The sequence below is a fragment of the Chlorocebus sabaeus genome, chromosome X (genome assembly GCF_047675955.1).
Source record: "Chlorocebus sabaeus isolate Y175 chromosome X, mChlSab1.0.hap1, whole genome shotgun sequence".
NCBI classification, from domain to species: Eukaryota; Metazoa; Chordata; class Mammalia; order Primates; family Cercopithecidae; genus Chlorocebus; species Chlorocebus sabaeus.
Genome location: NC_132933.1, coordinates 81240360 through 81306258, shown reverse-complemented (window position 1 = coordinate 81306258; position 65899 = coordinate 81240360). Strand labels below are relative to the sequence as shown.

Below are 65899 nucleotides of genomic sequence, written 5' to 3'. Positions count from 1 at the left end.
GGAGTTTGAGACCAGCCTGGCCAACATGGTGAAACCCTGTCTCTCAAAAAAAAAAAAAAAAAAAAAAAAAAATTAGCCAGGCACAATAGCATACACCTGTAAGCTACTTGGGGTGCTAAGGCGGGAGAATTGCTTGAGCCCGGCAGGTGGAGGTTGCAGTGAGTTGAGATCGTGCCGTTGCACTTCAGCCTGGGCGACGGGAGCAAAACCCTGTCTCAAAAAAAAAGAAAAAAAGCAAAAGGTCAAATTGCAGCTCCATGACCCTCAGTCACTTGCCTTCAAATAGGGAGTACCCAGGGTGGATTGTTAGTCTCAGTTGTCCTGAGAGGTAAATGGGTTATGTGTTTTATTAGCCCCTTGTGAATTTGGTTGATAGGAGTCATGCCTTTAGCATTTGATGAAGAATTGATAAATCTGAGTTTCTGAAGCTACAGGTCTAAAAAGCAGATCTTGGGCTTCCAGTTGGAGATAGCCCTTGATGCCAGACACCAAGCTGCCAGTCTCTAACCCATCTTAGCTCCAAATTGGGACTGCTACTTCCCTTGATGTGGGCATTGTATTTAATGAAGATAAGATTGTCAGCTTTTTTGTTTTTTATTTTGGGCTGACTCTTTACCTCGAACCTTCACATAGATGGGCATATATGTGTAATTACATTTTTACACACAGAAAATTATTACTTAGTGAGATCTAGTAGGCGGAATTCTTTCACAACTTGAGGTTTTTTTAGGGGATGGAAAATAATAGAAGGGGTCTTTGGAATCACTCTTTGAGATTCATTCATACATTCATTCATTTAAAAAAATACTTACTGAATCCTGACTTTGTATGGAACAATGTGAAACAAATACACTCCCAAGTCCTTGCATAGCTTAGTGTCTGGGGTGGGGGTTAGAAACATGTAAACAGGTAGTAAAGCGTGATAAACGCTGTGATGGGGCAGAAGTGCGTGATGCCATAGGAGTACGGAAGTACAGAGGAGGGTAGACAGGATCTTGTTTACTTTCCACAATAGCCCTATGAAATAAATGTTTTTTTTTTTTAACTGAGGCCCAAGAACTTGGTATTATAAAAGTCTAGAAGTGATGGTGGCTTAGAGTAGGGTACTACTAGTGGAGTTGGAGAGATTTGGATGAATATGTAATATATTGTAGTTCATAAACTCGGAGATGTCTTTTCACATTTTCGCATTTCTGAAATTGGCATGTATCATACATTTGATGGCAGGTTGTAGTTTGGTAGTGTTTTTTTTCTTTCATGGAGGAGGTTTATATAATAATATCTTAGATTAGATGAAATATATTAGAGAGGTGGAGTCAACAGGTCTTGCAAATGGATTGGATATGGGAGGTAAGGGAAAGAAAGAAATCAAGGATGACTCCTAAGTTATTGGCATTACTGGGTAGATGGTGGTGCCATTGACTGAGATGGGTAGGGCTGTATTTTTTTTTTTTTTTTCTGAGACTGAGTTTCGCTCTTGTCGCCTAGTGATCTTGGCTCACTGCAACCTCCGCCTCCTGGGTTCAAGCGATTCTCCTGCCTCAGCCTCCCAAGTAGTTGGGATTACAGGCACCTGCCACCACACCTGGCTAATTTTTGTATTTTTAGTAGAGATGGGGTTTCACCACGTTGGCCAGGCTGGTCTTGAACTCCTATTATCCTAGTGTCTTATGAGACAAGGTCATTAACACGGTGAAGGGGGTGGGGAAGGAGGGATTGGCACTTCAAAGGCAGAAGTTGTACTGAAATGCATAATGCAAGAGGTGGGGGTCTGATTTTCATTGATAAGCCTAATTAGTACTCTCTGATGCCCACTGACCAGTCTTTTTTAGCCCAAGCAAGATTCTTTGTTTTGTCAATACTATTACAAGATAGCCTTGATGATATGCAGAAATACTGTGTTTTAAAAATTATCCTGTTAGGCTGAATTTAAAATAATCAGAAAAGCAAGTGAGTCACCTAGTGGATTGGCTATGTTTTAAATTTCTTGACAATGCCAAAGTTACTTAATTAGCATTCTATTGATATTTTCAATTCCTGATTTCAAGGAAAAGAAGGCTGTCACACTTAACTGGTGTTCCTGAAAGTGGGGGTGCTTGTTAAAAATGCAGTTTGTTGGATTTTTTTTTTTTTTTTTTTTTTAAACAGTCTTGCTCTGTCGCCCAGGCTGGAGTGCAGTGGCACAATCTCGGCTCACTGCAAACTCACTGCAACCTCTGCCTCCTGGGTTCAAGTGATTCTTGTTCCTCAGCCTCCCAAGTAGCTGGGATTACAGGTGTATGCCACCACGCCTGGCTATTAAAATTTTTGTCTTTTTAGTAGAGATGGGGTTTTGCCATGTTGGCCAGGCTGGTCTAGAGTTCCTGGGTTCAAGGGATCCACCCACCTTGGCATCCTAAATCGCTGGGATTACAGGTGTGAGCCACTGCATCCAGCCAAAAATGCAGTTTCTGATTTCTGTTGTTCTAGAATAAGGCTCATGAATATTGTCTATTTGTTTTTTTGTCTTTGCTACTAGACTGTGAGATCCCTGGAAGTTATGCTTTTTTTTTCTTTTTCGTAGCCCCAGTACCAAGTATATAGCAGATGCTTGATAAATGTCGAATTAGTGAATGAATGAACCACAGATATCCTCATCATATTATAACATATTTATTGAGTTGTAAAAATTACTAAGGGAATATAGGTCTGTGGTGAAAATGAACAGTACAGAAGCATATAAAGTAAAAATTGAAAGTCTGCCTTCACATGCATGCATCCTCCCATTCTTCTGAGGTAATATTTTTGAATAATTTGGCAGTGTTTCTTCGAGAGATTTTTCTGTAGTCATATAAAAGCATACATAATCTTTATGATTTATGGCCTTTTAAAGGAGGGATCTGGCCAGGTGCAGTGGCTCACACCTGTAATCCTAGCACTTTGGGAGGCCAAGGCAGGCAGATCACCTGAGGTCAGGAGTTCATGACCAGCCTGGCCAACATGGTAAAACCCCATCTCTACGAAAAATACAAAAATGAGCCGGCTGTGGTGGCGCACGCATGTAATCCCAGTTACTCCATAGGCTGAGGCAGGAGAATCACTTGAATTCAGGAGGTGGAGGTTGCAGTGAGCCGAGATTGCACCACTGCACTGCAGCCTGGGTGACAGAGCGAGACTCTGCCTCATAAATAAATAAAATAAAATAAAATAGATCTTCTTTTTATCTTTTATAAGTTGTTTTTTTAAAGTTTTTTTTTTTTTTTCTTTGTCAGCCAGATGGGAGTGCAGTGATACCATCATAGCTCACTGCAGCCTCGAGCTCCTGGGCTCAAGGGATCCTCCTGAGTAGCTGGGAGGATCCCACATCCAGCTAATTTAAAAATATTTTTTGTAAAGACAGAGTCTCGCTATGGTGCCCACGCTAGTCTTGAACTCCTGCTTCCAAGTGATCCTCTGGCCTCGACCTCCCAAAGTGTTGGGATTATAGGCGTGAGCCACTGCTCCCAGCTCTTCTACAGTTTTTGAGGTGTTTTTTTTTGGTTTTTTTAAATGTACCTTTAAAGCCTTCCAATGTTATTTCTTAGCCCTTTCATGATAGAGTTCTGGTTCTTGTTCCTTCAATGCATATATTCTTTTTTTTAATGAGGTGTGGTGGGGGTCTCGCTGTATTTCCCAGGCCAGAGTGCAGTGGCTATTCACAGGTGTGATCATGGTGCACTGAGGCCTTCAACTCCTGGGCTCATACAATCTTCTCCTATCCCATGCATAACTGGGACTACAGCGTACCTGGCCTGCATATATTTCCTTGGCCTTTTTTTTTTTTTTTGAGACAGAGTCTCACTCTGTCGCCCAGGCTAGAGTGCAGTGGTGCAATCTTAGCTTACTGCAACCTCTGCCTCCAGGGTTCAAGTGATTCTCCTGCCTCAGCCTCCCAAGAACTTGGACTGCAGGCATGTGCTACCACACCCAGCTAAATTTTGTATTTTTTAGTAGAGACAGGATTTCACTACCTTGGCCCAGCTGGTCTCAAACTCCTGACCTCAGGTGATCACCCGCCTCAGTCTCCCAAAGTGCTGGGATTACAGGCATGAGCCACTGCACCCAGCCTCCTTTTTTCTTTTTCCCTGATTCTTAACATGTCAGCTAGCCTGCGTATATTTTCTTTTTTTTTGAGACAGGGTTTCACTCCCGTCACCCAGGTGGGACTGCAGTGGCGCTATCATGGCTCACTGCAGCCCCGACCTCTTGGGCTGAAGCAACTCTCCAGCCACACTTTTTGATTTTTTTTTTTTTTGTGGAGACGGTTTCACCATGTTGCCCAGGCTAGTCTTGAACTCCTGGGCTCAAGTAATCCTCCTGCCTTAGCCTCCCAAAGTGCTGATTACAAGCGTGAGCCACTGCATTCAGCTACCTGCGTATATTTTGTAATAATAGTAACATGAGCCTTGAAATACATTTTAGGGACTTGTTCCCCTGGTGGTGACTATCACTTGGAAAAGATACCAAACAAAATCTGCCTTCTTTTTGACCGTGTATTTCTTCCTTAGTGCTTTCCTTGGACTACTTCACCTGTTGGTTACTATCTCACCTGGAATTTGATATTTTGCCATTAGCGATTTGGGTAGGGCTCTCTGTCATGTAACTTTCTGCCTCATGTTGATCCTTTGTTCCTTTTGCCTGACCTCTCAAAAAATAGATGTGTTTGTAACACAAAAGTATATAAGAAGATGGATGAAGTCTGAATCAGCTGTTAGTTTATATAATATATAGTGCTGTTTACTGACAACTAACATCACATACTGACCTATACGTGGGAAACCGTACACTCAGCAAAAGGTTTCTTTCCTGATTAAAAAAAAAAACTTGAAGTCTACTACTAAGTAAGTCTAATGTACAGTGGTTGAGAAATGCATAGGAAGTTTAATCAAGGAGCTGAGCCATTTGTATGTTGAAAGATTGGGAAAGTATACAGGCAGCACAGTATCAGCCTCTAGGCCAAATGAAAAGCCTTAAAGAAGTGGCTAAGTCTAATTTTTTTTTTTTTTTTTGATGGAGTCTTGCTCTGTGGCCCAGGCTGGAGTGCAGTGGCGTGGATCTCGGCTCTTGGCTTACTGCAATCTCTGCCTCCTGGGTACAAGTGATGCTCCTGCCTCAGCCTCCCGAGTAGGTGGGATTACAGGCGCACGCCAACAGGCCTGGCTAATTTTTGTATTTTCAGTAGAGATGGGGTTTCGGCATGTTGGTCAGGCTGATCTTGAGCTCCTGACCTCAAGCAATGCAACTGCCTTGGCCTCCCAAAGTGCTGGGATTACAAGCGTGAGACACCGCACCCGGCCGAAGTCTAACTTTTAATATGTAGAATCTGGACTTCCTTATAGCTATTAGATCCCCCTCCTTTAGCATTTTGATATCCTCTGTGGACTATGTGTCACAATAACTAGTAACAAGATGACGTATGATGTAGCCAGGCGCCACATCGGAGGAGTGGCAGTGGGGTCACTGCGGTGTGACTCCTCTGGGCTACAGTTTGGATCTGGCTGACAGTGGATGTCCAGCCGGCTGCTGTCTGGTGAGCTGAAGGGTTCCGAGCAGGAAGTGCTTGGCTTCACCTCAGGCAGTGCCGCATGGCTGTCTGGTAAGCGATGGCAGGAGGCAAAGTAGCCTGCCACGGAGCAGTGGAGAGTGAATGCTGGGGCCCCTGGCAGATGAGGCGGAGAAGCAAGAGGCCCCAGCATCGTGGCTCACTGCAGGGAGCAGTGGCAGCTTAGAAACCGTCCATTCACTGGCTCCCCATGAAACGGAGTTCAGTACTTATCCATTTACCTAGATAGCAATCCCAAACAGTAGGCTGTCTCCAAGAAGTAAACCCGAAAAGGGGACCTCCTTGCCCTTTTGCCCTTTGAATTTTTGATTGTAATCTCCTCTTCCTCAAGTCGTTTCCACCAAGGCCCCTTTCTCAAGACTCACTTTCATGTCTTTATTTTTATTTTTTATTTTTTTAGAGACAGGGTCATGCTGTGTTGCCCACATTGTAGTGCAGTGGCACCATCATAGCTCACTGCAACCTTGAATTCCTGGACTCAAGTGATCCTCCCCCCTCAGCCTTCCAAGTTGGTGGGATTACAGGCGTGAGCCTTTATGCCTGGTGTCGCTTTCATACCTTTAAAGGGAGATAAATTACTTGGCAGAAAACAGGCTTTGCACTGATAGCTAATGATACTCAGCTAACATTCTTCCCCTGTTTTTGATTCAGCAGTAAAGACTGAGCAGCTCATTGCTTCCAATTTTTGTTCACTTGTGCTATTGTGATCCTAGTTTCCTAAGGGGTTAAAACCCTTAAAACCTTTTTGCATTTCAGGAATTCTGATTGGTTGTTTCATTCACTTATTTGGGATTTTTGATATTTGGTTGCTTATGCTGTCGGTAGCCCTCCTTTTATAAAGTATCTCTTGTATTTTTGCAGTTACATCCTTAATGTTCAGTCAAGCAGTGATGACACCAATGGGTCTTGTAAGTAGAGTCCACTCAAAGCAGGAACATTTTGAAGTGTCTTTGTAGAGATGACTCAGCTGTGATTTGGGATGTCTGGCCTAAGTTGGTTCTAAGTTTATCACCTCTAGGGCTCTCTTTAGGTTGGTGAAATGAAATTTCCTTACCGTCAGGAGTGGAGGAGGTTCTCCGCCTTTTTTCCAACTTACTTCCTTTCCTCTTTTTTTTTTTTTGGCTCTGGGTTTCCTTTCTTTTCTTTCCTTTCTGTCTTTTATGGGAGATGTACATTTTAAGCAGCTCTAATTTATAGACTTTGGTTTTAGGGAGTTCAAGACGTAGGAAACCAGATTTTATCATGCTTCGGATGTTTTCTAATGCCCTCTTTCTCTGATTTAGCTGTGGCCAGAACAGTTCCAAGGAGACAGGTCAGGTGAGTAGGAGAATTAATGAAACCTGACTTTTTTTTTTTTTTTAAATTAAGCGGGAAAAATCCCCAGTCTCTGTCTAAGGAAATTTAAGAGTGAACTTCACATTTCCTCTGTGGACAGTCTGTGGTTCTCAGCAGGATCATGATGGCTGTTTGACATCACAGCCAGGTTCAAAACATTAGATTCCTTATCCCTGATCCATTATCTAACTGGTCAGTTTCTTCTTTGAGGTATCTCTGTGAACTATGCCTTAACATCCAGGCTCTACTTGTCTAAGCCCTTATCAGTGTTTACTCCGTTTTCGTTTTATTTTTAGTTTACTTTAGTTTTTATTTATTTATTTTTTTTGAGACCGAGTCTTGCTCTGTTGCCCAGGCTGGAATGCAGTGGCACGATCTCAGCTCACTGCAACCTCCACCTCCCAGGTTCAAGTGATTCTTCTGCCTCAGCCTCCAGAGTAGCTGGGATTATAGTAGCTGGGATTATACTACCATGCCCAGCTAATTTTTGTATTTTTAGTAGAGATGGGGTTTCACCATGTTGGTTAGGCCAGTCTTGAACTCCTGACCTCAAGTGATCTACCCACATCGGCCTCCCAAAGTGCTGGGATTACAGGCGTGAGCCACCACACCTGGCCTAAGTCTAACTTTTAATATGTAGAATCTGGACTTCCTTATAGCTATTAGATCCCCCTCCTTTAGTATTTTGATATCCTCTGTGGACTATGTGTCACAATAACTAGTAACAAGATGACGTATGATGTAGCCAGGCGCCACATCGGAGGAGTGGCAGTGGGGTCACTGCGGTGTGACTCCTCTGGGCTGCAGTTTGGATCTGGCTGACAGTGGATGTCCAGCCGGCTGCTGTCTGGTGAGCTGAAGGGTTCCGAGCAGGAAGTGCTTGGCTTCACCTCAGGCAGTGCCGCATGGTAAGCGGCAGGTAAGCGATGGCAGGAGGCAAAGTAGCCTGCCACAGAGTGGTGGAGAGTGAGTGCTGGGGCCCCTGGCAGATGAGGCGGAGAAGCAAGAGGCCCCAGCATCGTGGCTCACTGCAGGGAGCAGTGGCAGCTTAGAAACCGTCCGTTCACTGGCTCCCCATGAAACGGAGTTCAGTACTTATCCATTTACCTAGATAGCAATCCCAAACAGTAGGCTGTCTCCAAGAAGTACACCCAGAAAGGGGACCTCCTTGCCCTTTTGCCCTTTGAATTTTTGACTGCAATCTCTTCATCCTCAAGTCGTTTCCACCAAGGCCCCTTTCTCAAGACTCACTTTCAAGTCTTTATTTTTAATTTTATTTTTTTTTTAAGAGACAGGTTCTTGCTGTGTCGCCCATACTGCAGTGTAGTGGCACCATCACAGTTCACTGCACCCTTCAATTTTGGGCTGAAGCCATCCTCCCCGCTCAGCCTCCCAAGGTGGTGGGATTACAGGCGTGAGCCTCCATGCCTGGCGTCACTTTCATACTTTCAAATAGAAATAAATTACTTGGCAGAAAACAGACTTTTCACTGATAGCTAATGATACTCAGCTAGCATTCTTTCCCTGCCTTTTTTTTTTTTTTTTTTTTTGAGATGGAATCTCGCTCCGTTGCCCAGGCTGGAGTACAGTGGCCGGATCTCAGCTCACTGCAAGCTCCGCCTCCCAGGTTCATGCCATTCTCCTGCCTCAGCCTCCCGAGTAGCTGGGACTACAGGCGCCCGCCACCTCGCCTGGCTAGTTTTTTTGTATTTTTTAGTAGAGACGGGGTTTCACCGTGTTAGCCAGGATGGTCTCAATCTCCTGACCTCGTGATCCGCCCGTCTCGGACTCCCAAAGTGCTGGGATTACAGGCTTGAGCCACCGCGCCGGTCCTTCCCCTGTCTTTGATTCAGCAGTAAAGACTGAGCAGCTCATTGCTTCCAATTTTTGTTCACTTGTGCTATTGTGATCCTAGTTTCCTAAGGGCTTAAAGCCCTTAAAACCTTTTTGCATTTCAGGAATTCTGACTGGTGGTTTTCTTCACTTATTTGGGATTTTTGATATTTGGTTGCTTACGGTGCCGGCAGCCCTCCTTTTATAAAGTATCTCTTGTATTTTTGCAGTTGCATCCTTAATGTCCGGTCAAGGAGTGGTGACACCAATGGGTCTTGTAAGTAGAGTCCACTCAAAGCGGGAATATTTTGAAGTGTCTTTGTAGAGATGACTCAGCTGTGATTTGGGATGTCTGGCCTAAGTTGGTTCTAAGTTTATCACCTCTAGGGCTCTCTTTAGGTTGGTGAAATGAAATTTCCTTACCGTCAGGAGTGGAGGAGGTTCTCTGCTTCTTTTCCAACTTACTTCCCTTCCTCTTTTTTTTTTTTGGCTCTGGGTTTCCTTACTTTTCTTTCCTTTCTATCTTTCATGGGAGATGTACATTTTAAGCAGCTCTAATTTATAGACTTTGGTTTTAGGGAGTTCAAGATGTAGGAAACCAGATTTTATCATGCTTCGGATGTTTTCTAATGCCCTCTTTCTCTGATTTAGCTGTGACCAGAAGAGCTCTGAAGAGACAGGCGAGGTGAGTAGAAGAATTAACGAAACTTGATTTTTTTTTTTTTTTTTAAATTAAGGGGGGAAAATCCCCATTCTCTGTCTAAGGAAATTTAAGAGTGAACTTCACATTTCCTCTGTGGACAGTCTGTGGTTCTCAGCAGGATCATGATGGCTGTTTGACATCACAGCCAGGTTCAAAACATTAGATTCCTTATCCCTGACCCATTTCTAACTGGTCAGTTTCTTCTTTGAGGTATCTCTGTGAACTATGCCTTAACATCCAAGCTCTACTAGTCTAAGCCCTTATTAGTGTTTACTCCTTTTTATTTTTATTTTTACGTAAGTTTATTTTTGTTTTGTTGAGACCGAGTCTTGCTCTGTTGCCCAGGCTGGAGTACAGTGGCACGATCTCGGCTCACTGCCACCTCCGCCTCCCGGATTCAAGTGATTCTTCTGCCTCAGCCTCCAGAGTAGCTGGGATTATAGTAGCTGGGATTATACTACCATGCCCAGCTAATTTTTGTATTTTTAGTAGAGATGGGGTTTCACCATCTTGGTCAGGCAGGTCTTGAACTCCTGACCTCAAGTGATCCACCCACATCGGCCTCCCAAAATGCTGGGATTACAGGCGTGAGCCACCGCGCCTGGCCTAAGTCTAACTTTTAATATGTAGAATCTGGACTTCCTTATAGCTATTAGATCCCCCTCCTTTAGCATTTTGATATCCTCTGTGGACTATGTGTCACAATAACTAGTAACAAGATGACGTATGATGTAGCCAGGCGCCACATCGGAGGAGTGGCAGTGGGGTCACTGCGGTGTGACTCCTCTGGGCTACAGTTTGGATCTGGCTGACAGTGGATGTCCAGCCGGCTGCTGTCTGGTGAGCTGAAGGGTTCCGAGCAGGAAGTGCTTGGCTTCACCTCAGGCAGTGCCGCATGGCTGTCTGGTAAGCGATGGCAGGAGGCAAAGTAGCCTGCCACGGAGCAGTGGAGAGTGAATGCTGGGGCCCCTGGCAGATGAGGTGGAGAAGCAAGAGGCCCCAGCATCGTGGCTCACTGCAGGGAGCAGTGGCAGCTTAGAAACCGTCCATTCACTGGCTCCCCATGAAACGGAGTTCAGTACTTATCCATTTACCTAGATAGCAATCCCAAACAGTAGGCTGTCTCCAAGAAGTAAACCCGAAAAGGGGACCTCCTTGCCCTTTTGCCCTTTGAATTTTTGATTGCAATCTCCTCTTCCTCAAGTCGTTTCCACCAAGGCCCCTTTCTCAAGACTCACTTTCATGTCTTTATTTTTATTTTTTATTTTTTTAGAGACAGGGTCATGCTGTGTTGCCCACATTGTAGTGCAGTGGCACCATCATAGCTCACTGCAACCTTGAATTCCTGGACTCAAGTGATCCTCCCCCCTCAGCCTTCCAAGTTGGTGGGATTACAGGCGTGAGCCTTTATGCCTGGTGTCGCTTTCATACCTTTAAAGGGAGATAAATTACTTGGCAGAAAACAGGCTTTGCACTGATAGCTAATGATACTCAGCTAACATTCTTCCCCTGTTTTTGATTCAGCAGTAAAGACTGAGCAGCTCATTGCTTCCAATTTTTGTTCACTTGTGCTATTGTGATCCTAGTTTCCTAAGGGGTTAAAACCCTTAAAACCTTTTTGCATTTCAGGAATTCTGATTGGTTGTTTCATTCACTTATTTGGGATTTTTGATATTTGGTTGCTTATGCTGTCGGTAGCCCTCCTTTTAAAGTATCTCTTGTATTTTTGCAGTTACATCCTTAATGTTCAGTCAAGCAGTGATGACACCAATGGGTCTTGTAAGTAGAGTCCACTCAAAGCAGGAACATTTTGAAGTGTCTTTGTAGAGATGACTCAGCTGTGATTTGGGATGTCTGGCCTAAGTTGGTTCTAAGTTTATCACCTCTAGGGCTCTCTTTAGGTTGGTGAAATGAAATTTCCTTACCGTCAGGAGTGGAGGAGGTTCTCTGCTTCTTTTCCAACTTACTTCCCTTCCTCTTTTTTTTTTTTTGGCTCTGGGTTTCCTTACTTTTCTTTCCTTTCTATCTTTCATGGGAGATGTAAATTTTAAGCAGCTCTAATTTATAGACTTTGGTTTTAGGGAGTTCAAGATGTAGGAAACCAGATTTTATCATGCTTCGGATGTTTTCTAATGCCCTCTTTCTCTGATTTAGCTGTGACCAGAAGAGCTCTGAAGAGACAGGCGAGGTGAGTAGAAGAATTAATGAAACTTGATTTTTTTTTTTTTTTTTTTAAATTAAGGGGGGAAAATCCCCATTCTCTGTCTAAGGAAATTTAAGAGTGAACTTCACATTTCCTCTGTGGACAGTCTGTGGTTCTCAGCAGGATCATGATGGCTGTTTGACATCACAGCCAGGTTCAAAACATTAGATTCCTTATCCCTGATCCATTATCTAACTGGTCAGTTTCTTCTTTGAGGTATCTCTGTGAACTATGCCTTAACATCCAGGCTCTACTAGTCTAAGCCCTTATCAGTGTTTACTCTTTTTATTTTTAGATTCGTTAATTTTTTGTTTTGTTTTGTTTTGAGACTGAGTCTTGCTCGACTAGGTTCGAGCGCAGTGGTGCAATCTCGGCTCACTGCAGCCTCCACCTCCTGAGTTCTGGTGATTCTTCTCCTCAGCCTCCCAAGTAGCTGGGATTACAGGCACACGTCACCACGCCCAGCTAATTTTTGTGTTTTTAGTAGAGATGGGGTTTCACCATGTTGTTCACGCTTGTCTTGAACTCCTGACCTCAAGCGATCTACCTGCCTTGGCCTCCCAAAGTGCTGGGATTACAGGTGTGAGCCACTGTGCCCAGCTTGTTTCTTCTTTTTAAGTGGCATCCTCACCTTGATCTCTTACTTCTGATCCAGTCTGTGTACCACTTGCAGCTGGATCTCCTGAGGCACTGCTTTGATCATATCAATCCCCAATTCAAATAGCTCATAATAGAAAAATCAAGCTCTTGACCCCAATATTTAATGCCTTCTGTGATCTGGCCATAACCTCTCTTTCAGCCTCATCTGCTACTGTTCCTATTAATGAATCCTCTGCTCTAGCCAGATCTTGATGGAGGGGTGTTTCCCAGGTGCCAAACTGTAGGGGGGTGCTGAAAAAAATTGCTGGAGTAAATATGAAGTATGGTGCTACATAACTGTTTTCCACATTGACTCCTTGAATTACTGTACAAATGCGAACTGGTCATTCTTGTTCTCCCCATCAACCCAAATAGTGCTGTCAAGTGGGAAAATTTTTGTTCTGGCTATCTCTGATTTATCTCTGTTGAGTGTTTTTACAACATATAAGCCACCAACTCCTGACACCAATGTGTGAAATGTCATGTAAAGTCTGCAGTTGCAGGCCGGGCACGGTGGCTTATGCCTGTAATGCCAGCACTTTGGGAAGCCAAGGTGGGCGGATTGCTTGAGATCAGGAGTTCGAGACCAGCCTGGCCAACATGGTGAAACCCTATCTTTACTAAAAATACAAAAATTAGCAGGGTGTGGTGGTGGCATGTGCCTCTCATTCCAGCTACTCAGGAGGCTGAGGCACAACAGTCACTTGAACCTGGAGGGGGAGGTTGCAGGGAGCCATGATTGCGCCACTGCGCCCCAGCCTGGGTGAGAGTGAGACTGTCTCAATAAATACATAAATAAATAAATAAATAAATAAATAAATAAATAAAGTCAGCAGTTGCAATCAACTGAAATTCTAGAGCCAAATTATGCATTGTATAAAACTATTAATCATTGATGATCAGTTTTATTAATTGTATTTCTAAAGTCTGGTTTATTCAGGTATGATTTACATATGGTAAAATTCACCCTTTTTAGGTGTACAGTTTGATGGATTTTGACAAGCATATGCGGTAGTGTAACCATCACCACTGTCAAGATGCAGAGTATTTCCATTGCTGTTATTTATATGTTAAATGTTCTATCATGGCGCCTAAGAAGTATTCCAGTATATAATATTATACATAATGAAGTCGTTTTTGAAATTAAAATGTATCTGAGTTTTAAATAGAAAAAATAGTTTCTTCCAGCCTCTGCTAGATAGATGGTGAACAAATATTTAAAGAAAATCAGTTTTAAGGGGCCTGAAAGGAGTGCCCACAAGTCTTGGTCCAGTCCCAGGTGCCGTCTATATATGGGATACTATAGGAAGAGTAGATTTGGGAGGAAGGTGATGAGTTTGGTTTGGGGCATGCTAGAATCAAGGAGCCTGTAGGCAGGGCTGATATTCAAAACTTTCTAACAACCAACAGAGCACAGGCAGGAATTAGTCAGGGTGGTTGCCTGCTGGTCAGGACAGACACCATCAATAAACAAATCGGTAAGGCTGTACCTCTGCACACTGACTAGATATCAGCTCTGCCCACAGGATATCCAGGTAGGAAGTTGGAACTGTGAAACTAGAAGTCAGAAGAGAAGTTGGGCTCAATATAATGGATTGGACTGGTATAATTAATAATTGATTGCATTGGCATGAGAGGGCTGGGAATAAGTCCTGGGATTGAGTCGAGGAAGGTGAGTGAGGAGGAGTGAATGGAAAGGTGAGATGAGAACCAAAAGACGACTTTGTCCCAGAAATCAAGATAAGAGTTTTAAGGATGGAGTGGTCAATAAGATAGCAAAGGCACATCAACTTGGCAGTGTCAAAGTGGTAAACATGGTGGAAGCAGATGAACATGTGTGTCTGTAGCAGGTAGAGACATGTCCTGTAACAGTGTATTAAATATTTTCTTTCATTATGAAAGTATATTATACTTACTATACACTGTTTGGAGACAGGAAGGTGGCCAATTTCATCCTGCTGGAACTTCTGAGCCAAATACCAGGATCAGCTGAGGATGAGGACCCCAGGGGGTGCTTACCACTGGCACCCTGGGTGGTGCAGGTGTACTGCTGAGTTTGACACCTACCAGAGCAGTCCGTCAGTTCAAGAGGGTAGTGCTGGTTTGGGGCTGCAGAGAGTAGCACTGAACAGAAACTCCCTACTTCGAGGTGCCTCTCTCCATCTGTGGCCCTCTACCCTTCTCAGACAACTGGATCTCAAACTTGATAAAGAAAGATGAGAGCTCCCTGATCAATTTTTCCCCTGTGCCAAAACTATCTGAATACATAAAATAGAACAGAACTCATTTCACTCTCAGTATGTGACAGACTCCTCCTTTTTAGAAGGATGTGAGACAGATGGAAAGATGTAGTAGGAAGATGGAAAAATAGAAAATTAGGTAGAATGGAAGGATTGAGTGGTTCCAAAGGAGAGGAACAGAGTTACTGTGGGAAACAAAAAATTGATGAGTGGTCAAGATCAGAAAAGGTGAGAAATGCCATGAAAAAGAAGACTGTTGCGTTCATACTTCTCTCTTATTTTTCTCCTGTCTCATCCCTCAGCTCTGTGGTAGTGATTGACTCTGATTCTGATGACGATTGTTACACCTATGAGGAGAAGAAAGCTAAGTTATTGGAAATAAACAGCAACGGCAAGTATATATTACTTTATTAGATAAGTAGCTGAAATCCAAAGCCTCATCACACATGGTAGTTTCAGGATCAGAGTCTGCAGACTTTCTATTCAGAATCCTTCAGTAGTGAATGCCACCGTTTCTTTCCTCGTATGTGCTCGATGTGGATATGGCCGGGTTCCCTATAACCCTCTGGTCAATTTCCCAGCAGCAGCAACTGTTGTTGCTGCCTGAGACCTTGGGGGCCCCCTCAGTAGAGTTCTTACCTGCCTAGAGCTACGTCAGTGAAGCGGGGTTGGGGTGGTGGGTCAAGAATTGAGGCTGGGAAGTATGGAGGCTGCTCTGTGACTCCCTCTTCCCCCCTCTATGTGTGGAAATGATGAGGAAGAGAAAAGGAGTAAGAGGCCTGGCTCATTCTTCCTTCCATCTTGAAGGGTGGTGGTTGTGGGCCAGCTGGCAGTGTCGTGTTGAGAACATTCTTACTTTCTCCATTGAGCTGCTGGTCCTTGCTGTTTGCCAGTCCTTCTGTATTTTCTAGAGATTCTTGTGTTTCTTTAGAGCCTGTTTCCCGTGGCAGATCCTTACCTGTTTGGATTCAGAAGCCCCTTTAACCTTCTGGGTAGCTTGGAGCTTAATTCAGAACTTACCTGCTCAATGGGGATGAAACACAGGAAGACTAGAGACTTTTTTTTTTTTTTTTTTTTTTTTTTTTGTGTGACAGTCTCGCTGTGTCGCCCAGCCTCGAGTGCAGTGGCGCGATCTCGGCTCACTGCAAGCTCCGCCTCCCAGATTCACGCCATTCTCCTGCCTCAGCCTCCCGAGTAGCTGGGACTACAGGCGCCCGCCACCATGCCCGGCTAATTTTTTTGTATTTTTTAGTAGAGACGGGGTTTCACTGTGTTAGCCAGGATGGTCTTGATCTCCTGACCTTGTGATCCACCCGCCTCCACCTCCCAAAGTGCTGGGATTACAGGCAAGACTAGAAACTTTTTAAGCATTAGGGACAGTATTTCATTGACCTTTGTTCTCTCAGTACAGATACAGGGCATGATACGTGGGGCACTTAGTTAATGTTTGCTGAGCTGAACTCAACTGAAAATGGGAGATGCTTAAAGCGCCAACTACTACTTTTTTTTTTTTGGAGACAGAGTCTCAGTCTGTCCCCCAGGCTAGAGTGTAGTGGCGTGATCTCAGCTCTCTGCAACCTCTGCCTCCTGAGCTCAAGTGATTCTCCTGCCTCAGCCTCCTGAATAGCTGGGATTACAGGCGCCTGCCACCACACCCAGCTAATTTTTTTATTCTTTTTTTTTTTAATTTTTAGTAGAGATGGGGTTTCACCATGTTGGCCAGGCTGGTCTTAAACTCCTGGCCTCAAGCAATCTGCCTGCCTTGGCCTCCCAAAGTGCTAGGATACAGGTGTGAGCCCCTGGGCCTGACCAGCACCAGCTACTTCTTAGATAACTACCCAAGAGCTATTGTTGGCCAGAGTTTCTTAGCTAACCCAGGATATCAGAGCAGGGAAGGGAGAGGTCGTTTGAAACGCTGGTCTCCTATTGTTCTACCACTCATCCTTTTGGATTTCTTTCCCTGCTTCCTCTCTCTAGCTCTGGATGGCTGTGCCTGAGCAGGACAGCGGTCTGGGTATAGAGTAGAGGGTCTGACATGACAAGCTGTTCAAATGTGAAAGGAACTCCAAGGAGGCAGCTTGAGGGCAGGCAGGAGTAACAGAGCCAGAAACCGGTTCACAACCAGAGGCCGCCAGGTGCTTGACTCCTTAAATCAGAAGAGACAGATTCTTTTAAGAGTGAACTTTTAGCCAGGGCTGCTCTTACCTTGCTGGCCTGTAGACTGTAACTGGGCATCCATCGCAGCAATGGAGGGATGAAGAATGCTCCTATAGGACTGGCTTTGTACGTTTCTTTACTGTTCTCTATGTGGCATTTCTTTCTGTTATAATGAATTTAGGCAATTCTACAGAAAACAAGGCCCAGTGAACTCTAAAACATACCTCCAACCTTTGTCACTGTACAGTCATTTTTAAATATGTTGTAAGCAGTGTGTCCCTACTTTTTCTAATTTTTCATTTCAACTGCAGGTGGCAAATCTTTTAAGTTTTCTAGGAAGGAGGCAGGGCTTTTTACCATAGGAACATCCACTCCTTTTCTCTTCCCTTACTGCATATTTGAAGTTTTTTTCACAATTAATTCAAGTAACAGATAAGATTCTCAAAATATATTGTCTCAAATCTGCAGTTTTAGGATAAAGAGTTTTTGCACCATAAGTATATCTTCCACATCTTACCTATGCCATGGTTTAGATTTTTAGATTTTTTTTTTTTACATCCAGAATCATAGAAAGCTAGAACTTGAGCTCCAAACAGACTCCAAAGAGTGTGTGGCATCAGACACACTGGCCTTCATTTCAGTGCAGGCTGTGATGTTCCAAATGTTCCTGAGGCCTCTCAGAGAGTGCTGACATCAGGATGTACTCCTGACTCATATCAGTGGTTCTGAGAGCTTTGCACTTATGAGCTAATTTAAGGAATGAAATTTTGGTGACCAACACAGAGTTGTCAATTTTTAATTTGTCTAATGAAGGAAATTAAAAAAAAAAACTTCAGCTACCATCTTTGTAATTTTGTAAAGAACACCAAAAGTTTAGCCAAGACGTAATCACAAAATAAAGGACAGTCCTTTAAATTATAGAAATTTAACTTGATGGGGGAAAAATACCACTTTATTATTCTAATTTGTCTTATTTTGCTGTGGACCAATGAAAATATTCAAGTCTGTAGACCTGTGTTTAGGAAGCCCGGAGCAACTGCTACATCTTGCTACTTAGAGGCTATGATTTGAAAATTGCCACGTGAGTTTGGTTGCTATTTGATCTGTCACTGCTCTCAGTGAAATAAAAAATAGAGGGAAAAACAATCTAAAATAACTTTCTTTTTTTTTTTTTTTTTTTTTTTTTGAGACGGAGTCTTGCTCTGTAGCTCGGGCTGGACTGCAGTGGCCGGATCTCAGCTCACTGCAAGCTCCGCCTCCCGGGTTCACGCCATTCTCCTGCCTCAGCCTCCGGAGTAGCTGGGACTACAGGCGCCCGCCACCTCGCCCGGCTAGTTTTTTGTATTTTTAGTAGAGACGGGGTTTCACCGTGTTCGCCAGGATGGTCTCGATCTCCTGACCTCGTGATCCGCCCGTCTCGGCCTCCCAAAGTGCTGGGATTACAGGCTTGAGCCACCGCGCCCGGCCTAAAATAACTTTCTTTTTTAAAAACTAATTTTTTATTTTTGTGAGTAGATAATAGATGTATATATTTATGGGGTACATGATATGTTTTGATACAAGCATGCAATGTGTAATAATCACATCATAGAGAATGCAGTATCTGTCTCCTCAAGCATTTATCCTTTGTGTTACAAGCAATCCGGTTATATTCTTTTAATTATTTTAAAATGCACAGTTAAGTTATTGACTTATAGTCATCCTGTTGCGCTATTAAATAGTAGATCTTATTCTTTCTATTTTTTTGCACCCATTAACCATCCCCGCCTTTCCACACCCCTCCACTCTCCTTCCCTGCCTCTGGTAACCATTCTTCTATTCTCTATCTCCATTAGTTCAATTGTTTTCATTTTTAGACCCCACATATAAATGAGAACATGCGTGTGGTGGCTCACGCCTGTAATCTCAGCACTTTGGGAGTTCGAGGCAGGTGGATCACAAGGTCAAAAGATCGAGACCAGCCTGGCCAACATGGTGAAACCACATCTCTACTAAAAATACAAAAATTAGCTGGGTGTGGTGGTGTGCGCCTGTAGTCCCCGTTACTCGGGAGGCTAAGGCAGGAGAATTGCTGGAACCCGGGAGGCAGAGATTGCGGTGAGCCAAGATCGTGCCACTGTATTCCAGCCTGGTGGCAGAGCAAGACTCCGTCTCAAACAACAATAACAACAGCAACGAAAAAAACGTGAAGTTTGTCTTTCTGTGCCTGGCTTATTTCACTTTACATAATGACCTCCAGTTCCATCCATGTTGTTGCAAGTGACAGGATCTCATTCTTTTTTATGGTTGAGCAGTACTCCATTGCTCCATTGTGCATATATACCACATTTTCTTTATGCATTCATCTGTTTTTGTTTTTGTTTTTGTTTTTTTGGTTTTTTTTTTGCGACGGAGTCTTGCTCTGCTGCCCAGGCTGGAGTGCAGGGGCACAATCTCAGCTCACTGCAGCCTCTGCCTACTGAGTTCAAGCGACTCTGCTGCCTCAGCCTCCTGAGTAGCTGGGACTACAGGCACCGTCCACCATACCTGGCTAATTTTTGTATTTTTAGTAGAGATGGGGTTTCACCGTTTTGGCCAGGCTGGTCTCAAACTCCTGACCTCAAGTGATCCGTATGCCCTGGCCTCCCAATGTGCTGGGATTACAGGTGCTAGCCACCGTGCCCGACCTCCATTCATCTGTTGATGGGCACATAGGTTGTTTCAAATCTTGGCTATTGTGAACAGTGCTACAACAAACACAGGAGTGCAGATATCTCTTTGATATACTGATTTTCTTTCTTTTGGGTACGTATGCAGCAGTGGGTTTGCTGAATTGTATGGTAGCTCTGTTTTTAGTTTTTTGAGGACCCACCAAACTGTTCTCCAGGGTAGTTGTACTAATTTACATTCCTACGAGCAGTGTACAAGGGTTCCCTTTTCTTCTCATTCTCACCAGTCTTTTGGCTAAAAGCCATTTTAACTGGGGTGAGATGATACCTCATTGTAGTTTTTTTTTGTCTTTTGTTTTGTTTGAGACACTCTCACTCTCACCCAGGCTGGAGTACAGTGGTGTGATCTCAGCTCAGTATAACCCCCACCTCCCAGGTTCAAGCAATTCTCCTGCCTCAGCTTCCCAAGTAGCTGGGACTACAGGCACGCACCACCATACGTGGCTGATATTTGTATTTTTAGTAGAAATTGGGTTTCGCCATGTTGGCCAGGCTGGTCTCAAACTCCTGACCTCAGATAATCCATCCGCCTCGGCCTCCCAAACTGCTGGGGTTACAGGTGTGCGCCACCATGCCCGGTCATTCATTATAGTTTTTTGATTTGCAATTCTCTGATGATCAATGATGTTGAACACCTTTTCATATGCCCGTTTGCCATTTGTATGTCTTCTTTTGAGAAATATCTGTTCAGATCTTTTGTCCCATTTTTTCATTGGATTATTAGATTTTTTTTTCCTATAGAGTTGTTTGACCTCTGTATATACTTTAGTTATTAATCTCTTGTCAGATGGGTAGTTTGCAGATATTTTATCCTATTCTGTGGGTTGTCTCTTCACTTTGTTTATTGTTTCCTTTTGTTTATTGTCTCCTTTGCTGTGCGGAAGCTTTTTAACTTAATGTGATCCCATTTGTCCATTTTTGCTTTGGTTGCCAGTGCTTGTGGGGTATTGCTCAAGAAATCTTTGCCCAGACTGATGTCCTGGAGATTTTCCCCAATGTTTTCTTGTAGTAGTTTCATAGTTTGAGGTCTTAGATTTATGTCTTTAATCCATTTTGATTTGGTTTTTGTATAGCAAGAGATAGGAGTCTAGATTCATTATTTTGCATGTGGATATCCAAGTTTCCCAGCACCATTTATTGAAGAGACTTCCTTTTTGCCAGTGTATGTTCTTGGCACCTTTTTCTAAAATGAGTTCACTGTAGGTGTGTAGATTTGTTTCTGGGTTCTCTATTCTATTCCATTGGCCTATGTTATCTGTTTTTATGCCAGTAACATGCTGTTCTGGTTACTATAGCTCTGTAGTGTAATTTGAAGTCAGGTTATGTGATTCCTCCACTTTTGTCCTTTTTGCTCAGGATAACTTAGGCTATTCTGGGCATTTCATGGTTCCATATAAATTTTAGGATAATTTTTTTCTAGTTCTGTGAGGAATGTCATTGGTGTTTTGATAGGGATTGTATTGAATGTCTACATTTCTTTAGGTAGTATGGGCATTTTAACAATATTGATTCTTCCAATCCATGAACATGGAATCTTTCCATTTGTTGGTGTCCCCTTTAAAATAATTGATTCTTAACTGCTGTTCGAAACGCCACAGTTCCTATCTTGTTTAATTTGTGTGAAATAATCTGCTGAAATTCAGTGTATAAAGGAGGTGGTGGAGGGAGTATATTCATATATGATTGTGTCTCTTGAATTTCAGGTGAGAGTCCAGAGTGTTGTTATGTGAAGCCTGCCATCCAGGAACCTCCAATAGTTATTAGTGATGATGACAATGACGACAACAACAGTAATGATTCGAAAGTTCCCAACAAAAACAGCAACGATTCGGAAGCTCCCGACAACAACGGCAATGATTTGGAAGCTCCCGATGACAACAGCAGTGATTCAGAAGCTCCCAACGACTACGGTAGTGATTCGGAAGTTCTCAACGACAACAGTAGTGATTCGGATGTTCCCGACAACAACAGTAATGATTCGGAAGCTCCCGAAGACAACAGTAATGATTCGGGAACCCCCGACGACAACAGTAATGATTCGGGAACCCCCGACGACAACAGTAATGATTCGGGAACCCCCGACGACAACAGTAATGATTCGGGAACCCCCGACGACAACAGTAATGATTCGGGAACCCCCGACGACAACAGTAACGACAACAGTAACGATTCAGGAACCCCCGACGACAACAGTAACGATTCAGGAACTCCCGAGGACAACAGTAATGATTCGGATGTTCCCGACGACAACAGTAATGATTCGGAAGTTCCCGACGACAACAGTAATGATTCAGAAGTTCCCGACGACAGCAGTAATGATTCGGATGTTCCCGACGACAACAGTAATGATTCAGAAGTTCCCGACGACAACAGTAATGATTCGGGAACTCCTGACGACAATAGTAATGATTTGGAAGTTCCCGACAACAATAGTAATGATTTGGAAGTTCCCGACAACAATAGTAATGATTTGGAAGTTCCTGTGCCAGCAGAAGATTTGTGTAATGAAGGCCAGATTGCCTCAAATGAAGAAGAGCTGGCTGAGGCTGCTGTCTCCCAGCACGATTCATCTGATGATGCTGGTGAGCAGGATCTTGGTGAGAATCTCAGCGAACCACCAAATGATCCTGAGGCTAACCTTGAAGTTTCAGAGAGAAAGCTGCCAGCTGAGGAAGAGCCTGCACCTGTGGTGGAACAAGCAGGGAAAAGGAAGTCAAAAACCAAAACTATTGTGGAGCCACTAAAACAACAGAAGGCAAAAACCAAAACTATTGTGGAACCGCTGAGGAAAAGGCAGGCAAAGACCAAAAATATAGTGGAGCCACTGAGGAAGAGGAAGGCAAAAACCAGAAATGTATCTGTGACACCTGGTAAGTCAGTCATGCCAAGTATGCCTGTCCCACTGAATGTGCCTTGCCTGCCAAATGTGCCTGTCTTATCCAGTCTGCCTGTCCTCCCTGTCAACCCTGTGCCATTTCAACAACTTCCTTGTGGCCCAAGGAGGCATCCATCCAGTGAAAGGATGGTTCTGGGAACAGGGGAGGAATGCCCACATCTTTCTCATGCTCCTGTATCTTGGTATCTGCTGTTCACTAGCCTGGAGTGCTGTCTCCCTGAACTTTCTGTTCTGAGGATGTCTTATTTTTCTTAGGACCCAGCCCAATGATCACTCCTCTATGAAGTCGTGAGTCAGAGTGGCTCCTGTCCCCTGAGTTACCAAAGTTCTAGAGCCCATCTCTACGAAAGCACTAGTCATACTGTTAGAATATGTTCCTGAGTCGGTCCCCTTCCCTACCCCGCCCCGGTAGACTGTGAGCCTCTTCGTGGGAGGACTCTTCCTCATCTTTTACTCTCTCTCAGGGTTTGGCCTGGTGCTTGGCACGTGATAGAGGTTCAATACATTTTTTGGATATATGAATGACACTGACTATTGATACATAAGCCTTTAGCTAGAGCAGCTGGCAGGATGGATCCTAGGCCCAGGCAGAAAGATCTGCCTTGCCCTGCACACTGAGTGAAGGTGCTGCCTAGGATATGAGCCAGTCATCGGAGCCGGTGTGTGAGCTGTACCGTACCACGCCCTTCGACTGTGCACGCTTCAGTTGCCCACACCACCTAGCTTCCTAAGGGCACACTCCTGGACCTTCATAGTCCTTGGTGCCTGTGACAGAATCCTGCCCAGCTCATGCTGCTGGCAGCTCTGTAATTCACGTGGGTGAGATGGTTGAGAATGATGACGGCGGCAGTATGCCACTTCAGACAGTTTTGTTTAGAGATGTTGCACTGGGCTTGGCTGTGAGGGCTCCTTTTGGGTTTACCTTTCTGTTAGTCTCTTGATGGTACCAATTTTTGGGGTACAAGTCACCTATTATTTTTCCAGCTGGTAAAGGACGTAAGAAGCGTGGACCTTCAAAGAAGAAACACGGTGCGGCAAAAGTAAAAAAACGCAAAACTAGGTATGTACTACCCATGTTCCGTTGAACAGGAATTTATTGCACAGTTGTCACACTGGGTAGTCCACTGGGCACTTGGGTGGGGGTGGTCTATAAGGGGATGGAGTCTGGCTGGGATGGAATGGGGGGACAAGATTTCTGTCCTTCAGTAGGAGGGCCCAAGCAAGGGAGAATAGCACCCACTGGCTCCCTTCCCACTTCTTTCCCCACTCTCTGAGGCTGGGCATGGGCTCTCCGCCAAGGTGCCTGCAGTTACCTGGGTAGAGGGGGCCTTTCTGCACCCACAGCAGCTCTGGCCTCTGAGATTGCCCATGTCCTTCAACTCAGATCAAAGAACTATGTGTAGCCAAGCAAGACACTTTTTTTCAGGCTTGATATAGCTTCGTGGCCACCAGTTTATGCTAAACCAAGGCAAAGGCATTGGAAATGGTGAGAAGGCAGAAGCAACACATTGATCTGTTGGAACTGGAGGGAGAGTGGTCAAGATTGCCTTCCAGGTTTTTCTAGTGCTTTGGCTGAACCCAGTTACTGTTACTACTATGTATATCCTTATGAATTTTTCAGCTGAAATGTTAGGATGAAATGGATTGCTTATCATTCCTTTATTTTTATTAAGCTGTATATAGTTGATACTGAAAACAACAACTGATCCTGTAGACCAAAGACATGTTAATACTTAAGGCAAAAAATTAATGTGTTTTCTTATTTAGATTCCAGGAATTTCTTAGTTTTTCCCTTAAAAATGTGATATAGTAAGCATAATTTTCTTTTTTTTCTTTTTTCTTTTTTTTTTTTTTGTGAGACAGAGTCTCGCTCTGTCGCCCAGGCTGGAGTGCAGTGGCGCGATCTCGGCTCACTGTAAGCTCCGCGTCCTGGGTTCACGCCATTCTCCTGCCTCAGCCTCCTGAGTAGCTGGGACTACAGGCGCCCGCCACCACGCCCAGCTAATTTGCATAATTTTCTTTGTTTTTACTTTCATTGAAGAGTAATGTATACTCACATCTGAATTGTCTTACAAGACAAGGAATGTATTTGAAGGACTATATGTTATTTTTTAACGAATATTTGGGGACAATAAGTATATCTTAAGGGAGGGGAAAAAGACTGATTATGTCAGGCATAGGGGCACCAGCTTACCCTGGACCTGAACAGAAGGGCTGTCTGTTTCTGCACTGGCTGAGGTAGCCGGTAGCAGCTTGCCAAGTGCTCTTTTAGCTGGATCCCCTTTCAGGAAGGTTTCTGCTCCAGACTCCTAACTACATATTTAAGCTACTTTGCCTCCAGGGACGTGTGTCTTGGGTAGCTCCCAGGTTGCTTTGCTAGAGCGTGACAAAAGAAGGGAAAAGCTGTCCCTTGGTGTCATTGTCAGTCTGCATTATCCAAAGGAGGCTAGCCTATTTGGACTCTTAACTGTTGTTTAGCACTTCCTATGTCGTCTGGAGGCTTCCTGTTATGCTTAGCATTGTTCCTGTGTAGGCTGCTTGCTGGTCATGGTGTCTGATTTTCCCAGTTTGGGGTCTTGTCGGTTCCTGTGATGTGAAGGTGCTTAGTCTGCAGTAAAGAGCCACAGGCCTTGAGGTGAAAGTATGCTAAGCCACAAGGCTGGCGTTCTGTGAGCACAAACACACAGGGGTCTGGGCTCTGCCGAAGTCTGCAGAGGGTTCAGGTTTGCATCTGCCACCTTACATACTGATGTAAGTTTGCTTTCAGACCTAAGTAACTGGAGGCAGAAATATTTCAGTCCCCCATTTCAGGCTTGGGATGAAGACCCTTCCGTAACCTCTGTCTTGTCTGGTACTTCCCCTCTCTGCAGCCCAACTTCCTCACGTAGGGTTTAGTTTGTGACTTAAGGGTTAATAACGGTTCTGGCAAAATCTCAGTCTTAGGAGTTCTGTTAAGTCAGAAACTTGCTGCGTTTGCTCCCCTTTTATCTTTCCAGCTCTTTGGGCTCATCTCTGGACTTAGTGGACTGTTCCAGCTAAGATAAAAATGCTTCTGTTTAAATGGTAGTTATTACAGTATGAGTCCTTTATGTGCTCAGCATTATTCTTTGTGCCATTTGAATTAGGCCTTCAAAGATGGGGCAGCGATAGTGGTTTAATCAAAAGACCATGAGATTTGGATCAGGAGATTCACTGTCTCTGTGACCTTTGGGCAAGTCACTTGACCTCTGAGCACAGTGGAGATCGTAAAAATAGTTAATAGCTTCTTTGAAGGGCGGTTGTGAGGATTAAATATGACAATGCAAAAGGAAGTTCTTTGCGAATGATAAAGTGCTGCGCAGATGGTTATTCTCAGTAGTGGTGGAGATGTAGTCATTGTAAGCCGTGGGAAAATAGATTGTGCCGAGGCACAAATGCGGGAAATTGCGATTTGTGTCCAGGAAACATTTAAGTTGCCCACTTTGGCTAGAGTGGCAGTGGTAGCTGGGAATAGAGCTTTGGACAGGGTTGACCCTGGCCATGAATGTCAGGCCAGGCAGTGAACAACCAGAGGGGGACAGTAATTGGAGCATGGCCTGCGAAAATGAATCTGGAGGAGTGTGTGTGATTGGATGAGAAGAGAAAGAGCCTGGAGGTAAGGAACACTGGAATGTTCTCATATCCAGGCATAAAGGGTAGGACAAGAACTTGAACTAGAGTAGGAACCAGGGGGATGGAAAGGAGGGGCTGAAGAGAAAGTGTGAAGAAGATAGTCTGTCTCTGTGCCCAATAAAGAGAGAAAAGGAATTTTATTTTATTTTTTGAGACAGAGTCTCGCTCTGTTGCCCAGGCTGGAGTGCAGTGGCGCGATCTCGGCTTACTGCAAGCTCTGCCTCCTGGGTTCACGCCATTCTCTTGCCTCAGCCTCCTGAGTAGCTGCGACTACAGGCACCCGCCACCACGCCCGACCAATTTTTGCATTTTTAGTAGAGACGGGGTTTCACTGTGTTAACCAGGATGGTCTCGATATCATGACCTCGTGATCCACCCGCCTCGGCCTCCCAAAGTGGTGGGATTACAGGCGTGAGCCACCGCGCCCGGCTGAGAAAAGGAATTTAAAAATGTCTTTGAGGTTTTTCAGCCAATTGTAACACAAGTTTAGCTGGAGATACATTCGTGTTAGTTGGAAGTTTGCACTGGGCAGTTGTAAATTCAGAACTAGGTCTCAGGAGAGCTCCAGAGTGCAGATACAGATGTGGGGATAAGTCTCTTTGAGGTTGAAACCATGGGCTTTATACCTCTGAGGGTTGCAAAGAGTGAAGAGAAAAGGCTGCAAATGAAGGCTTGGGAAATGCCCTCATCTAAGGAGCTGGATGGAAGAGGAAGCGACAGGTCTTGACAAGACGCTTACATGTACATTCCTTCTCTCTCTTTAGCTACATAAACCTCAGCTGAATTTATCTTTACAGGACTCGTAAGTGCAAAGTCCCTGGATGTTTCTTGTATGGCCTTGAAAAATCGAAGAAATACTCTGGAAAAAATTTAAAGCGAAATAGGGATGAATTGGTTCGGAGAATCTATGATCTGTTTAACAGATCCGTCTGTGATAAAAAGGTAGGATCAATGAATGAGCACTGATTGAGCACCTACTATACACCAGTACTCTTGGTGCCGTGAGGTGCACTAACCCTATATACTTCCCGCCCTTGAGCAGAGGCAGTTGAGGTTGGGAGATGAGCCCTGGCACAGGTGAAAGCAATAGAGAATGTGTATGAGTTATAATGTATAGGACAGATGGCTATTACCACAGGAGATCAGCAGAGGGAGAAATCACTGAGAGCCTCAACAGCCAGGAAGTAAGATTACCTGGAGGAAGTGAGACTCTGCTTCTTAAAGGATGGTAAGTGGCGAGAACAACAGGATGGGGGAGAGGGAGAGTTGAGGCTCGACAATCAGGAAGAGAGGATTCTTGTGGAAGGATAATGGAAAAAGAGCTGTGTGACCTTGAACAAGTTACTTGACCTCAGTTTCCGTCAGTTTCTTCATCTGTAAAATGGGGACAACACGGTACATATTACCTTATAGGATTATTGTTACCCTTCCATAAGTTAATACACATACAGTGCCTAGAACAGGGTCTAGGACGTAGTAAGCTCTTATTTTTTGATAGTGTAGGACTGGATACGGGAGGGCCTTGGGAATCAGGTTGGAGGAGGTTAAATTTATGTGAGTAGGCACCACTGCACAGGGATGGGGTGCATCAGGGAGTGAATGAAATTAACCTGCTGAAAGAAATTAACCTGACAGTAACCTGTGGGTATGGACTGGATTGGATAAAATCTGGAGGCAGAGAGACCTATTGGTCATTAGATTTTTCAGACTTTATCATCTCTGGTGACAACACTTTATGGAGGGAAGTTCTTACATATTCCTAAAGGTTCCCCAGCCTTTGGTGCCCTTCTGGATGACAGTGATGTCACATCAGATGGGTGGAACCTGAAGTGTTCTGAGTTGCATTTTCAGTTCAGCCTCGCCCACCTCAGCAGGGTTGTCCTTCTCTCCTTGGCTGCCCCAAGGACAAGAGAGCCCAAGTCCTGCGCTCACATGTTCTATCAGTTTCCCTTGTGTTCTGATTGCCTGTTTATTGTCTTTACCCAGACTTCAATGTGGCTTTTATTCTCCTCAGAATGTTTTGATTTGTATTCTCTTTGAATAAATTTCTTCTCAAACTTGCTCTGCGCCAAGACCTGGGGGAGAAATTTCCTTTTCCTTTTTATTAGAGGGTAAAAAACTCTGGAGTTAATATTTTCTGGTCTGCTTAAAACTGCTTTCTGGGCCGGGCGCGGTGGCTCAAGCCTGTAATCCCAGCACTTTGGGAGGCCGAGACGGGCGGATCACGAGGTCAGGAGATCGAGACCATCCTGGCTAACACGGTGAAACCCCGTCTCTACTAAAAAAATAGAAAAAATTAGGCGGGCGCCTGTAGTCCCAGCTACTCGGGAGGCGGAGCTTGCAGTGAGCTGAGATCCGGCCACTACACTCCAGCCGGGGCGACAGAGCGAGTCTCCGTCTCAAAAAAAAAAAAAAAACTGCTTTCTGGGCCCAGCGTGGTGGCTCACGCCTGTAATCCCAGCACTTTGGGAGACCAAGGCAGGCGGATCACCTGAGGTCAGGAGTTCGAGACCAGCCTGATCAACATGGTGCAACCCTGTCTCTACTAAATACGAAAAATTAGCTGGGTGTGGTGGCGCACGCCTGTAATCCCAGCTACTTGGGAGACTGAGGCAGGAGAATCACTTGAACCTGGGAGGCAGAGGTTGCAGTGGGCTGAGTTTGCGCCATTGCATTGCAGCCTGGGCAACAAGAGCTAAAACTCCGTCTCAAAAAAACAACAACAACAAAACAAAACTGCTTTCTGATTCCTTTCATTTGCTTTTCATTCTCAGCTGCCAGAGAAACTACGGATAGGCTGGAATAACAAGATGTTGAAAACTGCTGGCTCATGCAGCACTGGCGAGGTGTGGCACCCAAAGAGGCAGCGCTTTGCCGAGATCCAGATTGGCTTGAAAGTCTGCGACTCTGCAGGTGATGGCAGGAGTGTGGCAGCTTCACTACCACGCTCTTTCCTTCTGACGCCGTGCCTGTGAAATCCCTCCTAGCTGGTAGCCTGTGTCACAGCTCGAACTGTCATTCTTGGGTGGGCAGGCATGCTGTGTGTTGCTTAGAGGACATAGTTATTGGATGTCTCACCATCCCTGTGAATCAAACCCATCGATCTTTATACCAGGCCTGCCTTTCTCTCTGCATTTCCCCCTTGCCAGCAGTAGCATCTTCATTCTCTCAGGAGCTGAGGTTCAGGGTCCCCTATGTCCAGCCAGTCACCAAATCTTCCTTCACAGTAGCTCACCATTCCTTCTCTATCTGTGCCTCCATCCAAGGACAGGCCCTCATCCCTGCTCCATTTCGTCTCCCCTATGTAACTACATTGCTTTCCTGCTGAGAAACCAGGGCTTTTCAAGGCCTAGAGCCTGGCTTTTGAGGCCATTGTAATGTTCTCCTGTTTGGCTTGGCCAATCTTGTCTCTCAGTATTCTACCACTAGCCCACGCCCCAGACAGGCTGTCTTCACACTGGCCTTCAAAACATACCACAGGCTGCGTGCGGTGGCACACACCTGTAGTCCCAGCTATTTGCAAGGCTGAAGTGAGGGGCTCGCTTGAGCCCAGGAGTTCGAGGCTGTAGTACACTATGATCACACCTGTGAATAGCAGTTTCACTCCAGCCTGGGCAACATAGCAAGACTCAGTCTCCAAAATGTTTTTAAAACTGTGCCACATACTCATGTTTTGCCATATCCAGAATGGCCTTTCTAAATTCAATCAATTAGTAAGAACCCCTGAGATCCCAATTTCACCATGGAGCTTCTAACCAAATCCCACGGCCATAGCGATTGCTCCCCACCCTGTCCACCTCTGTTCCTGGAGGGCAGAAACTAGATCTTGTCTGGATATTTTTCTAGAAGTACCTCACAAAAAAAAATGAGTATGTTGGAGCTGCTCTGAAAAGACCTGCTCACCGAAGGCTCTTTGCCGTAAACAATATTGGGTTGAAGTAGGTTCACTATTCACTTTGAGAATCCTGGGAAGGTAACACTCATACTTACCTGCATGTGCTTCTGTAAGATAACCTTGTATCTGGTGGGGCTGAAAGTCGAGGGGTTGTTGGGTAGCAGATAAGAAGAGGATTGGGGCCGGGTGTGGTGGCACATGTCTGTAATCCCAGCACTTTGGGAGGCTGAGGTGGGTGGATCACCTGAAGTCAGGAGTTCGGGACCAGCCTGGCCAACATGGCAAAACTCCGTCTCTACTAAAAAAAAAAGACCAAAAAATCAGCCGGGCATGGTGGTGCACGCCTGTAATCCCAGCTACTTGAAACCGGGAGGTGGAGGTTGCAGTGAGCCGAGATCACGCCATTACACTCCAGCCTGGGCGATAAAGCAAGACTGTCTCAAAAAAGAGAAAAAAAAAAAAAGAGTATTGGTTTTAGTGCTCACAATTTCTTTTCATTCTTCTTTCAAGACCGAATCCGGGATACTTTGATCCATGAAATATGCCATGCTGCCTCCTGGCTGATTGATGGTATCCGTGATTCTCATGGTGACACATGGAAGTATTATGCCAGGAAATCCAACAGGATACACCCGGAGCTGCCCAAGGTCACCCGCTGCCATAACTATAAGATTAACTACAAGGTCCATTATGAATGTACTGGGTGCAAAACCAGGTAAGACTCTTCTCAGACTTTTCCCAGTTACGTTTTGCTGGGGCCTCCAAGTGGCTCTTGAGTGATTTCATAAGTAGATGGCCATCTGAATTGAGGAGGAGAACCTCTCTCCTCCTTTCCATGTTCTCTTTCTCCTTTCTCTTCAGTAATTTGAGCCGGTCTGACCACTGCTGCCACTTGGTGCCCGGGTCTCTGATACCCCAGAGAAAATTATGGCTTTGGGCCCAAGGCCAACATCTCAGAGCCGATGCTGAGGTGCAGTGACTGATTCTTTTGTTGTGTGTTGTTCCTTTCCTTCCCAGGATTGGCCGCTACACCAAATCGCTGGACACCAGCCGCTTCTTCTGTGGCAAATGCAAGGGGTCTCTGGTCATGGTGCCGTAAACTCAGAAACATGGGACCCGTATTGTGCCCCACGTATGACCATTTGCTGTGTATGTGCAGAAGTATTATAGAAAAATTAAGCAGGAGATGGCTAGGATTAGCCACGGGGATATGATGAAAACACTTGGTAGGAATTACAAGGCAATGAAGAATTCTTAAAGTTATCTGAGAGTATATTCATGTGAGATTTATCCTTTACTGGTAAGAAGTTTTAGAAAAGTTTGTTTTTGTGAAGTTAGGAATATTAGAATTTAGGTACTGTTAAGTAAGTAGTATTAGAATTTAAGATTCATGTTATTAATGATGATTGACCTTAACCAGGGACTCTGTTGCTAACTATTCTGTGCCCTTGACAGGGTATTTCTGAAGCCCTTGGGATCTACCTTGGGTCTTACTTGAGTTCCATATTTTTCACATGTAGGACAAAATGCAAAAGAAAAGTGAGTTTTCAAGAGTGGCAGGTTGAGAGAAAGAGGAGAACGCTGGAAAGAGGACAAGTTTTAGAGGCAACACTTAAACACCAGGGCTACTGTGACATCTATGTAGACAGGAAAGACAAACGTGTTTCATAAAATTCGTTGCTGATGGTATTGATTGAAACTGTCTGAGCCATGTAATCAAAAAATAAAGTTTTCTGCATCTCACTTGTGAGCAAAGTCTGTTCATTGACTCCCTGCACCTAGAGCAGAACAGACCCTCTGGTCTTTTGTCCAAGACTCCGGACAGCTGAAGCCCTCCGGGACTTGTCTAGAGGAGCGCGCTGCACTCCGTGTTTCTGTCTGGCTTCTGTGACAGCCCATAAGGACTTAGCAGCCTCCCCACTTCTTGGAGCAATTCAGGATATGGACTGGGATCCACATTGTATTCATTTCCTGTGGTTGCCACGACAAATTACCACAAGCATAGTGGCTTAAAACAACACACATATACAGTTCTGGCGGTCAGATAGTCCATCACTGGTGCCACTGGGCTAAAATCAGGGTGTTGACAGGGCTGTGTGCCTTCCTGGAGGCTCTGGGGGAGAATCTGTTGCCTTGTATTTTCCTTTTTTTTTTTTCCGAGACAGAGTCACTCTGTCACCCAGGCTGGAGTGCAGTGGCACGGTCTTGGCTCACTGCAACCTCTGCCTCCTGGGTTCAAGTGATTCTCCTGCCTCAGCCTCCCGAGTAGCTGCTATTACAGGCACCTGCCACCATGCCCAGCTAATTTTTGTAGTTTTAGTAGAGACAGGGTTTCACTGTGTTGGCCAGGCTGGTCTGAAATTCCTGAAATGCCTCAAGTGATCCACGTACCTTGGCTTCCCAAAGTGCTAGGATTACAGGTGCGAGCCACCTCACCCAGCCTTTTCTGCCTTTTAGAGGCTGCTCACATTTCCTGGGTTCATGGTCCCGTCCTCCAGAGGCAGCAACAGTTCCCTCTCTGACTCCCCTGCTGCCTCCCTCTTTCGCTTTTATTTTTATGTATGTATGTATGTATGTATGTATGTATTTATTTATTTATTTATTGTCGCCCAGGCTGGAGTGCAGTGGTGCGCGTGGACATCTTGGAGGCCACATTTTCAGCCGGCCACAAACATCTTGACTACCCTGATACTTTTTCTAGGCAGGGTGCGTTCTGTCATTTCCCTGCCTTTCTTCATTTTGTAAAAGCTTGGAGTGTCTAGTGGCCACAAAGCGGGATGGTGTGTTTATATGGTGGGACGAGCTTCCCCAGCTAACTCTTGAGATTCTTCCTCCCCATCCCCACCTCCAGCCGTATCTGCAGTTTCGGCAGGGGCCCAGCTGGCCTGTGAAACTGGATCCTAGCACATTGGTGACTTAATTAGGGGGCACTGACAGTGCAGTAGACCCACCCGTCACCTTCTGTTTTAACTCAGTAGCCCTGTCACTTGCCTTTCTGGGAAACCCCAGTTATTTCTTCCCCTCACTTCAGCCTCATTGATAGCCCTGGAAAAATGCTCCCCACAGCCCGCCTCCAGGTGGCTGTGTGCTAATGACTGTTGGCAAGCATCTGGCCTTGCTTTTCTTCAAGCCCGCAGCCATTTCCCTAGTAAGCACTTGTATCACTCACCTGAAAAACCAGTAGGGCCTTCTGAATGGTCTCCAATATCATCACCTGATCCCAAATTAACCTTTCAGTCTTACTTTCAGCCTTCCCACCTTTGCTACTGCCCTCCCTTATGCCTGGAAATACCTGCCCTTTAAGTCTTCAAGAAGCCTTCCCAAATGGCTCCAACCTTCAGTGCCCTGAGCTGTGGGTTCACTGTGCCACTTATTTGCCCCATGGCCCAGGCTGCTGGGTTTCACTAGTTTCGTACACATCTTGCCTCCTGTCCTGAGCTGCTGGAGTGCAGAGCTCTCGTGTTCATGTCTGATGGCCCCTTCCCCAATTATGTCAACCAGCTGCCTAACTGGTCACTCTGCACCCATGTACTTGGGTGTTTCCCTGTGAGTAGAACAGGAGTGCCCACGGGGGCGGAGACAAAGCTGCAGACAGACACTGATGAAGGCAGGATGGGCTGGCACAGACCCAGGGCCAGGCAGGGAGAAGCAGAAGTGCCCCTGGAGCCCAGGTGGGCTGGCTGTAATGATGCACGAACACGCCCTGGTCCTGACGATCTTGTTTATTGAAAAGTTTTAAGCAGGATTTTCGACGTAAAAATAAAAGCAAATATAGAGGTCTTGGGGACCATGGCCACAGTCACTGCTGAACTGGAGGCCTGGGCTGCAGCTTCATGGGGCAGCGCCCTCTATGCTATGCCTTGTACTCCCACCACTTGGGGAAGGTGAAGTTTTAGTTTCCAAATGAGAAGGGCAGTGGGGCTCCACGCAGCCACCTCGGCCGGCAGGATGGGGCTTGGCAGCTAACGAGCAGCAATGGTGCAGTCCTCAGAGCTGGGAGGGTGGTTTCCCTGGAGACCTGGTGGTGCTGGGGCTGCCAGTGAGTCCCGGGAGCGAGGATGTGGGGAGAGCCAGAACCGGCTCAGCAGAGGGAGGGAGGAGCCTGGAAAGCGGGAAAGTCAGACTGTGTGGGTGAAAGGGGAGCCCGGATTCTGGCCTCACAAGCCCGAGTAGGAGGCCTCTGAGGTCTCAGACCAGGATGAATCCCGGCGGGAAGACGATGGCTGCCTCTGGAGCCCTCTCTGGTTGGGGCAGCCCAGGCGCAAGAGCAGCATCCACATCCGCTCCCGGAACTTGACCCCTACAAAGGCATAGAGCAGCGGGTTGAGGCAGCAGTGCATGTAGCCCAGGCCTGAGGTGACCGACTTGGCCACGTCTACCCTGCTTTCTCGGCCACAGTTCCGGGCTAAAGCGCCCAGGTCCATGAGGATGTCCACCAGCACCACCAGGTGATAGGGGGTCCAGCAGAGGGCAAAGGCCACCACGACCACCACCACCAGCCGCATGGCCCGCAGGCGCCGCTGGCCCCTGGAGACCAGCAGCACGGCCAGGATGTGGGCATAGCAGTAGGCCATGACCAGCAGGGGCAGCAGAAAGCCAGCCACCAGCTGCAGCACACGCAGAGCCGTGCGGCCCACCTGTGGGAAGTTGTACTGGCAGTGGGTGGCGTTGAGGCGCTCGTCATGGTGGGCCGACAGGAAGATGAAGTCTGGGAGGGCGAAGAGCAGGCAGAGCCCCCAGACAGCCAGGCAGGTGAGGGTCACGCGGGCCGGGGGCCCCCTGCGGTAGAGCTGGGTGGCGTGCACTATGTTCAGGTAGCGGTCAAAGCTGATGCAGGCCAGCAGGAGGGCCCCTGCGTAGAAGTTGATGTTGAAGAGGGCACCTGCCACTTTGCAGAGGCCAGAGCCAAAGACCCACTGGACGGCAGCGTCCACTGCCCAGAGTGGGAGAGTCAGCACCAGCAGCGTGTCTGCCACAGCCAGGTGGAGCAGGAAGGTGTCGGTGCTGCTCAGGGCTGCCCGCCGGCTCAGCAGCACCGCTGCCACCGCGCCGTTGCCCAGCAGCCCCAGCAGAAAGAGGAGGCTGTAGAGGGCTGGCAGGAAGGCCCGGTCGAAGTTCAGGCTGAAGTCCTGTGGGCAGGGCGGGGAGGTACAGCACGAGTCACTCTCGTTTTCTCCATAGTCATAGGAAGAGCTGAAGTTCTCCAGGAGGGCAGCAACCTCGGCGTCATTTAGCACTTGGTGGTCACTCACCTGTGAGGGAGGGAACGCAGAGGAAGGGGCTGTGTAAAGGCCCGCCAGGAACTCCTTTGTGACCGAGTCTGATTTAGACTGTGATTTACTCTGAGCAGCTCCTCCTATAACTGTCCCCGCCAGTCTTCCAGGGCCATACCTCCTCAACTCCATCCGCTCAGCCTGGGCTCTGGGATGGTGACTTCCCTTCTCAAAGACTGCTTCTCTTGAACTCTTCTGGGTGATCCCATAGGCCCAGGGACCCCTGGGCAGGAGGAAGAGCGTCCCCCCGGTGCCCAGAGCCCTCTCTGCCCACTGTCCTCTCTCTCCCCGCTCTCCCTTCACAGCTTGCCTTGCATTCTCAGTGCCCCACCCCCAACACACAGTTCAATCACCTTCCTCCCCAGCGTCTCTCCACAATCCCCTCTTCCAGTCACTGACCCTCCTCTTCCCTCCTCGGCCCTTGTCCGGGGACCCCAACTTCCTGCCCCCCTCTCCCTGTGTGGCCTCTCTACAAGTCACCACGCCCCCCAAATGCGTGCAGGTCTGCCCAGTCCTTCCCCCTCCCTACACTGAGGCTTGCACGGCCATTTAGTTGCCCATGAGGGGATCCCCCACTGAGCTTGAGAAGGAATCTTCTTTACCCCCTCACCCCCAGCACTACGGACCTGCAGGCCTCCCCAGTGCCAATTCAATCCAGCACGCCAGAGTCAAAGTTCCAAGTCGCCTGAAGGGAGCCTTTGAGTCTACTTGCCCCCCGCCCCCCCATTTTGCAGACGAGACACCAAAGCCAGAGAGGAGAGGAGAGGCACCCAGGGTCAGTGGCCAAGCTGGGTTCCCAATTCCCCAGTGCTGTTTCTGCCACAACCCATGCAGCCTCCAGCTACTCACCCAACCCTGCGTTGACCCTGGGCTGTGGGCGAGCCGTGGTATTCCCCTAGTGCCCCGGGTTCTCCACTTCGAACTCTGTCCTGGCCTTGCTGGGCAGCAACACTTACCTCGAGGACCATGGCTGGGCTGGTGCTCTGGCTGCTGGGTGGTGTGCTGCCTGCCCCTCTGCTTTGGTGCTTGTGGTTGGAAACCTGCAGTCACAGAGGAAGTGGGAGTTTCAGGCAGTTCTCAGCAGCAGCCTCTTCCAGGGAGTTACCTCTACCAGACCTCCCTAAACCTTAGGCCGCAGAGTTTCCGTGGCTGGGTGAAGCCTTTCTGGAGGAGCTGGCCACAAGCTTGGGACCAGAAAAGCTGGGCAGAGGATGACTGGCTGGGGGCAGGTCCTTTGAGAAGAGAGGTCTGAAGAAGAACCAGTGCAGCTGAGAAGTGAAGGGCAGCCCTGCTGCCTGCACTGGTAGGGTCAGTGCTCCATAGATTGGAACTCATCTGTTCTGATCTTGAGTTGATCTTTGCATGATTGTAAAGACTGGGTAGAGAAATAAGTCTGTAGAGGAGATTCACCTTCTTAAAAATTTCAGTCAGGTGCAGTGGCTCATTCCTGTAATCCCAGCTACTGGGAAGGCTGAGGCAAGAGGATCACTTAAGGCCAAGAGTTTGAGACCAGCCTGGGCAACATAGCGAGGCTCCATCTCTACCAAAACTAAAAGAAGCCAGCCAGGCATGGTGGCATGTGCCTGTAGTCCTAACTACTTGGGAGCCTGAGACAGGAGGATTGCTTGAGCCCCGGAGTTCAAGGCTGCCTTGAGCTACAATTGTACCACTGCACTCCAGCCTGGTGACAGAGTGAGACCCTGTCTCTTAAAAAGGAATTAAAATATTTTTTAAAAAGTCATTACCCTAAATCTAGCTCTTTACCATCGCCCCTCCCTGCTAATCAATGGGGAAAAGGAAAGGGAACTACCAGTAATGAACTTGCTATGTGCTAGACATTGCTTTAGGTGCTTTCTCTGACACTGCCTTATTCCAACCACACAACTCACTTGTGAAGTGCGGAGTTATCTGCATGGATGATTCAGAAAGGGGACAGGCCTTCCCCAGACACAGCAATTAAAGGTGGGCGTGAGGATTGATCCCACGGCTGTCTGATTCTCCTTTTCCTACTCATGACACTGTCTTCAGTTTCTTTTAAGTGAATAAACTATGATATATTCATGCAGTTAAAAACAAATGAAATAAAGCTACACATTTTAACATGGATGCATCTAGAAAAGCCAATGATCACATGGTAGAAGAGGCAAGTTACAGAATGCCATGTATAGTTTGATGCCACTTACATAAACTCTAAAAACCACTGCAAAATCAATACCATGTTGTTTTGGGTAACACTCTTTGTTCTCAAAGTTTAAAACAGGGATGGGAGATACTACAAGTTCATAAAAGCAGTTGCTTCTGGGGCAAGAAGGATGGGGTTGGGGAGGAGGCCATAGGAACCTCTTGACCTTAAGGAAAAGCTGTAAGGCAGCCTTGGTACAGCACATCAGTCACTTTATGGCGGAGAGTGGTGAACAGTTCCTCTCCCCACCTGCCCTCAGCGCTCCCCTTCACCCTCTTCTCCCCTCCCTGTTGCCCTCTTCTCATTATCAGTGGGCAAGGCTACCTGTAACTTGCTTCTCCCAAGCAGTTTCCTCTTTCTATCTCTCCCCCAGTTGGAAAGCAGGGGTGGAGGGAGAGAAAGACGAGAGAGAAGAGAGAGAGAGAGAGAGAGAGAGAGAGAGAGAGAGAGAGAGAGAGAAAAGCAAATGCTAGCCCATGCTCTTGGGGCCAGTTTTCAGCCAGACTGCTCCACCAAAGCCTCCAGGCTAGGGCCTGGAATTCAATTTACACCTACTCACATGATGCATACTTGCAAGGCATCAAGGCCCTTCCCCTCCTGTGGACAGATGTGACTCTCCTTGCTCTAAAACAGCTTGTCACCTGCAGGTTCAGGCCAGAGGGAACTGAGGGCCTGGCAGAGGTCAGGAGCAGTGCCAGTGGAGCAAACAGGAAGGATTCCAGAAACCAGGCCAGTTAGGATGAGCAGGACTCGGCCAGTAGCTACCTATGGGGGTGGAAAAGGGATGGGAGCTGGGACCACAGTTTCCCAGTGCTGACCTGTGAAGAGGTTTGAGTTCCCTAGGCTTCTGCAAATGAGAAAATTGACCATGGAAAGCCACATCTGTTCCATTTAAAGGCCTGTCTTGTATTCAGCAATCATGTTATTTGTTCCCTTTTTTTTTTTTGGTATCAAAAGGGCCTTTTCTTTGTGAAATGATGGGGAAAATAGATGGTAGTTTTGGAAATATCTTGTGATGGCAGAAGTTGACAACCCAAGGTGGGTCCTCTAAATCAGCAGTCCCCAACCTTTTTGGCACCAGGGACCAGTTTCATGGAAGACAATTTTTCCATGAACTGGAGTGGGGATGGTTTCGGGATGAAACTGTTCCACCTCAGATCATCAGGCATTAGATTCTCATAAGCACTGCACAACCTAGATCCCTCCCATGCGCAGTTCACAACAGGATTTGTGCTCTGCTGATCTGACAGGAGGCAGAGCTCAGGCAGTAATGCTCCCTTGCCCTGCAGCTTACCTCCTGCTGTCCAGCCTGGTTCCTAACAGGCCACAGACCGGTATACTGGTATACTGGTCCACAGCCTGTGGGTTGGGGAGCCCTGCTCTAAATAGATGTTGAAATGTTACTGGTCCATGTGAAAGATAAAAATCCAGGCCAGGCATGGTGGCTCATGCCTGTAATCCCAGCACTTTGGGAGGCCAAGGCGGGTGGATCACCTGAGGTCGGGAGTTTGAGACCAGCCTGACCAACGTGGAGAAACTCCGTCTCTACTAAAAATACAAAAATTAGCTGGGCGTGATGGCGTATGCCCGTAATCCTAGCTACTCGGGGGGCTGAGACAGGAGAATTGCTTGAACCCAGGAGGTGGAGGTTGTGGTGAGCCAAGATCACGCCATTGCACTCCAGCCTGGGCAACAAGAGTGAAACTCCATCTCAAAAAACAAAACAAAACAAGACAAAAAATTAACCAGGCTGGCACATGCCTGTAGTCCCAGCTACTCGTGAGGCTGAGGCAGGAGAATCGCTTGAACTCAGGAGGCAGAGACTGCAGTGGGCTGAGATCGTGCTACTGTACTCCAGCCTGGGTGACAGAGTGAGACTCTGTCTCAAAAAAAAGATAAAAAGGTAACCCTGGTGTCCTCCCTGGTGTCCTTCCAGTCTCCTCACTTGTTTGTCGCGTGTCCTTCCCAGGTTTCTGGCAAGGATACATGAGAGAGAGTAGGGCAAGAGCTTTGGAAAGGGGCAGAGAGCTTTCCTTTCTGAGCTTGGACACCCTGATATCAGGGCCGTGTCCTGATAGCCCAAGCTGGGCTATGGGGCTGAGCTGTTCCTGGTGAGGCCCTGACTCCACCCTGTTCAACCTGTGTGACTTTGGACAAATTACATAGCTGAGTTGAGCCAGTTTCCTCAGCAGGGTTGTTAAAAAGATGATCTGGAATAACCAAGGCTGTAGGCTTCTAGCACAGGGCCCAGAGCTTAGTAGGAGTACAATCGAGAATGTTGAGTGAGAGAGGTGTTGGCTACAAACCCGGAGCGACCAGAAGCCTTTCATATCAAGGGAGCCAGGGATAGAGGGTGGCACTTGTGGGGCATACAGGCGTGGACTTGGCCGGAGGGCTGGTTTTCCGGAGAGGCCACCTCCTGCCTTAACTGGGAGTGGAGGGGGCCGGTGGGTTTGCCAGTCCTAGCCGAATCCTCTGGCTGCCCAGCTGTGTAATCTCAGGCAAATTATTCCATCTCTGTACCTTGGTTTCCTCATCTGAAAAATGGGTCTAAGGATAGTATACATTTGATAGGGTTGCTCTGGGGACTGCAAACGATATGTGTAGAAAGTGTCTGGGGCAGGGTAGGTGCCCAGTGAGCAGCAGTCTCCTCCTGCTCTAAGAACTTTTCAAACCGACCCCTCCCAACCTCCCAATTGCAAGTCTGTGGTGGGCTTCTGCCCTCATGTACAGCTAAGATGCCTTAGAAGGTTCCTGCGTTACGGGGCCGAGCCAAACCCTTGACCAGCTGTCTAATTTGGTTCTTTCTGGTCCCAAACAGCTCCCAGACCAGGACAGAACCAGGCCCAGCTTAGGGGAGAGCCGCCTGGCCAAGGGCCTGCAATCAGAGTTCAGGCCGGTGAGCCTCCTGCTCCAGAGCAGCTGGCGGGGAAGCCTGAGGAGGAAGTTAGTCAGAGTGAAGCTGCTCCGGGCCCCACCTGTGGTCAAGGTGTGAAATGTGCACCTGGCTCTTCTCTGCCACCCCTCCCCCTGTTTTTTTCTTTTTTTCACACCTCTGGGCTGTGGTTTGAGGAGATGAGAGGCTCAAAGGTTGAGGCCTGGGCCCAGTGCCTCACAGGAAGGAGGGCCCCTACTGCTGTCTGCCACGCCGGCCAGCCCGGGAAAAGGGCCATTTCCTCCTCCTCTCTGTCAGAGTCAGCTGCTTCACAACCTCTCTCACAGCTCCTCTGAATGCCTCTTGGAGCACTGCTCCAAAAACTCCTGGACTCGGCCGCGGGCCCCAGGCTGTTAGGGGAGCAGGCTCAGTCAGGCCTGAGGTTCCCGTGTGGCCCAGGCTGGGGCTGAGACTCTCTTACGTGAAATTAAGAAGAGTCCGAGCCCTGGGCAGGGGCGTGTATCTGCTCCAGACAGTGCTGGGACCCTGGGCTTCCTTCTCCTGGTCCTGAATTTCCCTTGAAAGATAGCTGAAGTCACAGGGAGACCTGGGGCCTGGGGCCTGCCTCTTCCTCTGCCCACATCCTGTAGCTCTAACCCCTCCTGGGAGGCAAGTCCATTTTAAGTGCTGGGGGCCATGGGCTGGGGCCTTGGGAGCCCAGGAGGTGGGACAGACAGCCCCAACCCATGAGGGTGAGTTCCCAGACGTGTGGGGACACTGCTTTTTGGGGGACTGGAGAAGGCCTCACAGGGGAGATGAAGTTTGAGCTTGGTCTGGAGGACGTTGCTGCTGTTTGTCATGTGGCAAAGGGAGACGAGGCTGTTCTCAGGCTGAGGGAACACCAGGTGCCAAGACAAGGAAGTAAGGAAGAGCTCCTCACACCAGGGGCGGTCAGACTGGTTAGAACGGAACATTCTTGTGAGGGCAGCAGGGTACAGGGGGCTGGAAAGCAGCTCAGGACCCAAACCCCACCACCGAGCACAATGACCTTCCTGTCATCCTGTCTCTGGCAGTTCCCTGGGAACTATTAAATAAAACGACTTCCATTCTGCAAGGCTTTGCTTTCATACACACGATCTCCTTTAAACCGTTCAGCCATCCAGTGAGGGAGAGTCTACTGCGCCCATTTTGCAGAATGGAGGTTCAGAGAGGTGAAGTGATCTGTCCAAGCCTAGTCAGCCAGGAGGGCTGTGTCACACTGCCAGCCCTCCAAACATCCTGCTGCTCAAGGACTCATCAGGAGCCACACCTTCCTCATCACACAGCCCTAATCAGGCATCTTGTCTGATGAGACTGGACACCCACTTGGCTGGGCTGGAGCCATAGAGGGGAGTGTTGACATAATTTGCTTCTTGCATTTCCTTGGGTTTCCCCACAGGATGGGGTCAACCAGGGTCATAAGAACTGAGGACATTTATTTGTTTTGGGGCTTTTTTTAGTTCTTTTTTTTTTTTTTTTTTGCTTGTTTTTGTTTTCTGTTTTTTAGAGACAAGGTCGCACTCTGTTGCCCAGTGAGGAGTGCGATCATAGTTCACTGGAGCTTCGACTCCCTTGGCTCAAGCGATCCTCCTGCCTCAGCCTCCTGAGTAGCTGGGACTGTCAGCATGCGCCACCACGCCCAACTTATTATTATTATTTTTAAACCTTTTGTAGAGACAGGGGTTGCCTCGCTATGTTGCCCAGGTTGGTCTCCAACTCCTGTACTCAAGCCATCCGCTCGCCTCAGCCTCCCAAAGTGTTGGGACTATAGGCGTGAGCCACCTCACCGGATGGACATATATTGATTACCTATGTGCTAGGTGCTGTTCTCAGGGTTTTACTGGGATGAATTCATTTAATACCCACAACTATGTAGTAACTATGCAGCCGTTACTATCATCATCATCCTCATTTCACAGATGACAGAAACACAGAAAGTTCAAGTCACATAGCTAGTTAGTGGCACAGGCTCCTCACCCTCCCCCATTACACTCTACAGGGACGCTGTGTAAGGTCAGAGGGGCTGGGAGCGAGAGTGTCCTTCAAAGAGGAACTACTTTGGCCTTGTCTGTATTGTTTTATTCAGAGACTGCATTCACGTATTAGCTGTGTGATTAAACAGTCATCAAAAAGGAGAATAAGGCCGGGCACGGTGGCTCACATCTGTAGTCCCAGAACTTTGGGAATCTGAGGTGGGCAGGTCACAAGGTCAGAAGTTCAAGACCAGCCTGGTCAATATGGTGAAACCCTGTCTCTACTAAAAATACAAAAATTAGTCAGGCATGTGGCGGGCGCCTCTAATCCCAGCTACTCAGGAGGCTGAGGCAGGAGAATCACTTTGACCTGGGAGGTGGAGGTTGTAGTGAGCTGAGATCACGCCACTGCACTCCAGCCTGGGCAACAGAGCAAGACTCTGTCTCAAAAAAAAAAAAAAAAAAAAAAAGGAGAATAAGCTGGGCATTGTGGCTCACGCCTGTAATCGCAACGCTTTGGGATGCCAAGATCAGCAGATGGCTTGAGCACAGGAATTTGAGACCAGCCTGGGCAACACAGTGAAACCCCGTCTCTACAAAAAAAAAAAAAAAAAAAAAAATACAAAGATTAGCTGGGCATGGTGGTGCACACCTGTGGTCCCAGCTGCTTGGGAGGCTGAGGTGGGAGGATCACCTGAGCCTGGGAAGTTGGGGCTGCAGTGAGCCGAGATCACACAACTGCACTCCAGCCTGGGTGACAGAGCAAGACCCTGTCTCAAAATAATAATAATAATAAAAGAATAAAATTAAGCTAAAAGATTGGGACAATTGGTAAAATTTGAATATGGCCTGGAGATTAGACAAAAACCTTATATTCCTGTTATTTTGCTAATTTGGATAATGTAAGAGAATGTCCTTGTTTGTAGGAAATACACATTGAGGTATTTAGAAGTTAAGGGTCATGATGTCTGCAATTTACTTTTGTGTGACTTGGAAACCAAATATGCAGAGCAAGAGAGAATGCACAAAGGATAAAGCAAATGGGGTGACATGCTAACAACTGGTGATACGGAGGAAGTGCATAAAGGAAATCTTTGTACTATTCTTGCAACTTGTTTGTATTAGGTTGGTGCAAAAGTAATTGCAGTTTTTGCAATTAAAAGTATTGCAAAAACCACATTTAATTGCAAAGACTGCAATTACTTTTGCACCAACCTATAAGTTTTATGTTACATCAAAATAAAAGGCCGGGCACGGTAGCTCACACCTGTAATCCAGCACTTTGGGAGGCCGAGGCGGGCGGATCACAAGGTCAGGAGTTTGAGACCAGCTTGGCCAACATAGTGAAAGCCCGTCTCTACTAAAAATACAAAAATTAGCCAGGCATGGTGGCACGTGCCTGTAGTCCCAGCTACTTGGGAGGCTGAGGTGGGAGAATCATTTGAACCCGAGAGGCGGCGGTTGCAGTGAGCCGAGATTGCACCATTGCACGGGTGACAGAGTAAGACTCCGTCTCAAAAAAAAAAAAAAAAAAGTACCAAAAGAATCTCAGGCAGGATGGGTTTGATATCGGATGCTATTCCCTGAATCAGCTTAGAGGCTGTTTGAGAAGAAGGTGGGGTCAAGCCTGCCTGGGAACACATCTTTTCTGGCAGTGGCCTCTGGCCTCATCCCAGTCCCAGGAAAGCACCACTCCCTCATTCATTTGGTTCCCACCTTTCCTGCTTGTGGCCTCACTTTGTGCTTCTAGAGCCCTGGACTTCTTCCCTTTTCCCACTGTCTGGCTACCTCCAACCTCTCAGCCAAGTTCCTCCTGACTTCCCCTGCAGCCTTTTGAACCAGGGAGGGAAGCCTGCCTGCCCTCCAGCTGCAAGGCATCAGCAACCCGCTTCTCCAAGCCACTCAGGGCCCCTCAAGGAATACAGGCCATGCCAGAGGCTCCCAGGGTGACCCCATCCTTGGGTCAGACTGGCTGAATAGAAGGGATTTGGGCTGTGTTATTCAGAAGGTGTCATCAGCTGAGAGCCTGAAGTTCTTTTTCCCAGACTGAAGAGGGCCTGCACAGCTGGCTAGGGCCCCTTCCTGAGGAGCAGGTAGTCTGGACTGGGCATGGCCTGGGGCTCTTGGCTGCTGCTGGGCTTCTAGGAACAGGGAAAGGCACACCCTGGAAACCATGGTGCCCAACCCAGACACTTCACTGAGCAAAGCTGCCAAGTAACGTTCTTCCCAGGGTCCATACCTTCTGAGACACCCAATAATGCTTGAAGCTGCCCTCCCAGGACCTGCACGAGGCCTCTTAATTGTGGGCCCGACTCTGGGCCGAACTTTACCTGCTTGGACTCTCAGGCCTTCTGGAAAATTCCTCAACAAGCCAAAACTCGTTTTCTACAATCCCAAGAGGGTGTGGTGTTGGCCTTGGGGACTTTGTCCGCAGGCCCTGCCTCCTCTTAGAGTGGAGCCCATATTTCTCCAACTAGGCAGTCAGCCATCTGTACAAGCATAGGCATCAGTGGCAGTCTGGCCAGATCCTGGCTAGTCCCACGCAAGGCAGGGCAGTAGAGTGGGTAAGCACATGGACCCTGGAGCAGGCTGTCTGGATTGGGTTCCTGGTCCTGGCTCTGCCATTTACTAGCTATGTGACCTCGGACAGGTTATTTCACCTCTCTGCCTTCTGGACTAAGAGTCAGTCTAGGGCTGGGTGTAGTGGCTCATGCCTGGGTGCTCCCAGTACTTTGGGAGGCCGAGGCGGGTGGATCATTTGAGGTCAGGAGTTTGAGATGAGCTTGACCAACATGTTAAAACCCCGTCTCTACTAAAAATACAAAAAATTAGCCAGGCGTGATGGTGGGCGCCTGTAATCCCAGCTACTGGGGAGGCTGAGGCAGGAGAATTGCTTGAAGCAGGAGGTGGAGGTTGCAGCGTACTGAGATCGCACCAATGCACTCCAGCCTGGATGAGAGAGCCAGACTGTCTCAAAAAAAAAAAAAAAAAAAAAAAAAAAAGAAGCTTGAGGAGACACCAAATTAAAAACATGGTCTCGCTTGTGGCACCCACGAATTCCTCACTCACAAAATCTCAGACTAACTGCTGACTAAGCCAAAACATCTGAAGATGGGTGGACAGATGGATGGTCACAACAATAATATTGACCAGGAACGCTCCCCAAGTGCCAGGTGCTGCTTAAAGTACTTTTACAGCCAGGCGTGGTGGCTCATGCCTGTAATCCCAGCACTTTGGGAGGCCAATGGGAGCGGATCACAAGGTCAGGAGATCGAGACCATCCTGGCTAACATGGTGAAACCCTGTCTCTATTAAAAATACAAAAAAAATTAGCCGGGCGTGGTGGTGGATGCCTGTAGTCCCAGCTACTCGGGAGGCTGAGGCAGGAGAATGGCGTGAACCTGGGAGGCAGAGCTTGCAGTGAGCCGAGATTGCACCACTGCACTCCAGCCTGGGCGATAGAGTGAGACTCAGTCTCAAAAAAAAAAAAAAAGCACTTTTACATATATGTATTCTCGTGAAAACTCTTTGAAACAGGTTCTATTTTTATTTCTCTTTTAAGGATGATAAAACAGACTCAAAGAGGCTAAGTCACTTGCCCAAGATCAAACAGCTAGTAAGTGACAAAGCCTGGCTTTCGAACCAAGCCGTCCGGCTTCAAAGTCCACATTCCTAACCAGCCCACCCTTCTGTCTCTGGGAACACGTTTTATTTTGTGAATACCCTTCCTGCCTCCAACTGGATTTGAAAAGACCATGATATGAATTAAGGGGCTGAGGACACCCAGTCCGGGACCTGGTGATGGGCTCTGGAGTGGAGCACTGAGACAGCGCAGGGGCTGGGGTGAGAACCACGGCAGGGCATCTTCCTGGAGCCAGGGAGTGTGGGAGTGCCTCAGACACTCTGCAGTTACCAAGGACACGAGGTCTAGGGGTCAGAAACTAGAGGTGGTTACCAAGGAAACTAACAGTGCAGTAAAGCTCTGTCTAGTTCTAAAAAAAAAAAAAAAAAAAAAAGAGCAAACGATATTTTTGAAAAGTTAAGGCTGGGTGTGGTGGCTCACGGCTGTAATCCCAGCACTTTGGGAGGGCAAGGCGGGTGGATCACCTGAGGTTGGGAGTTCGAGACCAGCCTGACCAACATGGAGAAACCCCATCTGTACTAAAAATACACAATTAGCCAGGCCTGGTGGCACGCACCTGTGATCCCAGCTACTCAGGAGGCTGAGGCAGGAGAATTGCTTGAACCCGGGAGGTGGAGGTTGTAGTGAGCCAAGATCGTGCCATTGCACTCCAGCCTGGGCAGCAAGAGTAAAACTCCGTCTCAAAATAAATACATAAATAAATAAAAATAAAAAGTCAATTTTTTTTCAAGGATGGCTTAGGACAAACCCTCCGTGAGACTCAGATGAACTTTTAGCATATTTGCTAGTGAGTAGTGGTCTTTCACATAACTAATTACCTGGAGTATTTAGCCATTACCATAGCTTATAAAATAGCTAGAGAAGCGCTTTCATCTGAAGAGGCACAGGGTAATGGGATGGTCGAAGAGGATGGCTGTGGTGCGGGCAGGGAAGGTGAGTCTGGAAGAGGGGAGATGGTATGGGGGCAGGTAGGTTCAGGGAGACCCGTTAGAAGGCAGGAGGGTGTTAGTTGAAGTGGAAGTAGCAGGGTGGCCGAGAGCAGAGAGAGGAGGCGATAAAGAGCCGAATCCACAGGATTGACTGGCCACCCCCAGGCCAGTCTGCCTCTAGCGGGGCTCCATCCATGTTCACTGTGAGGATGGCACTCACCGTGACCCATTGGCTTGCCCTCTGGCCCTCATGCCAGGTCAGAGAAACCATGCACAAAAGGAATCTGTTCACTTTCACTGAACCTCAACTTATTTAAGAAGGAACCTTCACCTTCTCACAAAAGACCACCTCCTGTCACTGCTATCATTATCCCCAAACACGAATGGTCTGCAGGACACGCTTTGGCAAACACCAGCCCAGAGAATGGAGGCTGTTCTCCTGGCCTGGCCATTAAGGCCTTCCATGATCTGGCCCCAGCCTCCAGGCCAGCCCGATTCTCCACTCTGTCTTGTGCATCCTATATTCCAGCCGAACTGGGCTGCATGCTGTTGTAGACCTGCTCCAAGCTTCCACTGCTTGGCTGGTCTGTCTGCCCGAGTCCCACCCACCATCCAGGACTCAGAGATGCAGCTCAGAGCCACAAAGGCATAAAAAGTATCTTTAACTGGACTCTGTGGCTCTGCCTGAGGGCCCCAGGTGACGGGGCAGGACACAAAGGAAAGATGAGGAGACCCAGGGGAGGAAGCAGGAAGTTTCAGTACCCTATGACTGCCTTCCAAATATAGAACTAAGTTGAAGCGATTCTGCAGGGCAAGTCTCTGACTAGAAGTGTCCTTTGCCATCTGATCCCCTGCCTCCAGATTTCTTACCCTCAGAATCATTAGTCAATGATTTCCCAAACTCCACTGGGAATCAGTGAACAACTGTAGTAGAAAGGACAAGGCAGGCTCTAGTGAATTCCAACGGGAGTTCAATTGGGTACGGGAACCGTGTAGCATGGTAGTAGTAAATGGGCTTTGTTTGGTGTCAGACCCGCCTAGGTCTCAATCCCAATCCCGTATCGACCAATTCATAGCTGTGTGATTTGGACAAATCACTTCACTTCTCTGAGCCTCAGTTTCCTTGTGTACAAAGTAGAGATGACACCTACTTTATATGATAATAATGAAATGGTTGTTGAGAGCATTACATGAGATTAATTTGGGTAAATAACCTGGTGAAATGCCTTGCCTTCTCTGATCACCCACTGTAAAATACACCCTGTATCCCTCTCTATCCTTTTGGCCCATTATATATACGTGTATATATATGTGTGTGTGTGTGTGTGTGTGTGTGTGTGTATATATATATATATATATTTTTTTTTTTTCCTTGAGACAGAGTCTCACTCTGTCACCTAGGCTGGAGTGCAGTGGCGCGATCTCGGCTCACTGCAACCTCTGCCTCCTGGGTTCAAGCGATTCTCCTGCCTCGGCCTCCCAAGTAGCTGGGACTACAGGTGCACACCACCACGCCCAGCTAATTTTTTTTTTTTTTTTTTTTTTTTTTGTATTTTTAGTAGAGACGAGGTTTCACCATGTTGGCCAGGCTGGTCTCAAACTCTTGACCTCAGGTGATCCACCCATCTCGGCCTCCCAAAGTGCTGGGATTACAGGTGTGAGCCACTGTGCCTGGCCCATTTTATATTCTTTATAGCATTCATCACTACCTGCTACTCATTTGCTTATTTGTTTATTGATTGATTATTTCACTAAAATATACTTTTCACAAGAGATATAATTTGGGTTTTATAAATCACTCTATCACCAGGGCCTTGAATCATTTCTGACGCATAGTAGGTGCTCATTCAACAAATACATTTTTATTTATTTAAATATTCAATAAATAGGCTGGGTGCAGGCGCTCATGCCTGTAATCCCCGCACTTTGGGAGGCTGAGGCGGGCAGATCACTTGAGGTCAGGAGTTTGAGACCAGCCTAGATGACATGGTGAAACTGTCAGAGGTATTTAAACCAGACAACTCCATCTTGAACAGGAGCTGGGTAAGATAAGGCTAAGACCTGCTGGGCTGCATTCCCAGGAGGTTAAGGCATTCTTAGTCAGAGGATAAGAGGTCAGCATAAGATACAGGTCATAAAGATGTTGCTGATACAACAGGTTGCAGTAAAGAAGCCGACTAAAATCCACCAATACTAAGATGGCGACAAGAGTGACCTCTGGTTGTCCTCACTGTTCCTCTCCCACCAGTGACAGTTTACAAATGCCATGGCAATGTCAGGAAGTTCCCCTATAAGGTCTAAAATGGAGAGGCAGGAATAATCCACACTACTTGTTTAACATATCATCAAGAAATAGGGCCAGGCTCGGTGGCTCACACCTATAATCCCAGCACTTTGGGAGGCTGAAGAGGGCGGTTCACCTGAGGTCAGGAGTTCAAGACCAACCTGGCCAACATGGCGAAACCCTGTCTCTACTAAAAATACAAAAATCAGCTGGGCATGGTGGTGGGTACCTGTAATCCCAGCCACTTGGGAGGTTGAGACAAGAGAATCGCTTGAACCCAGGAGGCAGAAGTCACAGTGAGCCGAGATTGCGCCTCTGCACTCCAGTCTGGGGGACAGAGGGAGACTCCATCTCAAAAAGAATAAAAAATTAAAATTAAAAAATAAAATAAATAAAAATAAAAATGGGCAACCAGCAGCCCTTGGGACTGCTCTGCTTATGGAGTAGCCGTTCTTTTATTCCTTTATTTTCCTAATGTGCTTTCACTCTACTCTATGGACTCACCTTGAATTCTTTCTTGCACGAGATCCAAGAACCCTCTCTTGGGGTCTGGATCGGGACCCCTTTCCGGCAACAAAACTTCATCTCTACAAAAATTACAAAAAATTAGCCAGATGTGTTGACGTGAACCTATAGTCCCAGCTACTCAGGAAGCTGAAGCGGGAGGATCACCTGAGCCTGGGAGGCAGAGGTTGCAAAGAGCCGTGATGGCACTACTGCACCCCAGCCTAGGCAACAGAGTGAGATTGCCTCAAAATAAATAAATAAATATTCAATAAATAATTCTTTATTGGAATGAGTTAGAAAATGAATAAATAGTCTCATGCATAAAGGTCTTGCACACATACAATCTGCGGTGCTGAGAGCTTGGTTCGTGGCGGCTGGCTAAGGTGTGGCCTATCGCAGGGTGTGTTCTGTGGAGCACTTGTCTGGGGCCTGTATTTGGAAAACAATGCCCATTAGCATAGGAAAGTTTTCAGGACATTCTGCTATAGACAGAGTCACCAAACTCATTTGGTCACTGTATTAGCTTCCTGAGGTTACCATAACAAATCACCCCAAACTGGGTGGCTTAAAATAACAGAAATTTATTATCTCAAAGTTCCGAAGGCTGAAAGTCCAAAATCAAAGTGCCAGCAGGGCCATGTTCCCTCCAGAAGCTCTAGGGGAGAATCCATTCTTCACCTCTTGTAGCATCTGGCAGCTGCTGGCTGTCATTCCTGGGTTTGTGAGAGCATCACTCCAGGTCCTGCCTTCATCTTCATGGGGGCGCTCCCTCTTCCGGGTGTCTGCTCTCTCTTTGTCTCTCCTTTATAAGGACACACTTGTGAGGCCATTTAAGTCCCATCCATCCAGATAATCCAGGATAGTCTCCTCATGGCCAAGTATTTAACTTCATTACATCTGTAAAGACCCTTTTCCCTAAATAAAGCAGCATTCACAGGTTTCAGGGGTTAGTACCAGACTTATCTTTGGGAGCCATTATCAACCAACCACAGTCACTAACTACTGTGTTTTTTTTCCCAGCTCTCCTGCACTCTCTACAGAATATATTCTGAGAAATGTTGACTTGAGGAAATGGGCTTTTAGAAAGAATGGGGTGGAGATGGGAATAGAGTACAGGAGGAAACAATTTCTCAGAAATTTCAAAGAATGCTACACTTGCCAGACCTCCTCAGGATGGGAGGGATGGGGCTGGATATCGACCAAGTGCTGCTGCTGATTCTTTTTGTGTGTCAAGGACTAGGACCCACAGCGCACAAAGACATGGAGAGGTAATTATGCCTGATAGAGAGCAATGAGGACGCAGTGCTTCTCGTTTAATTAGGCCGGGGAGAGTGTCTGGCTCTGGGTAGTTTTCAAGAGCTCTCTAGGTAATTGTAATGCGCATCAAGAGTGGAAAGCCACTAGACAATAGTGCTGAGGCAATGAGAATTTCAAAACGGCTGTTAATGAATATTATCTTTAAGAGTAGTAACAAGTTTCATAACATTGTCATCAATAATTAACCCTCTTGACCTTCTCAATGAGATAATAATGAATGTGAAAGACCAAGAGTACTGGCTGTTCTGGGGAGAAAGTCTCAGCAAGCATGAGGGGCAGTGAAAAGCACAAGAGAAAAAGGGTCCCTGGAGCCACTGATGTTCCACAGCCTTGGCCCCTACATGGAGACTACAGGGCCAGGGGCGGCGGGGACGTAGGGGACCAGCAAGAGCTGCCAGGAATTGCCTGGAAGAAGAAAGAGATGTTCTTCATTGTTGTTGTTTGTTAGTTTCTGTCTCTGTTTTTTTAAAAGGGAAGCCCCTGGTTTGGGCCCAGTGGTCAGCGGCATCTACTCCCTTCTGCCCCTGGGGGATTGGGACAACCCTGTCATGACCGCCGAGACTGGAGGCGAGGGACTGCAGTATCTCTCCTCTGACTCCCTGCAAGAGAAGTTGACCTTTAGGATGGGCCAGTGCTTTTGGTGCGAAAGTATTAAATGCACATGTGAGATTCAAGCTAACTGGTATGAGGCCTCACGAAGGATTTACTTCCACCCTTTTGAAGTTGGCACTTCCAAAAAGGAATGCTCCTTCCTTTCTGTACTGGGTCCTATGCAGGGCCTAGCTCCCTCAGCCTCCCAGCTCCCTGGGGAGAGAAACCAGCAGATTCTTTTTTTTCTCACTTTTTATTGTGAGGCCGGGTCCAGAGTCTGTGTTGCACATGTTTGTGCCTGAAATGAGGAAAGCTCAGGCACTGCCTCTCGTGGCCACATGAGTGAAGAGGCTGACTAGGAGACAGAGAATCTGGTAAGACCCAGAGCCTGGTGTGGTGGCACACGCCTGTAGTCCCAGGTACTTGAGAGGCTGAGGTGGGAGGATCGCTTGAGCCCAAGAGTTTGAGACCAGCCGGGGCAACATAGTGGGAGCCCATCTCTATAAGAAAAAAAAAAATTAAATTAGCCAGGTGTGGTGGTGTGCACTTGTAGTCTCAGCTACTCCAGAGGCTGAAGCAGGAGAATCACTTGAGCCCCGGAGTTCGAAGCTGTAGTGAGCCATGATTATGCCACTGAACTCCAGCCTGGGTGACAGACTGAGACCCTGGCTCCTAAAAAAAAAAAAGACCCAGATTTGTCAGGCCAGGCCAGACTAGGCTATGCTGTAAAACAAAAAGTACCAAACCTCAGAGCGTTAATCAAACAGAACTTTATTTTTTATTCACATTAAATGTACAACACAGGTTAGCGAAGGCTTGGCTCACTGTAGTCACCCAGGGACCCAGGCGCTGACAGTGGCCCCATCTTGGCACATTCGCTCATGCTCACTGCAGCAGGGGGATGAGAATGAGATGGATTGTACACTGTGTCTTAAAGCTGCATTGGCAAAGGCAAGCCACATGTCCACACCTAATTCTAAAGAGGTTCCCTGGGATGCGCAATCTTACCACAGGCCTGGAAGGAGGACCTATTTGTAGATTCAGCAGCTGTCAACACTCATCTCTAGTCAAGACTTGGCTTTTACATGGCTTAGAGGGAAAGGGGAGACATGGATTTCTATGAGCCCACGAGGCCAGGGCCAGAGGCAGACCATGTGTCGTAACCCCATCCTCCACCACCCTAAGGTGTGGGAGAAAACAGGATACCAGCCATGCTCAGGGCTACCTTCAAGCCCCAGAATGGAAACAGTTACACTGAAAATCATAAGAAGAAATTAAAAACCATGAATTTCCTTCTGTAGCTTGTATTCATTTCCTACTGCTGCTGTAAAAAATTATGACAAATTTAGTGGCTTCAAACAATACAAATTTATTATCTTATAGTTCTAGAAGTCAGACGTCTGAGATGTGGACTGGGTGTGGTGGCTCATGCCTATAATCCTAGCACTTTGGGAGGCTGAGGTGGGCGGATCCCCTGAGATCAGGAGTTCGAGACCAGCCTGGCCAACATGGTGAAACCCCGTCTCCACTAAAAATACAAATAAAAAATTAACCAGGTGTGGTGGCACGCACCTGTAGTCCCAGTTACTGGGAAGGCTGAGGCAGGAGAATTACTTGTACCCAGGAGGCGGAGGTTGCAGTGAGCCATGATCCTGCCATTGCACTCTAGCCTGGGTGACAAGAGCGAAACTGTCTCAAAAAAAAAAAAAAAAAAAAAGCCTGAGGTGCGTCTCACTGGACTAAAATCAACGTGTTGGCAAGCTTGGTGTTTCTTCTAGAGGCTCTAGGGAAGAGTCTATTTCCTTGCCTTTTCCAACTTCTGGATGCCTTGGCCCATGGTCCCTTTTCCCATCTTTTTTTTTTTTTTTTTTTTTTTTTTTTGAGACGGAGTCTCGCTCTGTCGCCCAGGCTGGAGTGCAGTGGCCGGATCTCAGCTCACTGCAAGCTCCACCTCCCGGGTTTACGCCATTCTCCTGCCTCAGCCTCCCGAGTAGCTGGGACTACAGGCGCCCGCCACCTCGCCCGGCTAGTTTTTTTTTTTTTTTGTATTTTTTAGTAGAGACGGGGTTTCACCATGTTAGCCAGGATGGTCTCTATCTCCTGACCTCGTGATCCACCCGCCTCGGCCTCCCAAAGTGCTGGGATTACAGGCTTGAGCCACCGCGCCCAGCCCCCTTTCCCCATCTTAAAACCTGGTAACATCAGGCCAAGCCCTTCTCACACTGCCATCTCTCTGGTTCGTTCATTCTGCCTCCCTCTTCTACTTATAGGGCACTGAGATTACACTGGGCCTACCTGGATAATCCAAGAGAATATCCCTATCACAAGTGTGCTGATTGGCAACCTTAATTTTATCTGCAACCTTCATTCCCCTTCGACATGTAATCTCACACACACAGGTTCTGAGTTAGGATGTGGATGTGGATATCTTTGGTAGTTGGGGAATTATTCTGCCTACCACACAGGCCTAGGAAGAAAAGGGTCGTCATTCTAAGAGGAAAAGTGGCAAAGTCCCCTGGAAGATTTCCTGTGAATCTGTGATGCTGGGCTACACTCCCACTTATAAGTGTTTTAAGCTTGGTTTTTTCTTTTTGTGGAGACCGGGTTTCACTATGTTGACTAGGCTGGTCTCGATCCTCCCACCTTGGCCTCCCAAAGCCCTGGGACTACATGCATGAGTCACTGTGCCTGGCCTAAGTATTTTAACGTTAGATTGGATGTTGACATTTTATTTTATTTTTCTTTTTTTCTCGAGACAGAGTCTCGCTCCGTCACCCAAACTGGAGTGCAGTGGTGCGATTTGGGCTCACTGCAACCTCTGCCTCCTGGCTTCAAGCGATTCTCCTGCCTCAGCCTCCCAAGTAACTGGGACTACAGGCACGTGCCACCACACCTGGCTACTTTTTTTTTGTATTTTTAGTAGAAAATCAGTTTATCCCTTTAGGTGCCATAGGCTGAAGCCTGTATCTTCCCTCCTTGTGTTTCCCTCTTTCTCCCCACACTTTATCAAAATGAAGCCTGCTATGTGCTTTATTGCCTCAGGAGAGGTATATAGCCTGAGTAGAAGGAGAAGAGGGAGGAGAGAGGGAGCTGTGGGTCCCTGGGCCCTGCTTCCTAGTAACACTGTTAGGAGGTGGTAATTCCCCAAAGAGGAGTGGTCCCCTGGTGTGTGCAGAGAGATGCACCGGAAACTGCAGGCCTCCCAGCTGCCTGGCGGATTTCCTCAGCCACAAAAGCAGCAATGAACAGGGTAGAATGAATGGCTTAGCAGAAACTTACAGACAACAAGACCCTCTACCCCTCTGCTCCTAGATGTCTGATACTGTGAAAAGTTCCCAGACCTCTTCTTGACATCAGGGAAGCAGGAACTGTGAAGATGACTCAGGGTGAATTTCCCAGACTCTTCCAAGATGGAGTGCAGAATTGAAATTAGATTGATATAGAAAAACATAAAGAGAGGCCATGTTTCTTGTATACCTAGATTTATAGTCTGGGATGACTAACAATAAAGAAAGATACACCTTTCAATGTACTGAGGAGCCTGGGCATAGTAGAAGAGAAAGCAGAGATGAGCCATGCGTGCTACACGGGGAATCACAAGTTTAACATGAAGCTTTTGATTTTCTTGATCATCAGAGGATATGATTCTCCTTCACAGGGCAGTTGATATGCGATAGCATTATGGGAAGACTGAGAGAGAATGAAAAATAGCTGGGATGCTCTAAAGAACATTTCCTATGTAAATTGGTGCAGCGTTTTTGGAGAGCAGTTGGGTAGTATTTAGGCAACAGATGCGATGATTCAGCAGCCCTACCAGCACAAGTGCTCAGAAACCTATGTTCTTAAATAGGTTCCCTCCTCTCTGCCCTTCCTCCCGAGGCTCAAGCTGGCATCTCTCAACTGGCCCACCGTGACAGCCCCTCTTACCTGATTCCTCTGTGCCCAGTCTTGCTTTGATATGGAAAGATTGCTCAGAATACAAATCTAATCATATCATTTCCCTGTTCAAAACTCAACAGTGCTCTTCCCCATAGCCCTGTGTATATAGGTCGATGCCCTGAGCCTGACACACAAGGCCCCAGTGGCCTGGTTCTTTAACAAGAGTCCCACTTACTAAGCATACTGTCAAGTTTGTTCACCAAATGGGTCAACAGACTCCTCTCCATGCCTCTGTGCATGTTGTTCCCATGTGCTCTGTCCTAACTCAGTTGCCTTATCCATTGGGAATCTCTTCCTTTCAGAAGTTGGCCTCAAACATCCAATGCAGTAGTGACTGCTTCTTTTTGGGCTCCCACAGGACAGTGTGCACCAGCATAGAATAGAAATTTGGATATTGGATTTTAATTTTTTTTTTTTTTTTTTTGAGACAGGGTCTTGCTCTGTCGCCTAAGTTGGAGTGCAGTGGCACGATCTTGGCTCATTGCAACCTCTGTCTCCCAGGCTCCCACAATCCTCCTACCTCAGCCTTCTGGATTGTAATTTTTTAAAAAATTCTTTCTCCTCCACTTAAAGAATTCTTTGAAGGTACAGGCTATGCCTGGTAGCTCTACATTCCCACCATCTTATAAGATTCTCAATGATTCTCTCCAAGGACCTGGTTTCAGGCCCTGGGGCTCCGCTTCTCATTCTCCCAGATCACCTCCTTCTGGTCTCAGTTACCTCAAGCTGAAGGGACTGGAGTTAGAGATGACTTCAACACCAGAGGGGTGGCACAGGCAGTAAGTCCTGCTTTCACTCAGATGGATCAACCAAAGAACACGATATCTGGACTGCATGCCTGTATCTGTCACTTCCTGTGTGATCATGGACAGATCACAGTCTTTAAGGCTGTTTGTTCCTCAGTAAAATGAGCAAAATAATAATAGCTACCCTCAGAGACTGTTGTGCAGACACTGAGAGACGAAGTGAAAGTGCTGCACACTGATAACCTCCAAAGAACCAAGTTAGTTAAATGTGGCCCAGAAAAAGAGATGAAAAAAAATTAAGTTCCTAATTTAGGAACTTGTTCATACAGATTAAATCCTCCCTATTCCTTTCCCAATCTTTAAACTAACTTCAAGCTTAATTCTGCCTCGACCTGCCTTCGTCGGCAGGACATTGTCCTCCCCTCTCCATGTCATCTTTTTTAACCCCCTTCCCAGATCTTATCTTCAGTGAGAGCAAAGCACCATCTTCCTTTCATGACACGATCAACTCGACCTGAGAGTTACAGATCTGGTCAAAGCTCACCTCCTCCATTTCCTAGCTGCGTGACTTTGGACTGGTTACTTAACTTCTCAGTGCCTCAGTTTTTTCATCTCTGTGGCCTACATATATGATGAGGATTAAATGAGACCCTGTGACTGTTCCTTTCAATTTCAGTCATCTCCATCTTGACTCTCATTCAGCCTCCCACACATTTAATCACACTTAGGATGCCTTCTTCTTTACTCAATCATTGTTTCGTTTTCAAGATTTTAAACTTGGAAATCCTCTTATTTGAGTATAACCTCTGGTTCTTCTTCTTCTTTTTCTTTGAGACAGAGTTTTATGCTTGTTGCCCAGACTGGAGTGCAACGGTATGATCTTGACTCACTGCAACCTCTGCCTCCCAGGTTCAAGCGATTCTTGTGCCTCAGCCTCCCGAGTAGCTGGGATTTTGAGCATGCACTACCATGCCAGACTAATTTTTTGTATTTTTAGTAGAAATAGGGTTTTGCCATGTTGGCCAGGCTGGTCTCAAACTCCCAACCTCAGGTGATCTGCCTGCCTTGGCTCCCAAAGTGCTGGGATTACAGGCATGAGCCACCTCGCCTGGCCAACCTCTGGTTCTTTCAATTCTCTTCCTTCCACCAAACTCACTCTGTCTCTAGCTTGGGTTCCAGCCCCTTGAATCATTCTCATTCTCCCAGACCATCTTTTTCTGGTCTGTCACCTCTCTGCCAAGACAGAACTTCGTGGCCAGACGTTTCACTGTGCGCTCACTGTTACTTTGCATTTCCACACTCCCTGTCTCTGGGTGGTTTCCAGGCCCAGGTAACCCCCTGCTTACTGTTTTAACTTCCAAATGTCCAAGTTTGCAGGAGAAAAAGTCCTTCCCTCTTATGCTATGGGGCCACTCCCATTACCAGAAAGCCTCTCTGCCTCTCCTTGGTCTCCTCCTGTCATGGCTGAGGAAGAATCATCCCCTTCCTTAACAACAGTGTCCTCTGACTCTCACCCCAGAGCGCTACCTCCAGGCTTTGTTCCAACCATGATCTTACATTTCATTTGCCTCTTCAGTTGTTCTTTCTACATCTCCTTTCCTTCTGCTTATAATACACTAGGATCTCCTCCATTATATAGATACCTTCTCAGCTCCATGCCAGATACCACCCTATGCTGACCTATCCCTTCATTAAACTCTTTTTTTTTTTTTTTCAAGACAGAGTCTCATTCCGTCACCCAGGCTGGAGTACAGTGGCACGATCTTGGATCATTGCAACCTCCGCCTCCTGGGTTCAAGTGATTCTCCTGCCTCAGCCTCCCGTGTAGCTGGGATTACAGGAGCATGCCACCATGCCCAGCTAATTTCTGTCTTTTTAGTAGAGATGGAGTTTCACCATATTGGGCAGGCTGGTCTTGAACTCCTGACCTCATGATCCGCCCACCTCGGCCTCCCAAAGTGCTGGGATTACAGGCATGAGCCACCGTGCTGGCCTATTAAACTCTTTCAAAGGATAATCTACACATGCTCCTCAACCTGCTGATCGACTATTCACTTGTTAATCCCTTGCAACCTGACTTCTACTCCCACCACTCTACTTGATCACCAACCTAACGACCACTAACATGACGACCTCTCGCCTCCCAAATTCAGGCGGCAGTCTTCATCCTCTGTCTAGCACTTGGCACCCTGGCCCACCTGTCTTTTTTGAAACACTCTCCTTCCTTGATATCCACTGCTGCTTTATTGTGGTTTTACCTCTGTCTATTCTCTTCCTCAGGCATGATGCTTCTCCCTCGACACCACTCACTTGGTGAGCACCTCTACTCTCATGGTTTTGACGGGGCCTTGGCAGGCTTTTCCTAAATGTCAGAGAGTAAATCTCTTTGACTTTGTGTGCCAAGAGGCAAAATCAAAGCAATTCTGTGGGTCTTTATATAAACATTTAAAATGTAAAAACTGGCTGGGTGCAGTGGCTCATGCCTGTAATCCCAGCACATTGGGAGGCTGAGGTAGGCGGATCACTTGAGGCCAGGAGTTCGAGATTAGATTGGCCAACATGGCGAAACCCTGTCTCTACTAAAAATACACAAAATTAGCTGGGTTTGGTGGTGTGTGCCTGTAGTCTCAGCTGCTTGGGAGGCTGAGAGGCACAGGAATCACTTGAACCTGGGAGGTAGAGGTTGCAGTGAGCTGAGGTGGCACCACTGCATTCCAGCCTGGGTGACAGAGTGAGACTCTGACTCAAGAAAAACACAAGTTTATATATATATTTATATATATATATATAGAGAGAGAGACTCAATTGTGAGTCTCACTATGTTGCCCAGACTGGAGTGCAGTGGCGAGATCTCGGCTCTCTGCAACCTCTGTGACATTTGTTATAATGTCTCTTTCTTCTCTTCTTTCTTTTTTTTTTTTTTTGTTTGAGACAAAGTCTCTGCCACCCAGGCTGGAGTGCAGTGGCATGATCTTGGCTCATTGCAGCCTCTGCCTCCCAGCTTCAAGCCATTCTCTCTCCTCAGCCTCCTGAGTAGCTGGGATTACAAGCACCCACCACCATGTCCAGCTAATCTTTGTATTTTTAGCAGAGATGGAGTTTCACCATGTTGGCCAGGCTGGTCTCGAACTCCTGGTCTCATGATCCGCCCGCCTCGGCCTCTCAAAGTGCTGGAATTGCAGGTGTGAGCCACTGCTCCCAGCCTTCCTCTTTCATTTCTGATTTTAGTTGGAGTCTTTCCTCTTTTTTTTTTTCTTAATCTAGCTAAGCATTTGTCAATTTTGTGGATCTTTTCAAAAAACAAACTCAGTTTTGTTGTTTTTTTTTGTTTGTTTTTTTTTTGAGACGGAGTCTTGCTCTGTCATCCAGGCTGGAGTGCAGTGGCTGGATCTCAGCTCGCTGCAAGCTCCGCCTCCTGGGTTTACGCCATTCTCCTGCCTCAGCCTCCCGAGTAGCTGGGACTACAGGTGTCCACCACCTCGCCTGGCTAGTTTTTTGTATTTTTTTAGTAGAGACGGGGTTTCACCGTGTTAGCCAGGATGGTCTCGATCTCCTGACCTCGTGATCCGCCCGTCTCAGCCTCCCAAAGTGCTGGGATTACAGGCTTGAGCCACCGCACCTGGCCTTATTGTTTTTTTCTACTGTTTTTCTATTTAATTTATCTCTGCTCTAATCTTTATTATTTCCTTCCTTTTGATAGCTTTAGGTTTAGTTTGTTCTCCTTTTTCTAGCTTTATGAGGTGTAAAGTTAGGCTGTTTCTTTGAGATCTTTCTTTAATGTACGACGCATTTACAGCTATAAACTTTTTTGTTGGTACTGCTTTCGCTGCATCCCATAAGTTTTGGTATGTTGTGTTTTTATTTTCATTTGCCTCAAGCTATCTTCTAATTTCCCTTGTGACTTCTTTTTAAAAAAATTTCAATAGCTTTAGGGGTACAAGTGGTTTTTGGTAACATGAATGAATTATATAGTGGTGAAATCTGAGAGTTTAGTGCACCCATTACCTGAGTAGTGTACACACTACCCAATATGCATATTTTTATCCCTCGCCCCTCCCACCAGCCCCCTTTCTGAGTCTCCAATGTCCCTTATATCACTCTGTACGCTTTTGTGTACCTATAGCTTAGCTTTCACTTAATGGCCTCCAGCTCCATCCAAGTTACTGCAAAAGACATTATTTTGTTCGTTTTTTATGACTGAATATTCCATGGTGTATGCCACATTTTCTTTATCCACTCGTTGGTTGATGGGCACTTAGGTTGGTTCCACATCCTTCCAATTGTGAATTGTGCTGTGATAAACATATGTGTGCAGGTGTCTTTTTTTAAATATAATTACTTCTTTTCCTCTGGGTAGATACCCAGTAGTGGGATTGCTGGATTGAATGGTAGATTCTTTTAGTTCTTTGAGAAATCTCCATACTGTTTTCCATAGAAATTGTACTAATTTACATTCCTACCAGCAACGTATAACTGTTCCCTTTTCACCACATCCATGTCAACACCTATGGGATTACAGGCACGCTCCACCATGCCCGGCTTACAAGCCATCCAGAAACAGGTGGTGGGTTTGATTTGGCCTCTGGGCTGTAATTTGTTGATCCTTTGTATTTTGGTTTTTTAATAATGGCACTTCTGGGCCAGGTGTGGTGGCTCCCGCCTGTAATCCTAGCACTCTGGGAGGCTGAGGCAGGTGGATCACCTGAGGTCAGGAGTTCAAGACCAGTCTGGCCAACATGGTGAAACCCCGTCTCCACTAAAAATACAAAAATTAGCCGGGCATGGTGGCAAGCACCTGTAATTCCAGCTACTTGGGAGGCTGAGACAGGAGAATCACTTGAACCCGGGAGGTGGAGGTTGCAGTGGGCTGAGATCGTGCCACTGCGCTCCAGCCTGAGTGACAAGAGTGAAGCTCCATCTCAAAAAAAAAAAAAAAGAAAGAAAAGAAAAGAAGAAAGGCAATTCTGGCTGGGGTAGTATCTCATTGTGGTTTTAATTTGCATTTCCCTGATGATTAGTGATGTTGAACATTTTTTCATATGTTTATTGGTTATTTGTATATCTTTGTTTGAGAAACATCTATTCATGTCATTTGCCCACTTTTTGACAGGATTATTTGTTTTTTTGTTTTTTTTCTTGCTGATTTATTTGAGTTCCTTGCAGATTTCTGGATATTAGTCCTTTGTTGGATGTATAGTTTGCAAATATTTTCTCCCATTCTGAGGGTTATCTGTTTACTCTGATGATTTGTTTTGCTGTAGCACAAGTTTTTAGTTTAATTAGGTCTCATTTATTTATTTTTGCTTTTGTTGCATTTGCTTTTGAGGTTTTAGTCATAAATTCTTTGCCGAGGCCTATGTCCAGAAGAGTTTTTCCTAGGTTTTCTTCTAGGATTTTTTTTCTTTTTTGAGATGGAGTTTCGCTCTTGTTGCCCAGGCTAGAGTGCAATGGCACGCTCTCCGGCTCACTGCAACCTCTGCCTCCTGGGTTCAAGCCATTCTCCTGCCTCAGCCTCCCGAGTAGCTGAGATTACAGGCATGTGCCACCACACCCAGCTAATTTTGTATTTTTGGTAGAGACGGAGTTTCTCCATGTTGGTCAGGGTGGTCTCGAACCCCCAACCTCAGGTGATCCACCCACCTCAGCCTCCCAAAGTGCTGAGATTACAGGCGTGAGCCACCAGGCCCGGCGGTTTACTTCTGGAATTCTTATGGTGTCAGGTCTTAGCTTTATGTCTTTAATTCATCTCGAGTTGACTTTTGTATGTGGTGACAAATAGGGGTCCAGTTTCATTCTTGTACATGTGGCTATCCAGTTTTCCCAGCACCATTTATTGGATCCTTTCCCCAGTTTATGTTCTTGTATGCTTTGTTGAAAATCCACTGGTTGTATGTAAATATTTGGCTTTATTTCTGGATTCTCTATTTTGTTCCATTGGTCTATGTATCTAGTTGTATACCTGTACCATGCTGTTTTGGTTACTATAGCCTTGTAATATAATTTGAAGTCAGGTAATGTGATGCCTCCAGATTTATTATTTTTGCTTAGGATTGCTTTGTCTATTCAGGCTCTTTTTTGGCTCCAAATGAATGTTAGGATTTTCTTTTCTTTTGTTTTTCTTTTTCTTTCTTTCTTTCATTTTTTTCTTTTTCTTTTTTTTTTTTTTTTTTGAGACAGAGTCTCACTCTGTTACCCAGGCTGGGATGCAGTGGTATGCCCATGGTTCACTGCAGCCTCAACCTTCTGGGCTCAAGTGAGCTTCCAACCTCAGCCTCCTGAGTAGCTGGGACACCAGGCACATGCCACCATGCCCAGCTAATTTTTAAATTTTTTTGTAGTGATGGGGTCTTGTTTTGTTGCCCAGGTTGGCCTTGAACTCTTGGGCTCAAGGGAGTCTCCTGCCTCAGCCTCCCAAAATGCTGGGATTATAGGCATGAGCTACTGCACCTGGCCTCTTTTTCTAATTCTCTGAAAAATGATTTTGGTATTTTGATAGGAGTTGCATTGAATTTGTAGATTGCTTTGGACAGTATGGTCACTTTCACAATATCAATTTTTTTTTTTTTTTTTTTTTTTTTGAGACAGAATCTCACTCTGCAGCCCAGGCTGGAGTGCAATGGTGCGATCTTGGCTCGCTGCAACCTCTGCCTCCTGGGCTTAAGCGATCCTCCCACCTCAGTCTCCTGAATAGCTGGGATCACAGGCACATGCAACCATGCTCAGCTAATTTTTGTATTTTTTGTAGAGACAGGATTTCACCATGTTGCCTAGGCTTGTCTCGAACTCCTGGGCTCAAGAAATCCACCTGCCTTGGCCTCCCAAAGTGCTGGGATTATAGGTGTGAACCACTGCACCCAGGCTTGATTCTTCCAATCCATGAGCGTGGGATGTATTTCCATTTGTTTTTGTCATCTTTGATTTCTTTCAGCAGTGTTTTGTAGTTCTTCTTCTAGAGATCTTTCACCTCCTTCTCAAAGGAAATGAAATCACAATACTGCCATGTTCATTGCAGCATTATTCACAATAGCCAAGATATAGAAACAACCTAAGTTGATTTTCTTTATCCATTTTCACCTATACACACACACACACACACACACACACACACACACACACACACACACACAGGGATATTATTCAGCCTTAAAAAAGGAGATCCTGTCATTTGCCACATCATGGATAGACCTGGAGTACATTATACTAAGTGAAGTAAGCCAGACACAGAAACAAAAATATTGCATGAACTCACTTACATGTAGAATCTTAAAAAAGGTCAAATACATATAGAGAGAATACAACAGTGGTTACCAGGGGGAGGGTTGGGGGAAGGGGAGGAAATGGGGAAATGTAGGAGAAAGATTTTAAAGTAGCAGTTACGTAGGATGAACAAGTCTAGAGACCTAAGGTACAACATGAGGACTAGAGTTAATAAAATTGTATATATTAAGGATTTTTATTAAATAAGTAGATTTTTAGCTGCTCTTGTCACAAAAAAGTAACTGTGTGAAGTGATAATGTTAATTTGCTTCACTATAGTAACCATCTTATTATTTATATGTATCCCACAACATCATGTTGTAAACCTCAAGTATATACAACAAAATTTATTTAAAAATATTCTATCTGAAGAAGGTGGGATTCACAATAGTGGTGAGTTAGCATATTTCATTGATTCTAAGATATACTTTTTTAAAAAAATTTCATGTCTCTGAAATCAGAATGCTTCTGACAGTCGGTGATGACAGTTGACCATTTGATAGTTTTGTGATCTGGTTGTCATTGCCTGTGCATGAAATCCCCTTAAAAGATCAAGAAAGCATCTTCATTGAAAGGGTGCAGATGGGGTCTCAGCAGCTTGGAAGGAAATCTTGGAACCAACAGTGAAACAGTCTTTCAATAAATGATGCACCACCAAAGGATAGCATACGGTGCAGATCCAGCAACACAGACAACGCTAATGCAAAAAAGGATTCAGAAGAGCTCTATGCTAAATATAAAGAACTTCTAGAAATAAATTCACTGATTTATTTTGCTTATGTGGACTAACACATTTAAAAAATGTATGCACAGAAGAGATAAACAGTTCAGTAAATATAAATGAGATATTTCAATAAAAACAAAATAAAAATTCCAAATTATAAGAAAAAATAATCTAACTATTGACCCAGTTATACTACTCTAGGGAATTTAACTTCAAGAAATTGTTTAAAAGAAGAAAAATTCTCTATGTACAAAGAAATTTGATCACAGCAGTATAATTTATAAAAGCAAAAAACCTGGTAACGACTTCAGTATTCAACAATGATAAGAGCTACTAATATTTGTTGAAACTTTAATATATTCCTGGTCCTCTATATACAGTATGTCATTTGATAATCATCATGGCTACATGAGATAGATACTGATAGGATTTGGCTCTGTGTCCCCTCCCAAATCTCATCTTGAATTACAATCCCCATAATCCCCATAAGCCAAGGGCAAAGCCTGGTGGGAGGTGATTGGATCATGGGGGCGGTTTCCCCCATGCTGTTCTCATGGTAGTGAGTGAGTTCCCATGAGATCTGATGGTTTTATGTGTCTGACAGTTCCTCCTTCACACACTTGCTCCACCTGCCGCCATATAAGACATGCCTGTTCCCCTTTCACCATAATTGTGAATTTCCTGAGGCTTCCCCAGCCATGCAGAACTGTGAGTCAGCTAAGCATCTTTTCTTTATAAATTATCCAGTCTTGCAGTTCTTTATAGCCATGTTAGAATGGACTAATACAGATACTAATCTTATCCCCATTTTATTTTTATTTTTTTGAGATGAAGTCTCGCTCTGTTGCCCAGGCTGGAGTACAGTGGCGTTATCTCAGCTCACTGCAACCTCTGCCTCCTGAGTTCAAGTGATTCTCGTGCCTCAGCCTCCTGAGTAGCTAGGATTACAGACGTATGCCACCACACCTGGCTAATTTTTATAGTTTCAGTAGAGACAGGGTTCTACCATGTTGGCCAGGCTGGTCTCGAACATCCGACCTCAGGTGATCCTGTTGCCTCAGCTTCCCAAAGTGCTGGGATAACAGGCGTGAACCACTGCACCCAGCCCTTATCCCCATTTTATATACAAGGCACAGATACGTTATAACTTGCTCAAGGTCACAGAGGTAATAAGTAGGTGGTAGAATCAGGACTTAAACTGATATGGGTTTATATAGATCCAGACTTGTGCTATGCAACTGATAGAAAACACAGTATGTTGCAATAATAAATATGCTGCCCAATTCTGAGCAGAAAAAAGGGAGAATATATTTGTATATATGCTATAATCACAATTATGTAAAATACGTGTATGAAAGGTTCAAAACTTAAGAAGTCTACAAAATATCTAGAGACACATTGCTGCAGAACATGAATGCCCAAGCTTGGTATCTGGGGATGAGTGGATCTAGTGACTGAACCTTTTCTGGGTTGTGGGACTGGTATTAGTCAACTCAGGCTGCCATAATAAAATGCCACAGGCTGGGTGGCTCAAACGAAGGAAATCTTTCTCAAATTCTGGAGGCTGGAAGTCCAAGATCAAGGTGCCAGCAATTAAGTTCCTGGTGACAGTCTTCTTTCTGGCTTGCAGATAGTCACCTTCTCACTATGTCCTTAAAGGGGTGGTGGAGAGAGAGACAGAGAGAGAGAGACAGAGAGAGCACTCTGGTGTCTCTTCTTCTAAGGGCACCAGTCCTATTGGATTAGGCCTCACCCTCATTTAACCTTAGTTACCTTCCT

At 46.4% G+C, this 65899-nt stretch overlaps 3 protein-coding genes across 3 annotated transcripts; 2 read left to right on the top strand and 1 right to left on the bottom strand.

Annotated features, from left to right (window-relative positions):
- The first annotated feature begins 5526 nt into the window (after positions 1 to 5526).
- Positions 5527 to 15160, top strand: LOC140710703 (germ cell nuclear acidic protein-like). The gene is made up of 8 exons (XM_073013110.1): positions 5527 to 5614; positions 6391 to 6489; positions 6865 to 6898; positions 8980 to 9026; positions 9401 to 9434; positions 11185 to 11231; positions 11607 to 11640; positions 14837 to 15160. Exons 1-8 carry the CDS (start codon positions 5527 to 5529, stop codon positions 14946 to 14948), a joined length of 495 nt encoding a protein of 164 aa, XP_072869211.1. The 3' UTR covers positions 14949 to 15160.
- Positions 15161 to 16517: 1357 nt separating this feature from the next.
- Positions 16518 to 31584, top strand: GCNA (germ cell nuclear acidic peptidase). The gene is made up of 7 exons (XM_073013108.1): positions 16518 to 16548; positions 21103 to 22269; positions 23280 to 23355; positions 26744 to 26888; positions 28721 to 28859; positions 30352 to 30556; positions 30859 to 31584. Exons 1-7 carry the CDS (start codon positions 16518 to 16520, stop codon positions 30938 to 30940), a joined length of 1845 nt encoding a protein of 614 aa, XP_072869209.1. The 3' UTR covers positions 30941 to 31584.
- Positions 31585 to 33548: 1964 nt separating this feature from the next.
- CXCR3 (C-X-C motif chemokine receptor 3) lies at positions 33549 to 36251 on the bottom strand. The gene is made up of 2 exons (XM_007992040.3): positions 36071 to 36251; positions 33549 to 35093 (listed from the first exon to the last, which is right to left on the bottom strand). Exons 1-2 carry the CDS (start codon positions 36080 to 36082, stop codon positions 33999 to 34001), a joined length of 1107 nt encoding a protein of 368 aa, XP_007990231.1. The 5' UTR covers positions 36083 to 36251; the 3' UTR covers positions 33549 to 33998.
- Between the last annotated feature and the right edge of the window lie 29648 nt (positions 36252 to 65899).

Coding starts and splice junctions, on each gene's coding strand:
- LOC140710703 (XM_073013110.1), top strand. CDS start 5,527: ATGTCCAGCCGGCTGCTGTCTGGTGAGCTGAAGGGTTCCGAGCAGGAA. Junction 5,615..6,390: donor CAGTGCCGCATGGCTGTCTG/GTAAGCGATGGC, acceptor GATATTTGGTTG/CTTATGCTGTCGGTAGCCCT. Junction 11,641..14,836: donor GCTCTGAAGAGACAGGCGAG/GTGAGTAGAAGA, acceptor CTCATCCCTCAG/CTCTGTGGTAGTGATTGACT.
- GCNA (XM_073013108.1), top strand. CDS start 16,518: ATGGCTGTGCCTGAGCAGGACAGCGGTCTGG. Junction 16,549..21,102: donor TGAGCAGGACAGCGGTCTGG/GTATAGAGTAGA, acceptor CTTGAATTTCAG/GTGAGAGTCCAGAGTGTTGT. Junction 22,270..23,279: donor AAATGTATCTGTGACACCTG/GTAAGTCAGTCA, acceptor TTATTTTTCCAG/CTGGTAAAGGACGTAAGAAG.